Source organism: Peromyscus leucopus, chromosome 7 (assembly GCF_004664715.2).
Source record: "Peromyscus leucopus breed LL Stock chromosome 7, UCI_PerLeu_2.1, whole genome shotgun sequence".
Taxonomy (NCBI): Eukaryota; Metazoa; Chordata; class Mammalia; order Rodentia; family Cricetidae; genus Peromyscus; species Peromyscus leucopus.
Window position 1 is genome coordinate 13,436,215 of NC_051069.1, and position 70,156 is coordinate 13,506,370.

A 70,156-nucleotide genomic window follows, 5' to 3' on the forward strand; every position below is an offset into this window, starting at 1 on the left:
AACAGTGGGTCAAGGAAAAGGGGAGGACAGCAGAGGTTTCTGGAGCCCTGGCCACTGCCTGAAACTCCTTTTAGCCCCCATAGCATCTTCATTCACATACAGAACCCTTGGAAGTGACACAAACTGAAGTGACCTTCTGAGGGTAGAATGTGGCAGGGACGTGGCTAAGCAGAGCCTGGGTCACCATGCAGGTGCAGCTCCTGCGCTAACTCACTGGGCCTGCTCAGCTCCATCACTTAAAAGCAGAAGGCTAGGCAGGCTATTCCTGAGGGCCATTATTTTTCAGGGTTTCTCTGTGTAGTTTTGGTACCTGTCCTGGATCTCACCCCATAGACCAGGCTGGCCTCGAACTCAGAGAGATCTTCCTGGCTCTGTCTCCCGAGTGCTGGGATCAAAGGCGTATGCTGCCGCTGCCCAGCATTCCTGCTCTTTTTTCGTTCTTTACACAAGCAACCCAAGCTGATTAGAGAAAATGCCGCATCACTCTTTATTGAACACCAGTGCCAGCACCAGCCTCTTCTCTCTAGTCACAGGGGCACGTGGGCAAGGGGCTCTATCCCCTGGCCGGGAGACAGTGGACGCCTGGCCCCATGACTGTTCTCCTCGGGCCAGCAGCCTCCTGGGTGCTCGGTGCTGCCAGCTCAAGTCTGCTCAAATTCCTGCTCACAGTAGCCTACGCTGATGGGCTCGGCCTGGACCCCTCGCCTGTAAGAGGACACAGAAAATGGCAGGTGAGTAATTCCACCTTGGACCGTGGCAACACCTTCTCCACAATAACCATGAACCCCCTTCCCATTCCAGTGAGTCTCAAAATATTACCGTACTCAAATAACTTGGGAACCTCGCTCCAAGGTTCTCAATGAGGAAACTCCCTTTTTCTATCCTGTAGTTCTCTGCTCCCCAGCCTCCCCCAAACCAGTTACATTAGAAAAGAGGTCAGGGCCTGAGGGGTGTCTGATGCTCTTGGCCCACTCAGATGTCCACTCCTGCTCCTAAGATTCCGTAAGCACAGCAGTGGAGAAGGATTGAGCTGGGATTAAACCCTGTCCTTTTATCTCAGACTCAAGTACTAAGAACGGACCCTTGGAGACCTCCAAGCACACCTCCATTATTATCCAAATAAACATGCTTAGAGACAACAAAACCCCAGCTCAGGGTCACTCAGTGTCTTAGAGCCCAGAGCCTCCTCTGCAGTACACTGTGTTTTGAGGTTATCAAGACCCAGTCAACAGCTGCATGAAGGAGAGAGATGACTGCGTACACAGGCTGTCACACACTGTGGTCAAGGGAGGGGTAGGCATCAGAGCTGGCAGGTTCAATTCCTGCTTCCTACCGACTTTGGACAAAGTACTCAGGAGATATATCGTGCCTAAAATGGGGACAAAATTTTCCCACCCTGTGGGCTGTGATACAAGTTCAATGGGACGGAGCCTGTCAAGAACAGTGCCTGGCACAGTAAGCTTCCCAAAGTTTCTGCTTTTACTCTTTTCTTCTCCGTTTGGGTTCCAAGCCTCAGATCTACTCACAGCCTGCTTACCTCAGCAGCTCACAGCGGAAATGTGACAAACGTTTAAAGGCAAAGTCCATATTGGTCGTCAGGTTGCTGCTCCACAATCTCTCGGCAATAGCACCGGCTCTGGGCCTACAGGAGGGAGCGTGCAGCAGATCAGCCCCTGCATCTTCCTTCCCAGACCAGCTCAGACATGAATGACATCTCATTCCATGCCCACAGCCAGTCAGGGGCTCTCAGGCAGTTCCATGGCTCAGCCCCACCCTCACTACGACCATCCTCCTTAGCATGCAGACAGTGACCCCAAGCTCCTCCTATTCCAAAGACAGAAATAAGGGTAAGCCTTAGAAGCATGGATGACTGAAAAGCTAACTTAATTTGGTACACACAACCATATTTGGGGAAGCTGCTGAGGAAAGGACCTTACTCTCCCTCTCTCAGTACTAGATCCCAAGCAAGTAACCTTGTGTTCTTTATGGTATTTGTGAAGTGGAGACAGTGGCCATTCTCCTTCATACCTAATGCTTATTGGAAGCACACACAGAAGACAGGAGCCTCGAATACAGAAAAGCATCATCTCAATGCCCCTCTGCTCTTGGGCTGAAGGGAGTGAGAATGTGGGGTAGAAGCCCTTCCTCAAGCTGGCCTCACCCCAAAATCCTTACCAGAGCCTGGGGACCAGGTTTGTGCTGTCCACATACTCTCCCCACATACAGGCCTCCCCTCCAATGACCAGATCCTTCTGTTCAGCAGTACCTGAGGGAAAACAACAGACCGTGTGCGCGTGCGTGCGTGCATGCGTGCGTGCATATGTGCGTGTGCGTGTGCATGTGTGTGTGTGTGTGTGTGTGTGTGTGTGTGTGTGTGTGTCACTTTCAACCATTCTTCCAGTGTGGCCTTCTCAGACAGGCCATTTCATTTCCTAAAGTGCCATGTGTTGCCCTGCCTCTCTTAACCTCCACCCTGCACCTCAGCCCAGATGCTGCTCAGTCAAGAGAGTTCCCAGCTCTCACCATGAAATGCCAAGGGCTCCACTTTGTACATGTCCTTCCAGTCAGGGCCATATGTTACACGGTTCAGGTACCAGGGAGCAGAGAGCAGGGCCCGGAAGCCAGCCTTAGTGATCTGTTCCATCTCCTTCATGTACTCTACGGGTACCTCTTCCCGCCATACCTGTATGATTGTGTCTGGCCGAATCTGTCATGGAAGGTCAAAGGGCAATCACGCTATGGAGCTCAGAAGGTTCTTGAGATTCATTCTTATGCAAGACACCCGGGGCCAAGGGGAGTGCACCCCTTGTTTCCTAAGCAGCAAAGGATGCTTCTGTGACTCCAATCACTCATCACACACACCCTTCACAGACTGAGGTGAGGTGTCTCTACTCTGACAGAGCCCCTGACGCTCCCTCCCAGCCCCACTGAAGCTTCCTGTCTCTATGGAAGTGTAATTACTTGTTGAGAGCTGAGGGGAACAGCAGTGGGGTCGAAGCAGGGAAAAAGTAGCCCTGCTCCAGAGGCTCAGAGGATCCAAGCCTATGACTCAGGAGGAAAACAGCACCTAAAGCCTCAGGAACCCCAAGCAGGCACAATCAGATACGAGGTTCTGACTCTAAAACCCCGGTGGTCACACCTCTGTAGCTCTTCTAGAGAGTCAGAGCCATGGCATCCAGTTCTCAGACTGTTCCGGTCCAGGATTGGTCCCTACAGAGTTGGGGAGGGCCAGGGAGATGGAGACAGGGGCGCCTCTTCTCTGCCCCTGGCTCACCTTTACTTTATTATCAAACACTTCCTGCCACACCACATAGCCCTTGTCATAATCAGAGACGATGTCCAGCAGCCTGGAGAGGAGAGGAACATCATCAGCAATGTCACTGTGTATGCCAGCCTCCAGGTGCCGCGCCAGGCCAGCCTAACCCTGACTGGGCATTCCCTGCTCTGGGTCTGTGAGCTGACCGCTCTAAGCCTGAAAGGCTAGGACAAGGGGCCTATGGGGGGCAGGGAGTGACTTTGGTGAGGAAAGCAGACACCATCCCCCACAGGAGATGACTCCCAATGTGCCCCACCCTCCTTCCTTCCTCACGTCTGGATGTAGAAGGACTCCAGCTGCTTGAAGTCAGTAAAGCCCTTTTTCTTCATGAACGTCTGGATATCAGGGTTGGACCTCCTGAGTAGCAGAAAAACAATTTGATCAGTTCTTTCATCATCCTGAAATCACAACTTACAGATTAGTCACCTGGCCTCCTGTAACTGCCCCTTCATCTAAAACATTGACCCCACCAGAGAGCACAAGTCCTCCAGGGAAGGTATGGCCACACAAAGCTGTCACGAGCCACACACACAGGCTGAGAAAGAAAGCAGCCTAGACTTGAAGAGGCTGAAGTCGAAATTCTCCATCCACACCAGGGTCCAGGGCTAAGCAGGCGCTGGCGCACGCTGGCCACCGGCTCCCCTCTCTGTTGCTCCAGCCAGACACCAAGCCTACGTAGGACCTGAGACCTGCTGCACATTCCTGGCCCTACAATGTCTGTGTTTTGCTTCCATGTTCTTCTCATGATGTTCCCAAAAGACAAACAATTTTCTCAGACCCAACTCTGGGGCCTACTTCTCAGAAGCCCTTTGGCTTCTTTTGAGCTCTGTGAGTTAACATTAATTGGGCCTTGTCACTTATTAATCTTGAATTCTGAAATAGACTCATTTATGAGTATGTGTATGTGCACGCATGTGTGCAGGGTCCCACAGGTCCCACAGAGGCCGTAAGAGGACAGATCCCTTGAATCTAGTTCCAGGCATTTGTGAGCTGCCCCATGTGGGTGCTGGGAATCTGAACCCTAGTCCTCTGACAGATCAGCAAGCGCCCTCTAACCTGTACTAGACTCTTCCCCCGCCATTCTCCCAGTCCCTCTCCCCAATCCTCCCACCCCCTTGCTTTGTTTCTACCCTGCAATCCACTCCTCCTCCGTTTCTGTTTAGGAAAGGGCAGGTGTCCCGTGAGTATCAACAAAACACGGCAGATCCAGTAGCAGTAAGACTACCTCCTCGTGTCTGTACTAGACTCTTGAGGAGACTATTTTAAGCCTTCGTAAGTGGGAATTACTTTTCTCTAGCCCCCATTTTTCCAAGACAGTTCTGGGCTCAGAATGAGTATATTCATAAATATCTCAAGGATGTGAGAGAAGAGGAAGAAGGGCCCATGCCAACAGCCTTGCTAGTCACACAGGGCCTCTCTGGGCAGAGACATGGCTCCCTCAGCAGACAGTCCCTAAACAAAAGCAGTAGGGCCGTAGTGCTGACCTCTCTTCTCTGAGTGACCCACCCTCAGGCTGGGGTGTCAAGTCCAAAAGGCTCATACCAGCAGGTGAAGTCAACTTCATCTCCTCCCAGGTGAAGATAAAAGTCCGGGAAGACGGAGCTGATCTCCAAGAAGAATGTGCTCATGAAGTCATAGGTACTGTTGAGACTGGGATTCACGGGTCCAAAGGTGCCAGAGGGATGGGGCCCAGAGTAGCACGGAGTTAATAACCCAGGGACACCTAAGTTAACAGAGAACTCATACAAGTGTTGCAAATACACAGACTCCCGTGTATACTCCTACACATGAGGCCCCTTATGTTATACAGAAGATGACTGTGTTCATCTACACTGAGCACTCAGTACTCACATAACAACTGTTTAGTCACAATCAAATAAATGTATCTCCATCAGATGGAGGCTGGGTACAGGCACATAACTGTTGATGCTGTATACTCTGGTCCTGATACATGTCTTCCAGCATAAATCACCCAGCTCCTCAAGGCTGCTCTTCTCAAGGGCTTTTCAGCAACAACGCAAGGGGAATGGTCACTGCACATAATGACGACCGCTTCAGCTCCCGCTACCCAGTTCCACAGCTCCTGAGGGGTGTCTCCGGCCCGGAAGCTTCTTGCTTGTTGCCGAGGCCAGGCAGCTGCCTTTCTCAACCTTCCTGAGGGTTTCATCTCAAGTCTCACTCTAGGTTCTTGGGTATAGAAGCAAGTGAGTGAGCAGCAGGAGTCGCAGAGTTACCGGTGACCTCTGTAGGCCAGCCCCAATGTCTTCTGCTTTTTTTTCTTTCTGTGTAGCCCTGGCTGTCCTGGAACTTTCTCTGTAGACCAGTTCTGCCTTGAACTCACAGAGCTCCACCTGCCACTGCCTCCCGAGTGCTTGGATTAAAGGTGTGCGCCACCACCGCCCAGCCCCAAATTCTTTCAGAAAAGATTCCACCCTGGAGTCAAACTCCTCAGTATCTACTCTAAGGTCCAAGAAACCTACAGTAGTGTCTGGGAAACATCGTCCCCTTTGGTGAGGGGACAGAATTCTGCCAGGAGAGCACTTATGAGCCTCAGGCTGGAACTGAATGAACTTCAGATCCTTTTGCCTTTGTGGTTTCCCAAGTGTTGGGTTAATAGCTGTATACTGACATGCCTGGCCTCTGCACACATACTTTCGGATGTCTCATGTATGGGTGTTTTGTCTGTACTTGTATCTGCATATCAGATCCTACAGAACGGCTATTACACATGTCTGTGAGCTGCCATGTGGGTGCTGGGAATCGAACCCAGGACTTCTGGAAGAGCAACCAGTTCTTTTAACTGCTGAGCCATTCTCTCTCCAGCCCCATCTGCCCATATTTTAAAGTAAAAATGCCCTCCTCTGCACAAATTAAATACTTCCCAGCAGCTGCCCCAGGCAGGAAGACCCTTGGGCCAGGAGACACTCTTGGAAAGGCATGGGTAGCAGAAGCTAGGGTCTAGCCTGTGCTACTAGGTTCAGTCGGGCCACCCCTTGCTTTGCTGCTGGAAAGAACTTCCTCTGGCAGGAGTTGATACAGAACAGTTTTCCAAGGGCCAAGACCAGGATACGTGACAATGTAAGAGCCAACACCCTGGATCCTCTCTGCGCAGACCCCTCCAACTGCAGCGCTATTCTTACCTGGCCCCCAGGACAACGTGTGGCCAGGAGTGTCAAATTCTGCCACCACACGGATACCTCGAAGCCGTGCATATTCAATGACCTCCTTCACATCCTGTGCTGTATAGATGTGGGTGACAGGGTTGTAGGACCCCTGAAAGACAGAAGGTACTCTTCAGATTCTCATTCCCTGTGGCTATTGGGAGTAGAAGGTATTCAAAACTCCCTCAGAACACCCAGAATTTTAGAACACTTGTCCACAGCCCGTGTGTACTAGGGACTTCTTCAAGGGTCTTTATCATAATTTCTTGATTTGCCTTTTTTTTTTTTTTAGTGTGTGTGCATGTGCACATATGAAAGTCTGAGGTAAACATTAGTTGTGCCCCATACAACTTCTTATTTTCTGAGACAGGGTCTGTGGTGGTTTGAATAAGAACGGCTGCCATAGAGTCATAGATGTTAACGCTTGGTCACTATTAGGTGTGGCCTTGTTGAAGGAATGTGTCACTTGGTGTGGGCTTTGAGGTTTCAGAAGCTTAAGCCAGGGCCAGTGGCTCTCTCTCTTCCAGCTGCCTGTGGATCTGGATGTAGTCCCTCAAGCTCCTTCTCCAGCACCATGTCTGCCTGCATGCTGCCTTGCTTCCTTCCCATCAAGATGACAATGGACTAAACTCTAAACTATAAGCCAGACCCAATTAAATGCTTTTCTTAGTATGAGTTGCCATGATTGCTGGGTAGTGGTGGTGCACGCCTTTAATCTCAGCATTCAGGAGGTAGAGGCAAGTGGATCTCTGAGTTGGAGGCCAAACTAGTCTACAGAGAGAGTTCCAGGACAACCAGGGCTGTTACAGAGAAACTCTGTCTCGAGAATGCCATGGTCATGGTGTCTCTTCACAGCAATAAAACACTGACTAAGACAGGGTCACTCACTTAACCTAAAACTCACCATTAAGCTCCAGGGATCCACCTATGTGGACTCCTCCTCCCCATTCTCCACCCTCACTCAGGTCCTCATGTTGCTCAGTGGACACCTGAGTGACATACCTATCTCCCCAGTGCCACATCTACGGTTTTATCTGAGCATTATAAGGTCAATGAGATAAATAAGAAGGAATTATGCCCGTTTAATAGGACGTATGTAAATAACAACATCAAAAACTGAAACCAAGAGATCTTCTCTCTGAAGGTTTCAAAACAAATTAACGTGCGGACTCGAGGCCTTGGGTTCTGACTCCAAAGCTGCTGTCCTTTGCCTTTGTTGGGTCAGGATGAGAACCTCTGCCCCTGAGGATTTGGAAGCTGGGTTTGGGGAAAGCAAATCATACCTTTCTGGTGAGCTCTGGGAAAGTGAAGCTCTCGTACGGAAAGGAAGAGTCGTCCACCAGGTGCCAGTGGAAGACGTTGAATTTATTGTATGCCATGACATCCTGGAGGTCAGAGCACAGACCATCAGCCCCAAACTGGACAGGCTGCTCTAAATGCAATCGCAAACTCAACCTTCTTTAAGTTCCAGGCATGCATGTACGGGGACTCTAAGTCAGAGCTTCCTGTGAGGGAGCACGTTACAGAGCTCGCCGACATCGCCTCTCTTCCAGATGAATTCTGGCCACGGAGAGGAGAGCTGCGGCCACTGCAGAGCGCTCTTGTCTTTCCAAATCCCCACGTATCTCAGAGCAGCCCTTCCTCCTGCCATCTTCGTTACCTGACGGGGAGGCCTAGCAGGCCGGCTGGGAACTCAGCTGCCCCATAACTTAACTCCCAGAAGCCAAGGGGGACAAAGAAAAAGGCAGCCACATGAGCTGCCTGCACATCAAATTCAGGAGTGTTAGGAACTCCTCCAGCCAAGGCTTTACGATCAACTTTCCTATAATACTGACTTAATTAAATTGCAGTCAGCTCTGCCTGGCAAGAGAAACCAATCCCCCAAAACAGTATAAGCGGCACTGTAACCAAATCACTCTTACCTGGAGTAAACAGTCTTCTACACTTTTCCCAGGGGCTCACAGAATTTATTTATTTATTTATTTTATGTATATGAGTGCTCTATCTGTATGTACACCTTTATGCCAGAAGAGGGCATTGGATCCCACTATAGATGGTTGTAAGCCACCATGCGGTTGCTTGGAATTGAACTCAGGATTTCTGAAAGAGCAGCCAGTGCTCTTAACTGCTGACCCGTCTTTCCAGCCCTAGACATACTCTATTTATTTAGGAATATGACATCTACTATCCCTTGACCCGTTACCCCAGAACCAATGCGTTGAAGGAGGCCGTAAGGTCTGGTTACCAGTGTGTCCAGAATGGTAGACAATGGCAGGTAATGGCGAGATGTATCCAGCAGTATGCCCCGGTGATGGAAGCGGGGAAAGTCTTCAATCTTTGTCTTGTTGATAAAGAACTATGTGGACCAAACATTGAATGCTTCAGTATTCAAAGGGAGCTTATCATGAGAACAGAAGAATGACAGAGACTCTCCCCAAATCCCCAAAAGTCAATGTGGGAATGTTCTCCAAAGTAACTATCCTTTCGCCCTTCCCACCAACCTCTCTGCATCAGAAACCATGAGTAACTTTCCCATGCCAACCAAACACATGCATTCCATATACCACTCAGTCTACACACTCCATTTTGCTGAAGCTAGCAGGTTTATTTTCTTCAAAGCAATGTGGCATCAAGACAATTACTAAATGACCCAAGGGAACCACATTACAGTATCTCCAAACAGATAATTCTATCAACCCTGATCTTTTTCTACACTCCCACTGGGGCAATCTGGAGCCATCAGGACTCCATCTAAAGCAGACAACATGGATTTTGGAGGAAACCTCAGAGCCCTCTTGGAGAGTCCATACTCACTGTTCCCTCAGCTGATTTCCAAACAAGCTGACTGAAAGTCTCCAGACCTGTGGAGAAGGGGGGAGGCAGAGTAAAGACCCAGAGAGTAAAAGCGATGCATCCACTTGGAAAGGGGGACCCCAGTGTGCTGCCCTTCACATCTTCCAGTGAACTGCGAAGAAAGAATCACAACACTGAATTCCAGGAGGCTGGATCCATAACTGGGCCTCTTCTGTGTCTGAGGGGGAGACCCAGCTGCTGGAGGCTGAGGTATGGTAGATGCAACTGCCCTCGAGGGTCTGCCTAGTCACCAACACAGGCTTGGCATCTAGCAAGGCCCAAACACAGATAGATTGAGTTCTGAGTATTACATATTCTCAACAGCTTGGGCCCTACTTCTGGAAACTCAATAGAAGCTCAAAAAAAAAAAAGAAAGAAAAAAAAAGAAAAGAAAGAAAGAGAGAGAGAAAGACAGACAGACAGAAAGAAAGAAAGGAAGGAAGGAAGAAAGAAAGAGAAAAAGAAAAAAAACCCCAGATTTCAAAATAAAAGGCTCCACAAGACCTCAGTGTTAGGCAGAACCTGGTTTAAAGCACATTACTGTGTATTGTTTGGGTTTCTCCCAACTTGGGAGTGGGATCTCAAATGTTCTATGCCCAAAGTCTTGTATCTTTTGTGCAGGAGAGCAGAGGACTGAGAGGTTTGCGTGTTTTTTCTCCAAAGAATACAGACCAGGCATTGGAATAACAAAAACTCAAGAGTGTGCTTGCCTTGGCCCCCAAGAGAGCTAGTATTACAGGCATGAGCCACCACACCTAGCTTCTCTCTTTTTTTTTCTTCTCTCTCTCTCTTTTTCTCTCTCTCTCTCTCTCTTAAAGAGATGGCTGGTCTAGCTATATTGCCCAGAATAACCTTGACCTCCTGGGCTCATGTAATCTTCCTGCTTTAACCCCTTGAATAGCTGGGAGTATCAGCATGCACTCCCAGCATGCCTGGGTTAGCTTTACTTCCTAAAGACTTTGCAATTGTGGAGCGAGTGAGCAGGCCAGTGTCTGTGGCAGGGTCCTCTCCCCAGCTACCCATCTCCACTCTGCTCCAAATGCTAATGCTATGCACAGCTGCATGATGGGGAAACACTCCAACTTCCCTCTTTACTCCCTAAGTGAGTATTCACCATCAGCCCCTTCTCCACCTTCTTACCTCGGAGGGCACCCCAGACGGTCTCGGAGGTGAGTAAACACTGGTCATCATTTATGGTTAAGGTGTCTGAAATGACAAAACTGAAACTGTAGACCAGATATTTTATATTCATCTCTGAATAAACAAGCAAGCAAACAGGACTGAGGATGGCACAGGGGTAAAATGCCTGCAATCACAGGAACCTGGGTTTGGATTTTCAGCATCCCTGTAAAAGCCAGACTCTGAGGCACATGTAACGGATGTGCTAGGGAGTGGGGGAGGCAGGGTGGAGACAAGCAGATCCCAGGAGTTCATTAGCCAGCTAGTTTAGTGAAATGAGGAGCTCTAGGCTCATGAGAGACACTATTTATAAAAAAAAACAACACTAGATGGAGAGTAACTGAGGAGGATACCTGATACCAAGGTCTGGCTTTCATTTGCACACATGCAACATATACCCACATGAACATGTTGCACACAACCACATGAGCAAACATACATCCTTCACACATACAAATGAATAAACAAATCAACAACAGAAAAATAGCGAGGTGGGCACCACACTGGTTCTGCAGGCCTGGCAGATGATACATTTGGTTTACGCTGGGCAGGGTCCTCTGCAAAGCTCCACCCAGCTTGCTGGTTAGTTTCCCCACCAGAATCTTGGGATCCTTCCTATCAGCTTTTAGCTGAGAAGTATGACGCTGACTTAGCAAAGGGAGTGGGGAGGCCTGCAGAGTCCAGCCCAGGAAGCAAGGCCGACAGCCCTTTGCAACCACCTCGCATTGCCTTTTCCTGCAGGTCTCAGTCAGTCAGAATCTGAGAGCGAGCTGAAGACTTGGGTGTTCACACTGGAGACTTCGAAGTCCCTATCTATTGCTTAGGGAAGTGAGTCTCAGGACCAATGACTTAGCTTCACTGTGGTATAAATGACCCTGAATTTCCTCCCCCAGTGTAAGATGTCCTCGAGAAAAACCAGCCAAGTGTCCACATTTCTCTGCCTCCTGAGTGCTGGGATTAAAGGTGTGCGCCACCACACCTAGCTATGTGTCCACATTTCTTAATCAGTCCCCTGCTCAGTCCAGAAGGCAAGTGTCCCATGGGACACTTTCTGTGGCTCTGGACACTTGGTGAGCCCCAGTCCCCAAGGTCAGCAGCAGCAGCAGCAGCAGCAGCAGCAGCTTAGCCCAGGATAGCTGGAGGACAGTCCCAGACAGAGTTTGCTTTGAGGACAGGGAGCAGGGTGGTATACTTACAATTTTCTATTGACTCCAAATTAGGAAACTCGTTACATTCAGCTGTGATGACCGCGACAACCAGAACGTTCTTCCCCAACATTGGCTGTTTCCCTGTGAAGACAGGAAGCTCAGTAGGCTGACCTGCCCCCAGAGCAGCAGGGTAAAGCACAGCTCTCCAGTCAGGTCCTTAGCTCTCAAAGGGAAAGGAGGACAGGGCATTCACCCTTGGCACTGGCCCTGCGTGGTCCCGTTTAGCCGTCAGTCTGCCTGTGTTCCCCCCCACACCCGCAGTGTGCTCGATCCCAAGATCCCAATAATGGTTTCTCATGAGAGACAGCTTCAGAGCACCTCAGTGGGCAGCACCGGCTGAGTGGCAGGCTCTGTGACTGCTTAGAAGCTACAAAGCAAATCAGCTATGTTGTAGGACTCATTAACATTTTTGCCAACACCCCCCCACAAATCATTTTTCCATGAGCAATTTATTTGTTTATTTTGAAACAGAATCTTGCTATGTAGCCCTAGCTGGCTCTGAACTTGCTACATAGACCAGGCTGGTCCCAAACTTGTGGCAATCCTCTTGCCTCTCTGCCTCCCAAGGTCAGGGATTATATTATAGCTATCAAGCTCCCACACCTAAGGTCCATATCCAGATTTGTTTTTCAGGAAGGGGAGGTCTACACTTGGCTGCATGGCCTTATCTCATTGGAGACTCGTACACTGCATGTAGTACCTACTCTTCAAAGCTCCAGGCAAAGGAGTTCCCATTTTGTTAAAGTCCACGAGGTGAGGAGCAGATGGGACAGGAGTCAGGAGGTCGTTCCCTCCCCCCCAAGAGTGGGCCTCAGGGAAGGCTAGTGGTCATCAGCCCATCCTGCTTCCTTCTCTTCTTTCCCCAGGTTCTCTAGGGTAAATCTCTGCTCTCCAAGGCAAAAGCCACCCTGCGTGAGTCAACATACTCTGTAATGATGTTCTATAGACCCCAGACCATGCAGACAAAAATGCCAAAGACAAAATTCTAAGCATTTCTCTCCTTATTTTCCAACCTTCTCTGTGAATTTTAGGGTGATCTGATTTTGTTGTTGTTGCTGTTTTATTTTGTGAGATAAGCTGTTGCTCAGGCTGACCTCAAACTTGCAGCAATCCTCCTGCCTCAGTCTCTTGAGTGCTACGATTTCAGGGATGCACCACCATATCTAGCTTGCAAGGTGGTCGGATTTTACTGCCTTAAGTGGGATCGAATGAACTCTCTCGGTTCTTTTCTGGAGCTGTATAATACGCCACTGACCCCACAACACCCACAAATGACAAAGTCAGGGACAGGGTGGCTTGGCAGAAGGCAGGGCGGGTCTTCAGAACCGGACTGCATCCCAAATGTCACCCATCTCCGAGCAGAAGGGACCCAAGTGCCTCAAGCCATGTGAAGAAAGCCAGACAAGAGATGCTAGGCCCCACCCTAGGCCTACATCTCAGTCTGCAGGATGCCAAGCAGCCAGTCAGGAAAGGAGTTCCCCCCACCCCACCCGCAGCCAGAGCCAAACAGATCTCTCACCTCACACTAAGTACCCTGTATCCCCACCCCACTAATTCCTACCTAAACCCCTTAGGGAAAGAAATTGACTCAGACCTATCATTGCAACTCCATTCTTCAGAGTCTGTAGTGTCTTCCTAAGCTTTCTAACCGAAGGAGATACCTCTCTAAACACATGCCTGCAAATCCCCCAATGGAGTCAGGTGAAGAAAACTGACCGAGCAGTTAGTTCTCTGTGAACCACACCTCACCTGTCTCCTTGAGACATTCACCCTCTCATGTCACATGCCGAATGTGACGTCAGGGCTCCTCAGACTGTGTCCTGACAGTCAACCCAACACAGGAAAGGTCCTGGCTTCCCTACCATCCTCTTGGCCCTCAGTCTGCCAAATGAGAAGTCACAAGTCACCCACATTTAATTGCTATGGTCATTGTCCTGATGGTAAAATGGAGGCGAGCTGCAAACGACAGGCTTGTCTGAGCCACCACTTGGAAGCAGGAAAATTTCCATTTTTTATTAAATGTCATTTTCATTTCTCTAAACACACACACACACACACACACACACACACACACACACACACACATCACACACATTTGCTGTCTATAGTCTGGGCAAGGGGAATGTGTCACAGACTCCTTTGGAGACCCCATAAGCAGGAAAGCACTTTTTACCCTCAGAACAATGTCCCTCAGATGAGGGTTCCTTCTCCAGTTCCAAACTGCTGCCTGCCTCCAATCTTGTGGAGACGAACCCTAGCACCCCCACTGCCTGGCTTTGGGATGATACAGAAGTCAGTTCAGAGGCCCATATTAGACAAGCTCCTGGAGGGAAGGTCTGGGGGAGGTGGCAGACCAGGAGGGGCACTGGATCATCTGAAAGGATGTAAACACTGTATCATCGCTGTGGTTTTCCGCCTCCATGTTGCCACTGTGCCAGGCTCTGAAGAGAGCCGGAAACAGGCAGGAACCAGTACGGCCGCCTCTACACTCACCAACACTCCTGGAACTGAGAACTGAGGTGTGGGAGGCCTGGTATGGCAAAGAGCCTGCTCAGTCAGTAAACATCTGGGCACGTGTGCCACGTGGTCAGCTGGGAGAGCAGGAAGAGTAGGGTGCTCAGGCCTAGGGCTGGGCAAGCTGAGCAGGTCTAGGGTTTCCACTTCCCTGTAAACAATGGCAAGGTGGGACCACATCCCTACCAGGACCTCATGACTGCAGATGGACAAAGTTCTCCAGGGCCTCCTTCGTGTCCTCCTCCTATCTCGCTCAGCATCCTGCTTTCATCAGTTTACATGAAATGTCCTCTTCTCTGGGTTCACAGAAGTTGGTATCCTTTTCTAACTAAAGAACTAATTGAAAAAGTAAGGCGGTCCAAAGGCATCTAGGTATTAAATTCTAAGCATCGTTTTCATCCTTCCTCAGTCCTCTCGCTGCCAGGCTGTCACTTCTGCAAAACCTTTACAGTGCACCGCTGCCTGGTCACCAGGCACGGCATTCTGAGAACAAGGCCCTTCTCACTGCACACGTCCCACAGACGAAGTTCTCGGGACTCCACTCCACAGCTCCTCCATTTCCTGTCTGGATGTCCTCTCCCATCCCGCTTCCTTCCTTGCTGGCTAGTTATGCAGGTATAACCTCAACAATATTCTCAATAGCTTGTCTGTCACACCCAATGAGCAAAATCCTCAATCCTGACCAACTTAACATCCGCCAGCTGTGCCTCAACCCTGTGTCCTGGGCGGGGATGGGAGGGTGGGAGGGTGGGGGGGTGGTGTCGGGGTGGGGAGACAGAACAGCAGGACCGTGTAGATGGCTCAATGCTGAAGTCCTTGATGTACAAGCATGAGGAACGTGTTCAGATCCCCACCATGCACCTAAAACCCAGGAGCAGCAGTGCACACCTATGGTCACGGGCCTGGGAGGCAGCCATAGGAGAATGCTGGAGGTTGACCAGCCAGTCTGGCCCAACCAGTGAGTTCTAGAATCAATGGGACCCTGTCTAAAAATAGGAGAGCAACTGCAGAAGACACCTGACATCAACCTTGGGCCTCTAAAGCACATGAATATGCACACATATACGAATGCACACACATACATATACCACACACACCAGAGAAAAGAATCCGAGAAAGGTGTCCTCTGTGGTCCCCTCCGATTCTCTCTAACATCTATTTCAAGCTTGTGCTCAAGTCTATAACTTGGTCCCATCTCCCTACTTTCAGCAGATTGAGAACTCCCATCCACCTTATCGCAGGACACCTGCAACACCGCACCTGCCCTCCCTTCCTCTCCTCACAGGACACCTGCAACACCGCACCTGCCCTCCCTTCCTCTCCTCACAGGACACCTGCAACACCACACCTGCCCTTCCCTCCTCTCCTCACAGGACACCTGCAACACCGCACCTGCCCTCCCTCTCCTCACAGGACACTTGCAACACCACACCTGCCCTTCCTCTCCTCACAGGACACCTGCAACACCACACCTGCCCTCCCTTCCTCTCCTCACAGGACACTTGCAACACCACACCTGCCCTCCCTCCCTCTCCTCACAGGACACCTGCAACACCACACCTGCCCTCCCCCTCTCCTCACAGGACACCTGCAACACCACACCTGCCCTCCTCCTCTCCTCACAGGACACCTGCAACACCGCACCTGCCCTCCCTCTCCTCACAGGACACCTGCAACACCGCACCTGCCCTCCCTTCCTCTCCTCACAGGACACCTGCAACACCGCACCTGCCCTCCCTCTCCTCACAGGACACCTGCAACACCACACCTGCCCTCCCTCTCCTCACAGGACACTTGCAACACCACACCTGCCCTCCCTCCCTCTCCTCACAGGACACCTGCAACACCACACCTGCCTTCCTTCCTCTCCTCACAGGACACCTGCAACACCGCACCTGCCCTCCCTCTCCTCACAGGACACCTGCAACACCGCACCTGCCTTCCCTTCCTCTCCTCACAGGACACCTGCAACACCACACCTGCCCTCCCTCCCTCTCCTCACAGGACACCTGCAACACCACACCTGCCCTCCCTTCCTCTCCCCCTCGATGGAAGGTTTCCCTTCACCTGCACTCTGGATCTCCCCTCAGGCTCCTCTTGTATAAACTATCCTCCCGACCAAGTCTTCAGGTGATTTCTTTCCACTCTTTCCCACCAGCTTTGAAGTTCTGGCCATCTTCCAGGTCTCAAGTGCACATCATCTCAAAGACCCACTCTTTCTCTGGCTTTCCTGCCTTAGAGAAACTGCAGAGGAAAGGCAGACTGGGTGCTTGGGACTGGACCCCAAAGACAGGCAGATTGGAGCTTAAAAACCTGTAAGGCCTTGGGTAGGTTATTCACTGAGTTGTGGTTTCTCGTCTGTAAAATGGGGTTGTGACACCATCTACCTTATCTGTTAGATAAGAGGAAGTAAATAAGTTAACACTGTCAAGTGCTTAGCTTGGTATCTGGCACATGGTAAACACTCAGACAGCTGGACCTGGCTAGTCTTCTCTTTGTAGACACTTCCTCACACTCCATCTCCTCTACACGCAACTGTGACCTAGCTTCCCTCAACACACTCCTCTGAAAACGGCTTCACCAAAATTCTGTGGTTCTGTAACTAAGTTCACGGGACCCTTTCCAGTTCACTCATTTACTCATTCATTCATTCAATAAGTTATTTATGGAGGGCCTATTAAGTGCTAGGAATACAGCGGCGATCAAAATGAGTAAAAATCCCTGGTGTCAGAGAGTCAGTGTTCTGGAGATGGCTCTTCTTTCAGGCTGGTCAAACATCCCGACACTGAAACAAAGCTCGCTCAGCTTGGCTCTGGTAGCACGAGCTTTTTAATCCCAGCACTCGGGAGGCAGAGAGAGGTGAACCTCTGTGAACTCAAGGCCAGCTTGATCTATGTAGTAGGTTCCATGCTATTCAGGGCCACACAGAGACCCTGTCTCAAAACAGAAACAAACCTTCCCTTGACTTAGGGGGCTCTGCTCTCCTGGTCTCCTACATTCTTGAACACGACCCTCCTTTTCTACGCCAGCCTTCTCTCTTCCTCCTCTCACAGTCTCCTTGGACAACAACATCTGCTTCCACAGTAAGCGCATGACTTCCAAATCTATTTTCCAAGCCAGCTCCTTTTGTGGAGCTGTACAACTGGGCACCTCTGGCGTCTTCAATGCAAAAGTGAACTCTTTACTTCTCTTGGCTAATCCTGTCTCTCGCTTTGATCATATTCAAGCGTTAACCATTGTCCTAAGCACTGAGGTTTCAACAGTTTTAAAAAAAGATTCAATTAAGTCTTATAATTACAAAACTCATCATTAACTTAGCATTGTGCCACTTTCCCACCCTCACTGGCCAGAGCCTCACTCAGTTCAGCCAGTTGTAGTTTCTCTCCGAGATGACTGTAAAAACCATCCAGGTGGTCCCTCCCACCTCCACATAGTCCTCATTGCAACTGGCTGTCTCCTGGGATCTCTTAGTATGAATATCCCTGTGTTAAACCTCCCAATGGGACCAGGGATGTAACTGGAGGACAGAACACTTGCCCAGCATCGTAACGATCATAAAGCCCAAGGTTCGAACCTCAGCACCAAAAACAAAACAAAAAAAACATCTTCTAGTATAACGGTGTCCCAAGGTTTTCAGGTGATGCCCAGAAGCCACCGGAGACCTTCAGGCTCATTTTCTCTCTCACTATTTGGGAATTCTCATTACAATGAAGTGAACTCTTTCCAGAGCCTTGGAACTGTCCTGTCTTCTCCATTCTTTTCTCATCACAGATTGCTTCTTCCAACTGAAACAAACTTGGCATTTCTTCCACACTTGTTTGGCTAAGAAAAAGCTCTGGTTTTCCTTTTATAAAGCTGTTTTGACCATTCCCCCCACCCTTTCCTAAGAGAGCTCCCTATGTGATCATGGAGTACGCAAACATTTTTCATAACACTTATCTTAATATAAGCTGTCTATCTCCTCACCTAGGCTGTGAGCTCCTCAACAGCAGGGACCAATCTGTGTCTTTGTATTCCCAGTGCCTGATACACGGCAGCCATTCAATAAGTGTTTGCTGAAAAAATGAATGATGCTAGAATTAAAATATGCACATTTAATGCTATGGATGCATAATGGCTGTGCTACACGACAGTCAGGCAAACAGTTAACCTAGCAATTCTTTTACACACCCGAGTCTGTTTTTTTCTGAAATCTTAAGGCTGGGGTGAAGGTTGCTAAGAAGATACCCAGGCTTATACAAAGTGCCTTTTCAGACATGCTCTGAAGGACGCTGGGGGTGTAAATCCAAAGCTTTAGGTCCTTCTACTTCTCTGGAAGGGAAAATTTGCTACTTTTAGGGCACCTGGAAACTATAAATCTTTACCTTAGTGCAAAACCACCTCCCCCTCCACCCAGCTCACTCCTCCCCAAATCAAAGCATCCCCGTCTGCCATGCACTAGATACAAAACCCTAGCAAGGCAAAGAAAACGTATGGGGTTGTGTTATAAAGTGGCATCTGGTTTGGCCTCTGGGTTGGAAACTAGGAAAAGTCAAGCCCTTGAGGACACCTTCCCACTCTTTAAAGCCTACCCTGCCCCCATAGGCTCTGGTATTCTCTTAAACTGTGACAAGGTTTGTTCCATGACCTCTTTCTCCTCCCCCTCCCCGCTTTCACTCATCACACTCTGGCCTTCCCTGACTAAGATGCGTCAGGGGCTGTTATAGGTGCTGGGGCATTTAAAAAGAAAAACCTGCCCTAGGGTCCCTGCCACGAGGAGCTCACAGTTTAGCGGGAGAGATAAACAATTACTAATCCCTGAGATGATTTATGGCAGACAGCATAAATGGTCCCTCCAGACAGGGAAGAACACTTCGCACCGGAAGAACCTCCTGCATGTGATCTGGAACCATGCTGTGTTTGCACAGAGGTCATCAACAGCATGGGACACACAGGTATGACTAGGGTAGACAGGGATGTGAGATTTATTTTGTATATATGAGCATTTTGCCTGCAGGTATGTCTATAGCATGTGCATGCCTGGTGCACATGGAGGTTAGAAGAGGGTGTTTCATCCCCTGGATCACAGATGGTTATGAGGCACTACAGGGTGCTGGGGACCAAACCTGGGTCCTCTGCAGGAGCAATAAGCAGTCTCTCCAACAATCCCCCACCCCTCCACCCTCTTATGCCCCAACCAATGGCAGTCTCAGAAGACAATTGCCCTGAGGCTGGGGTCTCTCCTTGATGCTGATCTCGAACAGGATGTTTCAAGATTTTTCACCCTCCAGACACTACTAACCCTTATTCTCCCACCCACTGATAATATGAATATTTATAAGTACTTATTCCCATCCTATCTTTTGTTGTAAAAACCAGTTAGCTTTTTTCTTTTTCTCCATACTTTAAAAATCTGATCTGTCCCTTCCAATGCCATCACTATCAGAAAAAGAACATCGCCCCACAATCCTCAATCCCAGGGAGAAATCTGGTTAACAATTTCACAGTTCCATTAAAACAAAAATAAAATAAAAGAACACCAAAATCAGTCCTAGTTTATATCAGATTATGACATTTTTCCATTTATCGAAAATTTGCAAATCTTTAAATATCAATGAGAAATCCACCATTGTTATTTGTAAATATTGAATGAATCCCATTGACGGAATAATCCTTAACTTATCTAACTCTTATTTATGACATTTGATGTTTCTAAATTTCAACCCACCCCACCCCACCCCTAGACAGGATTCCTATCTGTTAACATCCCTGGCTGTCCTGGAACTCACTTGTAGCCCAGGCTGGCCTCAACTCACAGAGATCCGCCTGGCTCTGCCTCCCGAGTGCTGGGATTAAAGGTGTGCGCCGCCACTGCTCAGCGCAAAACAATTTCTTAAGGGACAGGAACACTAAGCCAATGATACTAAAATTTTTGGTTATGATACTTTCAAAATATTGTATTTATTTATAACCCAAACGCACAGATGTGGGCCTATTATCAAAATTCTTTCAACATTAGCCTATCTCAATTCTATTTCTGCTCGCTGGTTTAAAAAACAAGGGCTGGAGAAATAAATGTCTCAGTGGTTAAGAACGAGCTTGCTGCTCTTCCAGAGGATCTGAGTTCAGTTCCCAGCACCCGTATGGAGTGACTCACAGCTAACTCCAGATCCACGGGATGCGATGCCCTCTTCTGGACTCTGTAAGGATCCTCACACACATCACAGACACACACACAGACACACACTTTAAGAAAGGAACATTCAAACAAAACAAAAGCACAGCTACAATTAGCATTTTCTCAATAACAACTAAATTTAAGCATTGTTTGCAATCACTAGCCATAGTCTTTGTATGTCATTTAATAATTTTACTTTTTTTTTTTTTTAAATTTGAGTTCTCATATGTAGCCAAGGATGGCCTTGAATTTGCTATGTGCTGAGGCTAGCTTTGAACTCCTAATCTTCTTGCCTCTACCTCCCAAGTCCTGGAATTAACAGTCGTGTACCACCACGCCTGGCTAGTTAATTTTCTTTTATGGACGATATATGGAGCTCTCTCTAGCTCTTAACCTAGCCTTCTTCATTTACTTAAGCCCGGAGCTCTGCCCGTTTCAGGCAAGTGCTCCGCCAGGGCACTGCCCAAGGACCTGATGTTATCTTTTTAAGATGCAAGAATTTGGTCTACTTTGTCCACTTTTTCCTCTTAGGATGTTTTTGGGTTTTGATGTTTTGAAACATGGGTCTCATTGCAGCCCAGGCTGATTTCAGACTTGGGTAATCAATCCTCTTGCCTCTGCGGCCTGAGTGTGGGTTACAGCTACATGTCCCTCTTGTTCTTTATCTTACAGTTCCTTTTCATTTCCATATAATCAAATACGGTAGTTTTTTCCTTTATGTTTTTTTCCCATTGCTTAGAAGTGCCTAGGATTGCAAATCCCCTCTAATACTTTTATTTTAGAGATTTTGATCTTTAGATCTTTATCTACCTGGTATTTATGTTGGGCAAGAGATACAGATTTTACTTTTTCCAAATGGATATCTAATCATCCTTATAGATTTACTGATGGATTAGCTCTTCACTGTCAACCAGGATCATGTCTTTAACATATATTAAGTCCCCAAATGAACTCTTTTTTTTTTTTGTTGTTGTTGTTGTTTTTTCAGACAGGGTTTCTCTGTGTAGCCCTGGCTGTCCTGGAATTTTTTCTAGACCAGGCTGGCCTCAAACTCAAGAGATTATTCACCTGTCTCTGCCTCCCCAGTGTGGGGAATAAATTCGTGCACCACCATACCTGGTTTTCCACAAGAACTCTTGATGGTCATCTTCTTGGCAATTTTATGGTCAAAGAATATAAGCCCCTCTGGCTCATCATCCTACATCCCCATTCCTATAAAGGTTATTTCCTTTTCTCCACAACTCACCGGCATGCACATCGTCCACCTTTGCAAACCCTATCACGGCTACTTAACTCCCAATACCATTATTTCTTCTCATTCCCTCCCTAACTGAAGCCCTCTTCTTTCCAGAACACCACCACCTCCCCTGCAACCAGTTCTGACACGAAGTGTCTTCTCTCCTCCTGGAGTTGAGACCTGGCGCTTCTTCTAGGCTCAGCTTCCATGCTGATCTGCTGTGGCTCATGCCATCTTGCTGTAGAATCTGGAGTCTCTCACAGCCCTCTGCAATTTCCTAGTCACTTTGGTATTTACACCTCACGCCCTTGAGTCTTGTGATTGTCAGATGATCTGGACACTCAGGAGGAAGAACTAGCCCACGTTCTGGCTTAGTAGTTTTCCAGTAATATCAATAACACCCTCCTCCTCATCCAGCCTCCAGTCACCTGCTGAATCTTCCTGTCTCTGGAAATAGCCAAACTCATCTCCCAAGCTTTATTACCACACAACTGGCGGTCTGCTCAGAAACCTCTTACTGGACACATCCAAAATCAGACTTAGTCGTCCGTGTGCCCCTCCCCCCGCCACGCCCCCTTTCAATTCCTTCTCTTTTCACTCCTTAGCACTTCAGCACTTCCTTTTTTCTTCCTCTATCTTTGTGAATCGGCAACAACATGTAAGTGAAAATGAATATTCATGTCCCCGAATCACAAATGGGAGTCATCTCGAGCACTGTAGCCCAACTCCATCCAGGCCCATCTCTGAAGTCTCTGGGCAGTCCAGAGAGGCCATGGCCCTGCAGCCATCAATCCAGTCCAGCTACTGTTATCACCAACAACCACAACGACCGCCTTCCCTGCCTGAGTCTCACTGCCACCAACGCCCCATGCAGCCAGCTTGGCCAGTGCCACTTGTGCAACAGCCCTGTCTGGCCTTCCTCCAGTGCTCCTGCCTTTCAGTGCTCACTAGGAGGCTTCGAGGCTCTCGTCAGAACTTGCTGACCTACCTGAGATTTGTGCACATCAACCACACTGACCTTGAGTTTCCTGAATAAGGCTCACTGGCTTCTTACCTGGAGGGAGGCCCTTTCCACAGGCTGTTCTCCAAGGTGGAATACCTCCCATCACCAACTCCTACTTTCTTTTTTTTTTTTTTTTTTTTTTTTCGAGACAGGGTTTCTCTGTGTAGCTTTGCGCCTTTCCTGGAACTCACTTTAGCCCAGGCTGCCTCGAACTCACAAGATCACCTGCCTCTGCCTCCCAAGTGCTGGGAATAAAGGCGTGCGCCACCACCGCCCGGCTCAACTCCTACTTTCTTACTGATCAAACAACACCCGAGAAAAGCCTTTCAAACTGCACGTTGCCCACCATCCTTAACTTAGGTCATGTGTTCTTCTGTATTCTCAAATCATTTGCACTTCAAATCTCAGAGAAAAAAAATACTGTATGTTTATAGTCTCACTTTCAAGGACTGTAATTTTTTTTCCCTCCCAGCTGGCCTCAAATTTACTCTGGCTGAGGATGACCTTGAACTTGTGATCCTCCTGCCTCCACCTACTGAGTATTGGGATTATGTGTGCCACCACACCCACTTTACGTGGGGGAGGGATCAAACCCAGGGCTTTGTGCATGCTTAGCAAGCACTCTACTATCAGCTACATCCCCAGGCCATGAGTGTAAATTATTTGGGGATGAGAGCTGTTTGACTAACATAGTCTTTAGACTTAGCACTATTAACTAATTATGGTTGATTAATAAGCACTAATTGCATTAAAGATGGAAGGAAGGAGTGTGGCTAGAAACACTTCTGGAAAACGACAAATGGAGGCGAGAAAAAAAAAAAAACATTCCTGACCTGAATGGTAATGAAAAGGAATTAGGTGTCAGAAGTTACTACTTGAAGTCACTAAGCTGTGATCAGAGCTTACTTTTCCCAGAGGCCAACAGTTTTTAAGTGACTAATTGTCCTGACAAAGATCTTTATGAGCACTGCAGAATGCAGCGAAGGAGGAAATCTTGGGAGGCAGACAGATCTAGATGGAATCTTCTACCACAGCCATGCACTGTTTAACACTGACCCTCATGCTGCCCTCCAGGCTCAGTTCTGAAAACAGAACGAAGCACCCCACAGAACTGGCTGACGTGACATCTTAAGTGCCCCAGCCATTCACACAGGCTGGCTTCCTTCCCCTTTCCACTGCCCTTCACTAAGTCAGTTTTGCCACAGCAAACCTCCCTGTGTAGCGATTACCCAGAGGAGTCCTGGGGTGGGTGCCTTAGAGTGTAACAACCACTTTTCAAGGGCTTCCTCCACCGTGTGACGGCACACATGGCGAAGTCTGACAACTTCAACAGACAAAAGGCCGTGGACTTGAACTCTGTTTGCTCAGCCTAGGCTTGCTAAAGGAGCACTGTGCTCTGAGCACATCACTGTGAAGTCAAGGTGGAACGGTAGGGAGGTAGGGAGGTAGGGAGGTAGCTCTGCAGGCCGCAGGAAAACGTAATGGAATTCAGCTACTATCACAAAGGCTACTACTTGGAAGAGTCAAGGACTTCTCCAAAGGTCAAGCCATGGCTTAAGGAGTCTTGGTGATACTTTAGCTTTTGTATATTAGCTGGTTCCTAAAATGATTTTCTTGTGTGCTTCCAAGAACTCCTAACAGTGTATTTATCTAAAATGCCTGTCAAACATCCAAGGCCAAACAAAACAACACCTGTCTCCTAGGTCAGGCGGACAGCTTTATTTCTTGTGCAATTTAGGGTGAGACCCTTCTTCCTTACAACCTTATTAATAGACTCCTAATTTCTTACCTAACCACTTCTAGGAATGTAGATTGAGCACATAAATTCCCTTCTTGATATACTAACCGATCATTAGCTCTCTATTGACCTCCTCCTTTACCATTCCCATTTTGGGTTGCAAAAGAAAGCCTGAGGTCACTGCTTGAAAAAAATTCTTACCTGCCTTTATGACCCCGTAAGAATTCAAGCCTGGTGACCTTGCTCGGCCAGAGGATTGCTATTGCTTGGGTTTATAACTGGATTCCTGACAGATGTGGGGAGAAGTGAGAGAATAAGGAGATAAAAAGAAATAAAAAAAACTAGAAACTGAGACGAACAAAAAAAAAAAAAAAAAAAAAAAAAAAAAAAAAAAAAAAAAAAAAAAAAAAAAAAAAGAAAAAAAAAAAAAAAAAAAAAAAAAAAAAAAAGAAGAAAAAAATAGTGGATAACTAGATCAGAAAAGAAAAAAAGATAAAAGATGAAGAAAAAAAGAGAAAAAAAAAAAAAAAAAAAAAAAAAAAAAAAAAAAAAAAAAAAAAATCACAAAAAAAAACAGCTGGTGTACTTCTTAGACCTGGGGGGGAGGGGGGAATGTCTCATTGAGCATTGGGGTAAGAGCATCATATAATTTTACAGTACTGCGAGCGCGAGCTTACCTCCTGACAAACAAAAAAAAAAAAAAAAAAAAAAAAAAAAAAAAAAAAAAAAAAAAAAAAAAAAAAAAAAAAAAAAAAAAAAAAAAAAAAAAAAAAAAAAAAAAAAAGAACATGAACAAAAAAACTCTTTACATATGGACACACTTCCCGTCCACACACCCAACTGATTCTTGTGAGCTGCTCTGGTTGTCAACAGCTCCACAGTGGTGGGAGAAAGCTCTCCTAATCAGACTGGTTAAACACTTCTTTATTTATTTAGAGACAACATCTCACTAAGTAGACTGGCTGGCTTGGACCACACTATACAAACCAGGCTGGCCTAAAACACACAGACATCTGCCTGCCTCTGTCTCCTGGGTGCTGAGATTAAAGCATGTGCTACAATTCCTGGCATTTAGTTTAAACATTTTCTTGAGGGTGAGGGAAATCAAAATCTCTGACTTTTAACAATCGAAAAACATGCCCAAGCATGAGACCATGTACCCAAGACAATGAACAGGTTCGGCTGGTCAACCCGCCCATGCCCTCCCTACTTTGGTCTGGAATAAAGTATAGAGTAAGGAATGGGAAAGAAGGCATCTCAGGGTCATCTCTGTTTTTTTCCTCTTTAATTAATTTTTTCTCCTTCAGTATTCTGTTGAGGGTCAGACCCAGAAATTTGTACATGTGAGTAATCTACTGCTGAGCAGCAGCTTCAACTCCATCTTACTTCAAAATCAAGTCCTCCCCACTATTATACCCTCCTTCAGAGAGTGCAATGCCATTCACAGCTATTTTTATTGTTTTATTAACTCCTGAATGGCTCCAAGTGCTGAAGATAGAAAACCAACCTACTCGCGCGCGCGCGCGCGCACACACACACACACACACACACACACACACACACACACGGGGTGGGGGCGGGGGGGGGGTGGGGGCGGGGGTGGGGGTGGAAGGGTGGGGTGGCATTAGGAAGTAGCAAGTCTGGAAATTAGGTTCCTAAGCATTCCTTGGATGAGTAATGAATATATCTTGTTTCATATTCCAGATCCTCCGAAGCATACAGCCTTCACGCACAATATCCAAAAGGTAGGAAGAGCAAGTCTAGCTCAGAGAAACAAGACTCAAAGATGTCATACACTAGGCCCAAAGTAGCCATACACACACTAGGAAGCTGAGCTTCTCAGGTGCGGAATTCGCCAGGATTATTGTGAAAGCACTATGGTTTAGGTAGTAAGGAAAGCCACCCAGCTTGTTGAAGACTATGGGCAAAACTAACCCACCGCCCCCAGAGTTCAAAATGAAATATATAGTAGAGAAATGTATACTTTTGGCCCTCATCCAAATACAGTTGGTCCTAGTACCTACCTCCTCTCCAAAGACATTTTCATTATTATTTTCATTATGTACCACTCCATTCTCCACATACCCCACTATAAATGGCATCATAAAACTTTCTTCCTCTTTGAAAACAGTAAACTTAGAGGTCTCCTCCAAGAGTATGCCGTCAGGAGAGTTCGTTTGCTTGCTTTGAAATAGGGTCTCTGTCAGCCCCAAATGGTCTAAAATTCATCATGCAGCTAGAGATGACCTTGAACTCTTGATCTTCCTGGCTCTACTTCCCAAGGTTTTATGAGATGCAGGGTACTCTCCAAACTGAGTAGCACCCCCAGTCCTAGAGTGGAGAGTCCCAATCTTTACTCCTTCCCAGCCTGACTGCCTGCACCCAGCTCTTTCCTTCTGTGTTTCCAAGATGCATTTTGCATTTCTAATTCTGTGACAAGAGCAGCCTGAGCTGAGACTACAAATCGGGATGATAAATCCTGCAGGGCTGTGTGTCTGGGAGGGTGCTTCTAGAGACAGTTTTAACTCAGGAGGAAAGACCCAACCTAACTGAGGATGGCATGGTCTTAGGTTACGGGCTGAAGGAAGCGGGAAAATGGAGAAGTCTTCTTTTCTTTGCTCCTTGGCTGTTGCGCAACGTGACAAGTTGCCTCAAGCTCAGGCTCTCGTGATGGACCACTTCCTCCGATGGTGAGCCATAATAAAGCCTTTTTTTTTTTTTTGGTCACAGCCATGAGAGGAGTAAAGAACAGTCTTTTAATACAACAGAACCAACAAGCTCGCTAAACCCACTGCGATACAGGGGCAGTTAGGGAAGGAATGGCCCATGTGGCTTACTAACCGTCTTTTGTTTGCTACCCAGGGGTGAACAAATCACATACTGACACTGGCTGCAGAGGAACCAGTTATCTACCTTACTTTCATTCTAGAACACGGGGCTGGGGAAGGGGCCAGCTTGCTCTGCTTAGCCGCTAAGTACCCAGGGCCGACATGGACAGGCACTCCAACACGGCTCCGTTCCACCCCTTGCCACTCCCCACGTCCACCAGTTTATCAGCGTCAGGCCCTACACTTTCGGTTTGGTCCCAAGCCTCTGGGTCAAGTGGCCTCTGCCTGGTCCCTGGGAGCTCACTGCCTTGTGTCCTACGATTTCTCTCACAACTGAAACATGTACTAACCAACTCATGTGCCAGATACACGCTGAGCTCCACTATGCAGCCCTGGCCACTGCCTCACAGGGACCCAGTACCACCTGAGCATGACCTAAAGAATCATCTTAAATGTCGATTGGCCACGTATTTTCAATACTTTGACAGTCTGATTGAACCATGGTCTTTCCTACAGCAGGCATTTTAAAAAATGAAAACCTACAGCTCAAGAGAAAGATTCTGGATAAACTGAAACCCTCAGAAGTCAGATTAATAAAGGGGTGAATGGAGAGGGGGCTCGGCCAGGGAGGCTGTGTAGTCGGCTGGAGAAAAAGGAAGGGGAGAGGGGGCGTGGGAGGGGACTGGCTGGGCTGGGCAGAAGCCCAGGGGGAGAAGGTCTGACAGCCGGGCCGGGGCTGATCCACGGAAGGCCGCTCCTTCGGACGGAAGAAGGGGCTGTGACTCACTTGCGAAGTTGGGTCGGGGCCAAGAGCCGGAACCGAAGAGCAGGTTTCGGTAGCGTCGAAAGGCCTCGTCGAGGACGACGCAACCCGCCTGCGCGGCCGAACCGGCATGGTACCGGAACTGGAAGTTGTTGGGGTACAGCGTGTAGCGCCGGTGGTAGGTTTGGATGTACTGGGGCCAGGGCCACACCGCCGTGGCCGAGCAAGCCAGCGCCGCCGCCAGCAGCAGCGAAACCCAGAGCCTGCAGCCTGCCATGGCCCACCGGCGAGCTCCCTCCCAGCAGGCTGAGCCCACGTTAGGCCCCGGTCAGGTGAGCGGCGCCCGCGTGACAATCGAAGGGTCACGTGGGCGCGCGGGAAGCTGGGCTCGATCCCGGCGATCGTTAGGCCACCGATCCTGCAGCTCTGGGCCTGCTGGGCAGTGATGGAGCAGTCCCCGCCCCTGGCAAGCTCCTGTAATCCAAGCCTAGGGGCTGGGCCGGGAGGGACAGGCGCCGCCCCTGGGATTGGAGAACCCGCAGGGCCTAGGAAAATGCAGAAGGAAAACAAGAGTCCAAAAGTCATGTGACACAAAGGGCACCCGGGCAGCTCCCAGGAACTAACAGTGTGATGTTAGATAGGAAAAAAATGTTTGGAGACACCCCGTTGCCGGCCTCCAAGAGGGGACCACTTACAAATATCCCTTTTACTACCTACCCGGAACGGCCCCCTCCTTTCACACACAACTCCACACCCGCTGAGGTGTATTTAGTGCAGACAGCAATATTTTGCTGGGATTTGGCTGCAAGATGGAAAATGCCCCCAAATAATAACCAGGGGCCTGGGCCTGTAGGAGACTACATAGAAAGCCTAAGAATCAGGACTGTGTTCTGGGGGCAACTGAAAGACACCCCAAATTCGTGTGTTTTAGAAATGATAGGTGGTGGTTCCTGGTTGTGATACCAGGATTTGTGAAGGAAAGGCAAGAGAATTGCTGTAAGTCTATGGCCAGCCCGGGCTTTCTAGCGAGTGCTAGAGCCAGGTATGTTGGCACAAGCCTGTAATCCCAGTACCCAACGGGTCAAGACAGAAAGATGGCTGTAAATTCAAGGCCGTTTTTCATTTATATAATTTAGAAGAACTTAAGAAATTTCTCTTGGCTGGGAGTGTAGCTCAGTGGAAGACAACTTTCCTAGCATGCCTGAGAACTTGGGTTCAACCCTCAGCCCTGAAGTGAGTGGGAGGAACAGTGGAAAAAAGAGGGAGAAATTCCTCCTAGGTAGTTAATTGTGCTACAATCAATTTCAGCAATTATAGTTCAGGTTCTAAGTTGTTTTTTGTTTGTTTGGTTTTGAGACAGGGTTTCTCTGTGAAGCTTTGGAGCCTGTCCCGGAACTCACTCTGTAGACCAGGCTGGCCTGGAACTCACAGAGATCTGCTTGCCTCTGCTGCTGGCTTCAGGTCCTAAGTTTGTAGTAAAAAAAAAAAAAAATGACGCTCCTGTAACCCAGGCTGGTTGCTATGCAGCTGAGGATGACCTTGAACTTCAGATTTTCTTAACCTCCATCTGCTGAGTGCTAGGATTACACGCATGTGCCCACCACACCTGATTTATATAGTTGTGCGTGTATGAATGGGCTTCATGCATGGGTATGAAGATAAACGTTCTAATGACTGAGCTATATCCTAAGCCATCCCCACTTCTGGATTCTGTGTGTGTTTGGGGGAGCATGTCCAGTGTGTGGGGATGCATATGTGTGTGTGGACCAGTTGACAACGTCGGGTCTTTCCTCCTTAGATACTGTCTACCTTGTTTTTTGGAGACTTGGTCTCTCACTGGCCTGGGGCTCCATGGTTAGGCCAGTTTGGTCTAGTCAGTGAGTTCCAGGGTACCCGTCTCTGCCTCCCATCACTGGGATAACAAGCATATACCACCTTAATTTTTTTTTTTTCGTAGGTTCTGGGAATTGAACTTGGGTTCTCATGCTTGTGAGGTAAGCACAAGCCTTCTCCCCACCCCCTGCATTCTTAATTCTTCCATTGATTAAACCCAAAATTTCATCAGCATTCTTAGTAGTGTCTGGATACTTTTCCAGTCAGGAGAGTACATATGGATACACAGAGAATCACGGATTTAGGCAGCAGCTTGCTAACTCTGACAGTGGACTTGGTAAACCTGTTCTCTGTTTTTATTGGGCTGGAAAGAGGAAGGAGGAAGTGGGGGAATTCCAGAGCTATTGTCAGAAGAGTCAAGGTCATAATCAGGCCCACAGGATTGATAGTTGAGACAAGTTCAAAACAAGGTCAAAGGTAAGAACAATAGATCAAACTAGGGTTTGAGGGCTGAGAATGGGCCAAGGCACCTTGTTATGTGACACCTCACCTAAACCCAAAGAGAGAAATCACTTGAAAGAGTCCCAGGGTGAATGAGCTGCACCCAAGGAAGAAAGGAAAATTACTAAGCAAAGCACTTAGAGTTTTTTTTTTTTTAGACAATACTCCATTCATAACTTTTCAATTACCCTCTAAATAGTACCTCATGTAATCAGAAAGTTCATGGACTGTAATAGGTTTTAAAAAAATATAATGCAAACAAATGTTCAGACACTAACATAGAGTAGCAAAAATTTGAATGAATGAACATTCACAGCGTACACTGTCTACTGAGAACTGGACCCAAGATGTCTGCAAGAGCAGTACATACTCTTAACCACTCAGTCATCACTCCAGCCCCAACAGCTTTGACTCAAGTGAAGACAAATGCACAGAAAACTGGCTGGGTGTGGGGGCGCACATCTTTAATCCTAGCACTTGGGAGGCAGAAGCAGAAGGGTCTCTCAGAGTTTGAGGCCAGAAAGCACAGCGTAGAGAGAGCCTGTCTCAAAAGAACCCAGACAAATCCCAGCCCTTGGGAAGCAGAGGCAGGAGGGTCTCTGTGAGTTCGAGGCCAGCCTGGGCTACCTAGTGAGTTCCAGGACAGGCTCCAAAGCTACACAGAGGAACCCTGTTCTTAGGAAAAAAAAAAAAAACAGACAAACAAAACAGACAGGTGCTGTTCAGGCTAGTTTCATGTCAACTTGACACAAGCCGGAGTCATAGGAGAAGAAGGAGACTCAATGGGATCAGGCTGTAGGTAAGCCTTGTGACATCTTCCTAAATAGTGATTGATGGGGGAGGGCCCAGCCCATTGTGGGTGGGACCACTCCTGGGCTGGTGGTCCTAGAAGATATAAGAAAGCAGGCCCGAGAAAGTCATGAGAAACAAGCCTGTAAACAGCACCCCTCTGTGGTCTCTGTATCAACTCCTGCCTCCAGTCCAAAGGTCACCTCCCTTGTCAAAGACGGTTCAGTCAAAATCAGGCATTCCCTGTTCTCTGCTTCTGAAAAGTGATGACTCAAAATCTGGACATATTGTCGGACAGTAAATTCTCTTTCCACTCTCATTTCAGAGCTACATATATAAAGGTTAATTCATTTAACCAGCTGTCTTTAATAAAGGAAAAATAGGGAAAAACAACCAAATATTATTACACACTATAAACTATGTATGTCAATATCAATGATTTATCAACAAATTTTTTTAAAGATTTATTTATTATGTATACAGTGTTCTGCCTACATGTATGCTTGCAGGCCAGAATAGGGCACCAGATCTCATTACAGATGGGTGTGAGCCACCATGTGGTTGCTGGGAATTGAACTCAGGACCTCTGGAAGAGCAGTCAGTGCTCTTAACCTCTGAGCCATCTCTCCAGCCCATCTATCATCAAAATTGATGGCAGTGTTGGCCTCTGAGATAGCTTGGCAGGCAAAGGCATCTGCTTCATAATCTGATAATCTGAGACCTTTCAGGGCCCCAGGGCCCACATGGTTGAAAGAACAGACTCCCAGAAGTTGTTTTCTGATCTTCATATGCATGTGGTGTTGTATGCACACATGTGCACCCACATATATACATAATCTCTATTTTACAAAGTTGCTTAAGGGCATGTTCTGCACTCAGTGTATTCCCACCTCCCTGAATATCTGTTCTCCTTTTATCATCTATTTCTCCTATAGTCTTTGTGCTCACAGAGAAGCACTAGGGGAACCTGGAATGTTAAACGCACACAGGATTGTTCCTTCAAAGGAAGAGATACATAACCTGTTACCTGTCCAGAAGGCTGGGAGCAGATGTGGTTAATACCCTGGGTGTCCTTCGTGCTATGTTGAGACCACACTCTGGATCCTCCTGCCAGACCCTTATGTGAGCTTGTTTCTCCTCAGTCAATCTATAGAACCCATCTTTATGAAGGTGTCCCATGTACTTTACAAATGTACTTGAAAGACCCTAGCCCTTCAGGCTTACACCCCCAAGCCTCAGGAAAAGAGAAACTTCAAGCACCAGGAAATGAGAAACTAAAAATCTAGTTTCAAGGGCAACATGACTTAGCCATTGTTCAATCTCCCCTGTAACCATATAACAATGTAAAAAGATTTCTGTTAAGAGATGCGCTCAACTGTGACTGGGATAGTTGCAGGTGTTCCAGGAAGGACCACCGTGACCTGTGTGTAAACTCCACTCCCGCCTTGATACCCCCCTTGAGGTTTCAGGAAGAACGTACCTGTTGACATAACTGTACCCCCTCTGTGATCACTCTGTAACCAGACCATGATCTTGTGAAACGAAATTGTATGGGAATTGTAATCTTGTGGGTTTTGTGGGTTTTTCCTTTATAAGCCCCCATGTGGCTGCAGTAAGATGCTACTCTTGCTCTTGGGAGCAGAGGAGCCTTCTGTACAGAAGCTTAATAAATCCTCCTGCTATTGCATCAACTGGACTGGAGTCTGGGTTCTTGGGGCGTCCACTTGAGACCCTAAACTTTGGGGTCCAACAGTACTCATGTCTGATCTTTATTTAATGTATTGTGTTCCTCAAGGAAATTTATGTCTGCTTTATTGTGCACATGAGATTGAGCTATTTATCACCAAGAAAGTTTCACCAAATTGTGCTGTGCTTAAATGTGCCTAAAATAAACCACGCCGGGTCAGACTCCTGAAGTTTGAACCAGCACTAGCTGCATAATTGTATTGAACTGAACTACATTCTTGCCTCCCGAGGAGGATCAGTACTCTGCTGGCCATGGTGGCTGCAGAGACAACAATAAGATCAACAAATACCCTGTGATTGTAGGACAGGCGATGAAATGGTGACTTGATACATTCCTGGGGTGACAGGACTTGGGGAGGCTAGCATTCTGCCTGGTCCCCTCCGGTGAAGCACAGCCGTCCTGCTTGTGTACTGTGAGGGGACGACATATGTGAAACATCGCCTCCTCTCCGTTTCACATGGTTCATTTCGGTCCCTTCGCTTGTCCATGTCCCCACCAGACCACACGACGAACGAGACCATTGTGCCCTTACTGCCTAAGCCAGGACCCTGCAGGCAGGAGGTGTTCAGCTCGCGTTCGTCCGGTGAGTGCACGAAGGAAGCATTTGGGTTAGATGTCAAAGCCCAGCCTGACGCAGATTGCGGAGGGAAACAGGACAGTCAAGAAGAAACAATGATGGCTTCACTCCAGGATCCCAGACCCTGGAAGAGCCTGGCACACGGCAGACATTGTGTGAGTGTGTGTTGGATGAATACTGTAGACAAGCCAAAGCAGAGACCTGTGGAGAGTCTGTGGTGGCTCCAGGGAATGGCTGTATTTGGCTAGAAGCAAACAGTGTGTGAAGTAGGATGAACCTGGATCATGAAATAAAGGAGAAAGTTACTGAGTGATACACTCTGAACACAGACCTATGAGTGTTTTGATAAAACACCTGACAAAAGTAAATTAGGGGCCGGGTGGCCATGGTGGCGCACGCCTTTAATCCCAGCACTGGGGAGGCAGAGCGGGTGGATCTCTGTGAGTTTGAAGCCAGCCTGGTCTACAGAGTGAGTTCCAGGACAGTCAGGGCTACACAGAGAAACCCTGTCTCGGAAAAACAAACAAAAACCAACTTAGGAGTAAGGGTTTATTTTGGCTCACAGTTTGAGGGTATTGTCTGTCAGGGCACGGCATGCATCAGGAGCATGCAGCAGGAGCATTCAGCAGGACATGTGGTGGCCAGTCACATTGTATCTGCAGTCAGGAAGATGAGAAGGATGAATGTGATGCTCAGTTTGCTTTCTCCTTTTCATTCAGTCTAGGACTCCCAGCCAGGGAGAAGTTGGTACCTACATTGAGCATAGGTGTGGTGGTTTGAATGAGAATGGCCCCCATAGGCTCATTCATAGATTTGGATGCTTGGTCACCAGGGAGTGGAATTGTTTGAAAGGATAACAAGGATTAGGAGGTGTGGACTTGCTGGAGGAAGTGCGTCACTGGGGGTGGGCTCTGAGGTTTCAAAGGCCCATGCCAGACCTAGTGTGTGTGTGTCTGTCTCTCTCCATCCATCCATCCCCCTCCCTCCTTCCCTCTGCTCTCTCTCTCTCTCTCTCTCTCTCTCTCTCTCTCTCTCTCTCTCTCTCTCTCTCTTCTCTCTCTCTCTCTCTTCCAGCTCCAGCTCCAGCATGATGATGATGAACTAAACCTCTGAAACTAAACAAGTCCCCAATTAAATGCTTTCTTTCATAAGAATTGCTGTGGTCATAGTGTCCCTTCACAACAATAGAACAAAGACAAAGACAGTGGGTTTTGCCACCTCAGTGAAACCTCTCTGGAATTTCCTTCATGGGCCGACCTGGAAGTGTGTCTCCTAAGTGATTCTAAATCCCACAAAGTTTACAATCTAAATTAATCATGAAGCTAGAAGTGGTTGTGGTTCAGGACTTTAATCCCACCATTGGGGTAGGCAGAGGTAGGTGAATCCTTGAACTATAAACCAGCCGGGTCTACATAGTGAGTTCCAGGATAGCCAGAGCTATATAGTGAGATCCTAACTCAAAAAAAAAAAAAATTAACATGACATATTATCCTATTTTTTCTCATAAATGTTGAAATTCCTTGTTATCTGTATCTTGCATGTGAAAAACTGACTCTGAGAATTAAAATAACTTGACTAAGGCTTGATTGAGACAGTGAGGTCAGAAATGGAAACTAGGAGAAAGGCAGAAGAGAACTTTGCAGAGTCTCATAATATTATTATTCATGTGGCCCAGGCTGGCCTCAAAGTCACTGTAGCTGAGGATGACCTTGAACTTCTGACCCTCCTGTCTCTACCTCCTGTTCACTACAGATGTGTGCCACCACACCGAGTTTATGTGCTTCTAGGGGTCAAATCTAGGGCTCATGCATGCTGAGCTGGGACCCCACCAAGTGTGCTGCATCCCCAGCCCATTTTAACTTCTGCACCAGGGGAGTTAATTCCAAAGCATCAGGGATAAATTCTGCAGTCTCAATATGTAACACCACTCTTTCAGCATACTGAGAGTCAGTTACTATGTTGAGAAGTTCTGAAAAATCCATTAATACCAACAGAATAGCATACAATTCCGATTTTTGCACTGAATTATGAGGACTTTGAACCACTTTGCTTAAATTTTCTGATTTGTATCTGTTGGCATCTGTAGAAAATATACAAACTCCAGATATGGATTTTTCCCGTACAATTCGAGGCAAGATCCAATCAGCTCTCTTTATAAGATCAATTCTATTGCTTTTTGGGATATTTGCTGTTAATTTCTCCCCAAAAATTACTGCAAGCTCTTTGCCAAGGTTCACTTTCTGTCCATAATTTTTCAATGTCCTCTTTAGTTAATTAAAGGTATGACAATTTCTGCTGGGTCTATTCCTGCTAATTGACGAAGTCTCAATTTTCCTTTCCAAATCAAGTTAGAGATTTTCCTGCCTAGGCGGGAAACCGGACCCGCTGCCAAGCGAAGCGAAGCGGTTTTTAATGAATTCTTGCCACACTGGGTGCCAAATGTAGATGGATAGTCTTGTTAAATAAGAAACACAGAGCCAATGCAGAGATGAAAGCCCAAGAGGTCAGAGCTAAGAGCCTTACCCTTCACTGCTGCTGTTGTCCTCTTCAGCAAGAGACCCACTTCCTGTCTGTTTGTCTTTTTTATAGACTTTCTATTCTGCCTTCTCATTGGTTGTAAACCCAACCACATGACCTCCTCGTCACTGCCTGTCTGTACAGACCTCCAGGTCTTCTATGGTTGTGTCTCCATGCTGGCTGTATCCTTGAACACACAGAGATCTGCCTAGCTCTGCCTCCCAAGAGCTGGGATTAAAGGCGTGCACCACTGCCCAGTTTCTGTTATGGCTTGCTATTAGCTCTGACCCCCAGGCAACTTTATTTATTAACATACAAATAAAATCACATTTCAGTACAATTAAAATATCACCATATTCAACTCCATCAAAGACCTCAGAAGGATGTAATATTAGCTAATGACAAAGACATCAGGCTTCCTGGACATTCACCCAAAGTTTCTCTGTTATGTTGGGGCATCCATCTTTGGCCTATAGGCCTAGAATATCTGACAGACTTGTCTGTGAAGTAGGATTTTTTGTTGTTGTTTTTGTTTTTTTGGTTTTTCGAGACAGGGTTTCTCTGTGTAGTTTTGCGCCTTTCCTGGAACTCACTTTGTAGACCAGGTTGGTCTCGAACTCACAGAGATCCACCTGGTTCTGCCTCCTGAGTGCTGGGATTAAAGGTGTGCACCACCACTGCTCAGCAAAGTAGAATTTTTGAAGGACTGTACTACCTTGTCTTGGCAAAGCTCTGCAGTCACTTTCTTTTCTGTCCTGCTTGTCCAGTTTGGACAGTGTACTGTCAGCAGTTGAGGCAAGGGCAGTTTCTTGCCTATTGGCTAAATTTTGCCACAAAGAAAGTAAACTTCACATGGAGTTTCTTCAATGACCATCATCTTCTTTGAAGTATATTGGTGCTACCAGGAGCAGACATGTCTCATTGTTGTAAAAAAAAAAAAAAAAGAACCTTATGTTATTAAATCATCTTAAATGCCATATTCTGTAGGTGTTTGAAGATTGCCTATTTATCTGAACTATATTTATGTATACCTTGAAAACGTACCTAGGGCTGGAGAAATGGCTCAGAGGTTAAGCTCACTGGCTGCTCTTCCAGAGATCCTGAGTTCAATTTCCAGCAACCATATGCTGGCTCACAACCATCTGTAATGAGATCTGGTGCCCTCTTCTGGCCTGCAGGCACACGTGCAGGCAGAGCACTGTCTACATATAAATAAATAAATCTTAAAAAAAAGAAAACATACCTAACATGCCCATAAGTTTGCTATTTATAGATGACTATTAATCCATATTTCTTAATTATATATTACATTTTTAAATGAGCTACATAAACATAATACCCTAAACAAGAGTAGAAATTTACATATAGGGCTGGGCAGTGGTGGAACATGCATTTAATCCCAGAACTTGGGAGGCAGAGCCAAACGAATCTCTGTGAATTCGAGGCTAGCCTGAGTGAGATCCAGGACAGGCACCAAAATTACACAGAGAAACCCTGTCTCGAAAAACCAAAATAAATAAGTAATAAATAAATAAATAAATAAATAAACATATAATATAACAAAATTAACTTTAAATTTGCATCAATAAACTAAAATCCACAACAACATAAAATATTTTGAGATTAACAGTTGTTTTTTGGATTAAAGTAGATTCAATAATCTATCCTTTTTATCATCATAATAATCTACCATCATTCTATATCACCATCATTTATATATCATATCCCACTTTTTTCTTTAGAAAGAGATTGACTATGACCAATAACAATTTGTAACCAAACCCCCTAAACAAAGACAAACATCCATAATCCATTTTTTGGGAATGTGGACATAGTTTTCTAGGCTACTGCCTGCTGATGGGGACACTGTTAATCTTATGGAGACATTTGAGAAAATTTAGGATTATGGTTAAGTCCTGACTGGAGTAGTCTGTGAGGCTGGATCATCTCAGCCAGCAGCCTTGAAGCCTTTCTGGATGTAGAACTCAGAGGAAACTGCAACAGAGGCACTCTGAAACCTTGGATCATCTGGGCCTTCTGTTCCCATTGGAGATTTTTTAGGGGGTCTTCCTAGATCAAATCGGATTTGTCTTAATACAAAATGAATTCACAGCCTCTCATTTCCTGTGGAAATAAAAGCATAACCTCTTCTCAAAAGTAAAATATCTTTTGACTTAAATTTTGAAGTCAAGGCATTTTCAAATATATAGGTTGGATTAATCCAGCAACATTTACAACCAAATGTCTCTTAGCAGCTGTTGCTCCTTCCTCAGCTGCCAAACAATTCAAAGACAACACAATAACATACAGTGCCTGGACTCTCTGTGTACTTTCTGTCTTACATGGCTCTTTTTATGTTACTTTACTCCCTTTTTAAGGACTTTATTTTAAAACTATATATTTCTTTTTTTATGACTATCTATACCTTCTCTTTACTTTCCCAAGCCTACATATATTTATAAACACACTGTAACCACTAGAGGATTTTTGTTTTTGTTTTTTTTGAATCTGTCTTTACTGCGTGGTCTTTTTCTGACCTCATGAGCATTTAAACTGCTAAACAGGTGTAGCTAGGACCAAAGCTGTGGCTTTGGCAGCTGGCTCCGCCCCCATCGTTGGTTCCTTGAGAAGCTACTCTCATGGCAGAGGCACATTTACTGCTCCAACTCTGAGATATTTTTGGGTCCACGCTGCCACCCAGTAGTGTGCCACCCACTGCTCATAAACTCCATTTAAGTGTTTGGCAGCAGGGCCTCTTAAAAGAGCCCTGTGGTTTTTGCCACTAATGCTGAGTCAGGAAGCCATCTCTTAAAGTAGTTGCTCCTCTGCTCACCACCAGCAAACAGAGCCTACTGGAAAAAAGACAGTTACCAAGAAGCTGTGCTTGATTCCATTCTTGTGTGTCTAGAATCTTTTTTTTTTTTTTTTTTTTTGGCTTTCTCAAGTTTGATGTGGAAATTCTTGCTAAACTTTTGGGCACCACATGTAGGCGGAAGTTTCTCTTCCGCCTACCTGTTCCCAAACACTTGGCAGCTACTTCTTAAACAATTGACTCCAAGGCTTAATATGACTTATAAATGCTCAGCCTGTAGCTCAGGCTTATTACTAACTTGCTCTTACACTTAAATTAATCCATAATTCTTATCTATGTTTAGCCACGTGGCTTGGTACCTTTTCTCAGTGAGGCATTCTCATCTTGCTTCCTCTGCATCTGGCTGATGACTCCTGACTCTGCTCCTCCTCTTCCCAGAATTCCCCTACTCTGGTCACCCTGCCTATACTTCCTGCCTGGCTACTGGCTAATCAGCATTTTATTAAACCAATTGCAGTGACAAATCTTTGTAGTGTACAAAGATTATTCCACAGCAGGTCTCACTATATAGCCTTGTCTGGCCTGGAACTGGCTTTATAGACCAGACTGACCATAAACTCAGAGAGCTAATTTCCTCTGCCTCCCCACTGCTGGGATCAAAGGTGAGCGCCACCACACCTGGCTTGTTGTTTTCTGAGAATGCTGATATGCAGCTCAGCCTCCTGAATGCTAGGGTGACAGGCCTGTTTCACCATGCCTGACTATTAATAACACCCCATCGTGTGTGTGTGTGTGTGTGTGTGTGTGTGTGTGTGTGTGTGTGTGTGTGTATTGTTAGATTTCTGAGGCAGAATAAAGAGACAGAAGGCAGAAAGGGACCTGAGTCTGACCTTCAACAGATAGGACTGTGTTTATTAATGCTCACAGTGAGGGTAATTGAGGGGTCTGCTAGGGGAAAAAGCTGTCTGTGATCCTTTATAGGAGTAGGGTGAGGGACTTGGGAATGAGGAAATTGTTGCAACTGTAGAGAGCAACATGTCTCTCTTTCGTGAAATTGTTTGCCCAGGTAAGACCAACAGCCTTGGAAGGCAGGCTATCTCAATAGACATTCCTTTCTGTGTTGACCAATAATGGCTGAGCAAGGCACTCTATCAGTATGCATGTGTGTGACCACATGTATGTGGGTGTGCATGGATGTGGGAGTCAGAAGATAATGTCCAGAAACATCCTTGATCTCCCTTCCACCTTCTTCACTGAGGCAGGGTCTCTCAGTCAAACCCAGAGTTCATCAATATGGCTAGTCTAGCTAACCAGTTTGCTCTGGGGATCCCTTATTTCAACCTTCTGAAGTTGGAATTACATATGAACTACCATAAGCACACAACATTTACATGGGTTCTGGGGATCTGAACTCTGTTCCTCAGGCCTGCTCAGCTGGCATTTAACAACTGAGCTATCCTCCCAGTCTAGATGGTAACACTTTTGACCATCAAGAAATATAATGGATAGTGACCCATTTTGAAGGAATCCAGAGATGCTTGGAGTCTTGTAAGATTCGTCTTGGAGGTTTGGCCTGGCAGCTGCATTCTATAAAGTTGGAAGGCACTTCCCCTCAGGCAGCCCAGAGACCATGTTGAGGCAGATGAAGAGAATTCTATTCCCCATGTTTGGAAACATTATTTTTCAGACAGAGAGATGGGACTAGTTGTCTTGAGTTACTGGTTATTCATCATTGGCTATTCAGATAGAGCCTCAAAGAAGAATCCAATTGACCAGTGTGTGGCAGTACATTTAAAGAAGGATCATCTCAACTTCTGAAGTGACTGTCCGTGGGAGAAATGTTTCTAAGACCCATCTCGGCCAGTTGGTCTTGAAATAACTCTGTGCTTTTTAATGGCAACACAGCTGCAGCTGCGTGACCAGCACCCTGCCCAGTTAGACCTTTGCCATCCTGATGGCAGCAGGGAGGGGACTAGTGTCGTGACTCAGCAGGACTAGCTTGGACAACCTCATTTGATTGTATGTTTCTGCTCGTGGCGGCCATTGGGACTGTGTGGCACTGTTGTGGCCTGGCTCAAGTGTTTCCTTTAAAGATGAAGCAGACAAGCAGCTCTACTAGTGTACTTTCTACCTGATCGCTGTACTTTCACCTTTCCGCTGATTAAAGTTCTGGCTTAGTTAGAAGTTGGTTAGAGGCATTGACAAAGAAAAGTTCCACTAGCAAAATGACTGGTTGTGAGATTAATAAATTACAGTGTTAGTGACAAGGCCAGCTAGTAGAGCAGACCTGTACTATTCTTCATTCTTCCCATGATTCATACATCAGGTTTCTTTCTGATCCTGGAACCTGAGTTCAATCCCGGGACTCACACTGTGGATGGAGAGACTCATGCACACACCCACACAAAATAAAAAAATGAAATTTCCAAAGAGTACACTTCACCGATGCTTTCTTTAGGTGGTTTTTTTGTGCGTGCATTCATGCGTGCATCCGTGCATGTGTGCATGTGTACGTGTGTGTGTGTGTGTGTGTGTGTGTGTGTGTGTGTGTGTAAAGCACAGTTTAAAAAATCACTTCTTGGGGGCTGGAGAGATGGCTTAGCAGTTAAGATCACTGGCTGCTCTTCCGCAGGGCCTGAGTTCAATTCCCAGCACCCACGTGGCTGCTCACAACTGTCTATAACCCCAGTTACAGGTAACCTGACACCCTTACACAGAAATACATGCAGGCAAAACACCAATGTGCATAAAGTAAAAATAAGGAATATAATTCGTTTTTTAAAGTTCCTTCTGTTTTAAGCGCCATTTTGCTGTGGTTTTCAGTGCTGGAAATCAAGGGGGAGCCTGAGCACACTAGACAAGTAGTGCACTGAGGAGCTTCACCACCCCCCATCTGCCTTCAGAACCTTTCTCTTGGATTCCCTTTTTGTCCACACTACTTTCTCTGTGTGTGGTGTATGTACATGTCTGTGTGAATTTGTGCACATGTGCACACCTACACATGTGTGAGTGCAGAGGTCCATGTCAGGTTCTTCCTCAGTTGCTCTTCACTTTAATTTTTGAGACAAGCTTTCTTACTGAACCTGGCTGGACTAACTGAGCTCAGACTAACACTGAGCTCCGGGGTCCACCTGTCAGTCCTAAGTGGCCACACCAAGCTTTTGAATGTTCGTGCCGGGGATCCAGACTCAGGTCCCCGTGCTTACCCAGCAGGCTCACTGCCCACCAAGCCATGTCCCTAGCTCCCCTCTCCTTTCTTTTTAAACATTTCTTTTAGTTAGTTCCCCTCTCAGACTTTTCTCTCCTGTGGGTGGCACAGAAAATGCTCTTATGTGCCCTTCCCCTGGGAAGAGAGCTGGACAGGGAACGCAGGGTGTTCAGGACAAGAGGCCCTAAAATGGTTTTAAAGCGAGCCTGAGACTCCTGGGCAGTGATGTACAGCTCCACAGTACCGAGAGTTCTTCAGAGATTTGGATGGAGGCCCTGGCTGTCCCTGTCCTTAGCATGTTTCTCTTTCTCAGGAAACTGGCAGCGCTGGAGCCTCATTAGGGTACTGGTCAGAACGTTATATTGCTCTTGGCCACAGCCTATCCTGAGTAAGTACCAAACCTCTATAAAATCCACAGCCTAATGAGTGAGTATCAAACTTCTATAAAACCCCACAGATAAAGAACGATGCTTTTTACAAAGACAAGGAGAAGCACCACTCTTCTGAACTCCAACAACAGATACAGTGTGTTATGTATGTTTGAAAACTTTATTTATTCCCCTAATATATGTGTGCCTGGGTTAAGGGAGCAGATCTCTTCTCACCTAAAAAGAAATGAGATCAGAAAGACAGCTCAGCAGGCAAGGGCATGTGGTAGAGGCCCTGGGTTCAGTTCCCAGCACCCACATCAGGCAGCTCACCACTGCTGGGGTTCTGCCATGTTCCTGCTGCATGACTGCACATGTGCAGTTCAGGAGCTAGGCAAGGGGTCTTGCATCTTACGTCATCAGTGTGTGCTGGTGACTACGTGATTGCAGTGTGGTCACGCAATCAGTGCATGCCTGGTGTAGCTCCGAAAGACCACCTGCACCTTAAAGAGCTGGACACAGACCCCACCCTCTCTCTCTCTGTTCTGTTCTCTCTTTTCCCCCACCCTCTCTCTCTCTCTCTGCATGTGCTCCCTCCCCAGGCCTGGTTCTCTTGTATTGATACTGGGTTTTGTGAGTGGCTGTGACCTTTCTGTGCAGTAACCAGCACTGGTAACCAGCTCTGCTTATCATTCTTACAACTACTACCTACAGATCCAGTTCCAGGAGATCTGACACCTTCTTCTGGCCTCTTAGACACCTGCACAAATGTGGTGCACATACAAATGAAGACACACACACACACATACACACATAGTTTTTTTAAGTATTAGAGATTTAAAGGAAAAAATTGAGATTTTTAAATATTAAGAGCTAGATGTGATCTTAGAAAAATATTTAGTTTGATCGTGTTGTGGTGGTCCAGGCCTTTAATCCTAGCATTCGGGAGAAGGCAGGAAGATCTCTTTGAGTTTGAGGCTAGCCTGGTCTACCAAGTGAGTTCCAAGACAGCCAAGGCCACACAAAGAAAGCCTGTCTCAAAAGAAACTTCGTAGAAAGGTATTAAAATCCGCTCTACTTCCTTGAGTCTGTATTAGCCAGACAGTGGTAAGAGAGCAGTGGAAAGATAAGGATGGTCTGCCAACAAAGGAACACATTGGCGGTTAGGAAGTACTTACAACTGTGGAGACTGGCGGCTTGATAGGTATGGCGCCCCCTAGAATCATGGGTTTGAATGCTTGACCCGTAGGGAGTAGGCCTATCAGGAGATGTGGCCTTGTTGGAGTAGGTATGGCTTTGTTGGAGGAAGGGTGTCACTGTGGGGGGTGCACCTTGAGGTCTCATATACTCAAGCTGTGCCCAGTGTGATATACAATTCACTTCCTGTTGCCTGTGGATCAAGACATAGAACTCTCAGCTCCTTCTCTAGCACCATATCTGCCTGTACACTGACATGTCCCACCATGATAATGGACTAAACCTCTAAAACTGTAAGCAGCCCCAATTAAAGCTGTTTTCCTGTTTTGTTTTGTTTTTCAGGACAGGGTTTCTCTATGTAACAGCCCTGGCTGTCCTAGAACTTGCTTTATAGACCAGACTGAACTCTCAAGAGATCTGCCTGCCTCTGTCTCCTGAGTGCTGAGATTAAAGGCACATGCCCCCACAGCTGGTTCCAGTGAAATAGTTTAATAAGAGTTGCTGTGATCATGGTGTCTCTTCACAGCAATAGAAACCCTAATTAAGACTGAGACAAAGGTTGAAGAATCTGAATCTTTTTGTTATTCTGAGTGGTGATATGCAATATAGGCATGACTCAGAGATGAAAAAATTCTTTGTGTGGCCAAGAGCACCTGTTGCACAAGCCAGAGGACCTGGGTTCAGAGCCCCAACATCCATGTAAGAGGGTAGGTACAGTCACACACGTGCCTGTGACCCCAGGGGGAGCAGGGGCAGGGGAATGGCTGGTGTTTGCTTTCCAGCCAGGGTGCTCCAGGTTCAGTGAGTGCCCATGTCATAAGGGATCAGGGTAGAGCAGGACCACTGGTGTCCTTCTAACAGTCTCTGTGACCTTCGTAGCCAGCAGAGTGACAAGCTACAGGAGGCAAGTTCAGCTCGACATGATGCAGTAAACTGTGTTGGTTCAAACTTCATGAGTCTGACCCCGTGTGGTTCACCTTAGGCATATTTAAGCACAGCACAACTGGGTGAAAAATTTCCTGGTGGTAATTAACTTACTCCCGTGTGCACAATACAAAGTAAGCTAAATACAGATCAGATGTGATGACGTCAAAACTCTTTGTAAAGCCCATAAAGATAGGTTCTATAGACTGACTGAGAAAAACAAATTTACAGTAAGGGTCTGGGGAAGGACCTGGTGTCAGAAAATCTCCAGCCACACTGATAGTGCAAAGGTCACCAGTCTTCTGGGCTGATAACGAGTTTTGTGTTCCTTCCTTTGAAAGAACAACCCTGAGGGCTTCTCATTCCACATTTCCCTCGTGTGTGTCTTAAGCACAAAGACCTCCATGCCCTCTGATGTCCTACTCTGGCCTTTGCCTACACACATGTGTGCATATGCACTTCACATATACATGTACACACATAAAACATACAGACACACACCATACATATATACACATACACAAAAGTTAATACTTGATCCAGTTTTCAGTTCTAAGGGTTGAACCTAGGGTCGCATACCTGATACACAAGTTCTATATCCTGCTAGCTCCAAGTACTTGATATCCCTGTCAGATCTTACTAGGTGTGGTGGTACATGCCTGAAATCCTGGAAGTTGAGAGGCAGAACTGATAGGACCGGGAATTAGAAGCCAGCCTGGCCCTGTCTTAAACAAAAGCAGAGATGGGGGTGTGACTCAGTTGGCAGAGTGTTAGTCTAGAATGTACAGCCCTGAGTTTGGTCCTCAGCACTCCATAAATGACCTGGTAGCACATGCCTGTAATCCCGGTGTTTTAGAAGTAGAGGAACAAGGACCAGAAATTCACAGTCAGTGGCTGGAGAGACAGCTTAGTGATTGAGAGCACTTGCTGCTTTCCCAGAGGACAGAAGTTCGGTTCCCTGCACCCACATCAGGCAGTTGTAAGCTGCCTGAAACCCCAGTTCCAGGTGAGCCAACACCCTTTTCTGGCCTCTGCAGATACCCGCACACATGTGATATTCACCTACACAGACCTACACATAAATTTGAAAAAAAATTTAAATCTTTTAAAAAGAAGTTTAAATTCATCCTTGGCTATGTAGCATGTTTAAGGCCAGTCTGGACCATATGATACCCAGTCTCAAACAAAGAGACACACAACTCCACCCTTGAGTAGGTGCTAATGAGAACAGATCCCTTAAAAGGAGATATGGGGGGGGGTGTCAATTGTCAGTTCTTTTGGTTGGTTGGTTTGTTTGCTTGTTTGTTTTCAAGACTGGGTTTCTTTCTGTGGCCTTGGCTCCTCTGTAGACCAAGCTAGCTTCAAACTCAAAAGATCCACCTGCCTCTGCCTCTCGAGTGCTAGGATTAAAGGTGTGCACCACCACTGCCAGGCATCACATCTGTATTACAGAATCCATACACATTTTTTAAATTCGATCATCATAACATTGTGTGTAGAAAGTAAGAGCCTCATCTTACCAATGCAACCATACAGGAACCAACAGTTTTTTCCCCAGAATAACTTTATTTCTAACTTTAGGAGCCAAGCCCCAGCACAGGAAATCTCATTGAAATTATCTGAAACCTGTGTTCCCTGTGGCAGGCGTACATGCGTATGTTTGCACATGTGCCTGGAGGTCAGGAGTCACCCACAGGGTTTCTGTTGGCACTGGACAGTTTTTGTGGAGTCAGGTTCTCGCTTTGTCTTACAGCTTGCATAGTAGGCTGTGTTGGTAGCCCAGTTTGCCCCGGGGATCTTCTTGCTTTTGCTTCCCCAGTGCTGGGATTGCAAGCAGATGCCACCACCCCTGGCTTTTTGTATGTGAGTGCTGAGATTCAAACTCAGGTTCTTAAACCATCTTACCAGCTCAGTCTCACTATGTTTCCTTGGCTGGTCTCGAACTTATCATATAGATCAGGCTGACTTTAAACTCATAGATCTGCCTGCCTCTGCTCCTTAGTGCTGATATTAAAGACATGTGCCACCATGCCTAGTAAAAGAAATCTTTTTTTCTTAAAGACTGATTTATTTATTTGTGTCTGTGTGTGTATGTGCATGTGTATGCAGGTATCTGTGGAGTCCAGAAGAGAGTGTCAGATTCCCTGGAGCTGTGGTTACAGGCAGTTGTGAGCAAGCTGATGTGGGTGCTGGGAAGTGAACTTTAGTCCTCTGCAAGAACAGTACATATGCTGGGCAGTGGTGGCGCACACCTTTAATCCCAGAACTCTGGAGGCAAAGGCAGTGCTTGAGATCTAACGCATGCGCCACCACCGCCTGGCCCATATTTTCTTCTAAGAAGACTGCTTTTCAAAACAGTGGCAATGGTTTGAATGTATACTAAATGACACCATACACAGCCACCAGATTACATGCTTCTTTTTTTATACCCATCACAGACCCTAGCAAGTTCTTAGCTGGTCAAAGTATCAAAGTGTCCTGCTCTTTGGGGTAGTACTGAGAGGAGGCCTGAGGATTGGATGGTGCCAACCTGTTCCTCTAATGGCTAGAGTGTTACATTCTTCAAGAAATTAGTCACTGTTCACAAATGGCTTGATACCCCACATGACATCAACATCATCTATTTGGTGGTGTGCTTGCATAATGCCAGTAGTGAAGGGATCCCAGGGGTAAACAGTTCATCTGTCTCAATGTGGCCTGTTCCAAGATAGTATTCAAGCAAGCTTGAAAAGACAGCAAAGGGGCATTGATCTTGTAATCATTACCTAGGATCTTTCCCAGGATCCAATGCCGGGTAAGATTGTTGATGACTTCTCTCCCCCTGCAGCCTGCATAGTACTTGCTGGCTCTAGGAAAACTAGCCCCTAGAATGGAAGCTTCAAGGTCAGGTCCTGATTGATTTTTCCTACAACCAAAGTATGTGGTGTCTTCAGCAATAGGATCTAGCCATCTCGTGGTAAGCAATGTATGTTTTTTTTTTGTTTTGTAGTTTTAGACAGCATCTAACGCTTTATCCAGGTTGGCCTGGAACTTACTCTGTAAGCCTAGGCTGGCTTCAGACTCGTGGGTGATTATTCTTCCTACGACTGCTCGGAGCTGAAATCACAGGTGTGAGCCACCCTACCTACTTCTACCATTTATCTTGTACCTAGTCGAGTCATAGTGCTAGGACTTCCTGCCTTGGCATATATCATCGCCCTAAATGTTCCCTATGTTGACTACCTGAGGGATCCCTTTAAAATACAGCTTCTCTACCTCTTCTCTACCTTTCTTCTGAAAATCTCTTATTTCTCTAATTTCATCTACCTTCTTTCATCGTGATTGTCCTTATATACGCTCTTGTGCTTTTGCCTGCTGATGTTGACAACAAGCCTGTAGTTGAGATCAGCAGGAGCTGGGGAGAGAGCTCAGTTAGAAAAGAGGCACCTCAGGCTGCTCTTCCAGAGAGCCGAGTTCAGTTCCCAGCACCCACACCGGGCAGCTCACAGGAGACCTGGCACTCTCCTCTGGTCTCTGTGGACACCTGCGCTGACACGCACATTCCAACACATGTATACATATCATTAGCAATAAAAATAAACACAACCTTAGAGAAAAGACGTGTTTGTCATACAAGCAAGAAGACCTGAGTTCACGGGGCGGTGGTGGCACATGCCTTAGATCCCAGCACTCAGGAGGCAAGGGCAGGCGGATCTCTGTGAGTTCAAACAAACCAAAAAAAAAAAAAAAAAAGGACTGAGTTCAATACCCAATACTCACACACAAAGCCTGGAGCAGCGGCATGCATCTGTAACCCAAGTGCTGGGGAGGTAGGGATAGGAATCTCCCTGGGCCTGACTAGCCAGTCTAGCCATATTGGCAAGCTCCAGGTTTAGTGAGAAAAAAAAAAAGGTGCTTGTGATTGAGGGAGACAGCTAATGTCAACCTGTGGCTTCCATACGTACACACAGTTACACACATGTCAGTACATGTCACATACAAATACACCACACACAAGGAATTCTGCATGCTGCAGCATGGACATGAACCAGTGCATAGAACTTGTGGTTCTCACCAGCCAACATACAGAACAGGCTTCAACAGGTCATGGGCTTGGGGAAGAGGGTGTGCTAGAAGAAACTTATAGTCAGCATCTAGATTCAGACCAGATTTAGGAACCAGCGTTAATATGTGTACAAAATGAGAGCTGGCGATGTGGCAGAGTATAGACTTGAAACAACCAGAAGTCTGAAGGACAGAATGATGTCTGCCCTGCATCTTTGATTCTTTGAGTTCTTTGGAGGTGAGGGGTTAGGATCAGAGGCAGAGAGTTGTTTAAAAAGGAGACGAGTGTCACTAGGGCATCGGCGGGCCGAGGTAGGCCAGGGAAAGCTCTCACTTTCATGTAGAGCCTTGCACCACCACACTCTCTTGAAGAGGGGTCACTTTTAGTGTCCAGGGCAGTGGCTTCTGGCATTATAATGGGCTCTGTCGGCAGTGTGTAAGTAGCAGAGTGTCCTTATATGAACAGAAGACATCGAAAAGAGGGATCGAGAGGACGGCTGGACGGCTCAGTGAGTAAAGGCACTTTGGACAAGCCTGGTGACCCAAGTTAGATTCCCAGAACACGTGTGAAGGTTAAGGAAAGAATGAACTCTCCTCTGATCTCTACAAAACACCCATCATACACACGTACAGACACAGCCTCACACTAGTAAAAATTTTAAATCAATTAAAAAAAAAAAAAAAAGGAAGCAGAGTAAGAAAGAGAGGAAATGGATGCTGTAGGAAGGCCCTGACTGACAGGTTTACAAGTGTATAGGGACCCTTAGTTCTGGCAAATGCATGAACTGTGTAGGCTACTGGCGACTGATACATTCACAGTCTTGAGTGATAATCACAAACAATTGAAATTGGAGTTACACTTGTGAAATTTATTCTGAGAGAACCGTCTTTATCTTCACATTTCAGGAGCTGGCATGAAGCCTGACACACAACTTCCAAGAATGTGTGTGTAAATTGTTTAATAAAGTTGGAGAAGTAGGGAACACCCCCCCCCCCCATCACACACACATAGTGGTGATTTCTTCCTGGTGTGATAAGAATGAAAAAAAAAAAGAGAGAGAGAGAGAATGAGAAAGAGAATCAGGATCTGTACCAAGGATTCTTCTGGCCGTGTGTGAGGAGGCGTTGAGACAAATTCCATGGCAGTTAGAAAGTAAACTGGCTGCCAAGATGGGGAGGAAGGAACAAGCCATGACCCTCTACAGTCCTGAGGTCTCCAAAGTAAAAGGGAACCGGAAATACCAAAGGGTGAGGAGACAGAAGGTCAGAGGGGAAGACGGGGACTTGACTTAAGGACAGAGCTAGACAGAAAAGACCACCTTAGAAATGTTGACTTTTAAACAAGAGGTAAGGAAACAGGTGTACAAATTAAACCCACCTGGGGATATTGAGGTAGAGAGACAGGAGACTTTGGGTAGCTGAGGCTAGCTTCTCGGGCACTGTTTCCCTCATCCTCGTAGCCCACCCTTCCTACCGACAAACAATTGATGTCAGCCCGGAAGCGGCAGCAGTACGTGGATCAGGCATACACCTACACCCGGATGTTCTGTGGCAGCCTCTCTGGCTTTAGCATCCTGCTGCTCATCATCACGGCCCCACTGAGCTGGGTGCAGTTCCTGGTGACCAACAGTGGCCTTGAGCTCTACGCAGGACTCTGGACCTTATGCCACCATGAGCTGTGCTGGAGCCACACACCCAAGCCACCCTGTGAGTGCCACACAAGTCAGTGCCACAGGCCCCGCTGTCCCAGAGCTTTCTGCCACATTGCGCATTTGCCTTTCTTCCTTCAAGATCTTTGGATCTGAGACAAGCTGTGAATATGACTGCCCTTTCTACTGGTATCCGGCATTACGTCCTCTTTCCTCACCCAGGTTGATTCCTGTCCCAAATGATTATAAGCTGGTGGTATTCTTTTGACATTTATAAGATGCTACTATGTAAGCTTGGGACAGGTTTGGATACAGGTGACACACACGATTGATACTTGGGTATCCGTTTTATGTGGACCACTCCTCTTTCTAGATCAAGGCTTTTTTTTTTTCCCCCAGACAGGGTTTCTCTGTGTAGCTTTGCGCCTTTCCTGGAACCCAGCTAGATCAAGGCTTCTTATTGACCTATACAGGTGGGCCCTTTTTTACCAAAGGTCCTAAGAGTTTCAACACTTTGACAGCTAACCTTGCTGCCCTTCAAAAGCTGAAATCAGGGGCAGTGGTGGCACACGCCTTTAATCCCAGCACTCGGGAGGCAGAGCCAGGTGGATCTCTGTGAGTTTGAGGCCAGCCTGGGCTACCAAGTGAGTTCCAGGAAAGGCGCAAAGCTACACAGAGAAACCCTGTCTCAAAAAACAAAACAAAACAAAAAAGTGAATCTCTTGATAAGTAGAAAGAGTTTTGGTTCTATAGGACATGAAGGTTTGAATTCAGTGTTAGGACCTTTGGTTCTGGTTTACTTTGTTTGTTTGTTTGTTTTGTTAGGTAGATTAAAAGACAAAAGCAATGTTAAGCAAATACAGATGTTGTAAACACTGAAGTGTTTCATTGGGCTGTGTAATTTGTGGCATAAGACTCTTGTGAGTAGAACTGGTTCATTGAGAGGGTTAGACTCTGAGGTTAAGCCTTGCTTGCTCACAAGAAGCTGCAAGGATCCATGTGGCTTTTTAGGAATGGAGGGGTAAAGTTAGAGATGATCGCAGGATGAATAGATGTACATGTTCCCCTTATGGGGACAGAGGATGTGCACTCTGTATCTTAGAACTCTCAGACAGAGTGCCTTCGTCCTTTGAAGATTAAATTCAGATTGGGAATATGTCTGGCAGTTGATGCAGCAGGAAGACATCACAGGTCCCCAATTCCACAAAAAGAAAAATTAAAAATGGAGGGTGCCGTGAGTAGTAATGCACATTTTAATCCCAGCACTTGAAAAGCAGAGGCAGGAGGGTCTCTTTGAGTTCAAGGCCAGCCTGGTCTACATAGTGAGTTCCAGGACAGCTAGGGCTACATAGAGTGACCATGTCTCAAATAGAGGGCTGTGTTGTGATTAAGTAGACTGTGTGCTTGCCTACCATGTGCAAGGTTTATGCAAAGCATTAGCCAAGTGTGGTGGCATCTGGTTATAATCCTAGCACTCAGAAAGTAGAGACAGGAGGATCAGAAGTCAGTTTGAGAAAGCCTGAGCTACACAAAACTCTATCTCAAAAAGAAAATGATTGCCGGGTAGTGGTGGCACACGCCTTTAATCCCAGCACTTGGGAGGCAGAGCCAGGCGAATCTTTGTGAGTTTGAGTCCAGGCTGGTTTACAAAGTGAAATCCAGGACAGGCTCCAAAGCTACACAGAGAAACCCTGTCTTGGAAAAACAAACAAACAAACAAACAAACAAAAAAGAAAGAAAGAAAGAAAAAGAAAAAAAAAAGAAAAAGAAAATGATCATGTGGTCTTGTCTCAGAAAAAAAAAGAGTATGTTAAGCATGAGAGCACATGCCTGTAATCTCATCCCTTGGAGGTAGAGAGAGGAAAAGTGTGAGTTTGAGACTAGGCTGGGTTACATAGCCAGACATATTTCAAATACCACTCGTGTGTGTGTGTGTGTGTGTGTGTGTGTGTGTGTGTGTGTGTGTGTGTGTATGCATGTTAACATGTATGTGTTATACATTTTTTAAAATTTTTGTGTATACATGGGTATGTATATGCTGTGGCACATTTGTGTAAGTCAGAGCACAGCTTTCCAGAGTTGGTTTTCTTCTCCCACCCTGTGGGTCCCAGGGATCCCACTCAGTTTTTTTTTTTTTTTTGAGGGGGGGTAGGTGGTGTTTGAGACAGGGTTTCTCTGTGTAGCCCTGGTTGTCCTGGAACTAGCTCTGCAGATCAGGCTGGCCTTGAACCCACAGAGATAAACCTGCCTCTGCCTCCAGAGTGCTGAGATTGAAAGCGTGTGCCACCGCTGCCTGGTGCAACTCAGGTTTTTAGGCTTGGCATCAAGTGCCTTTACCCACTGAGCCATCTTGCTCCCCCCTCCGCCACCAAACACACACAGATACCAGAATCATGTGAACTAGTGTAAGCTTAAGGGTGAACTTTTTTAAAGATAAGAATGTCAGCCGGGCAGTGGTGGCGCACGCCTTTGATCCCAGCACTCCGGAGGCAGAGCCAGGTGGGTCTTTGTGAGTTCGAGGCCAGCCTGGTCTACAGAGCAAGATCCAGGAAAGGTGCAAAGCTACGCAGAGAAACCCTGTCTGGAGAAAAAAAAAAAAAAAAAAAAAAAAAAAAAAAAAAAAAAAAAGATAAGAATGTCATAAACTGCCAAGGGCAGGAAGTGCAGAGGGTGTGAAGGGATTCAAGACTGGGCTCCCAGACAAAGAAAACCAAACCATGGAGTCACTCAGGCTCTCTAATGTCCAGTTGACACTCATCATTGTTTATGTTTTGTTTTATCTCCACAGTCCAGGTTTTCCTGTTTATTAGAGTGTCAGTGCCAAAAGGTGATATCCAAGCTTAGCCTTACAGCTCAATAGTTCACACACGTAAAAGAGGAAATCGACATTTCCAAGCATAATAATCAAATTGATCCAACTCGGGCCAAGTTCTCTGCTGCAGACAAGGACTGATTGGGGGTATTGAGAGCTGAGTACTGCAAAAGATACCTAGGTCACAGGGCTTCATACAGAACCATCTGGACTGATGGGTCTCCAGGTTACATGGGCTGCTCATTCTCAGTGACCCAGTCTTTAGAATATATGCTGCCTTTAAATTATTTTCTTTTTTAATGTGGCTAACTTGTTGTGGTCAGGCTTATGATTTCTATCAATGGAAATGATTTTTTTTTTAGCATAAGGAACAGGCTTTAGAAAACAAAATAAAATTTATGAGGCAATTTTTTTTAAACAGCTTTGTTTTATTTAGCTTGCTTTTATTTTATTTTATTTTATTTTTTAGATAGGGTCTCATGTAGCCTTCTCAGGCCTCCAGCTGACTATGAAGGTGAGGACAACCTAGAATTTGCAATCCTCTTGCCTGTGCATCCTAAATTCTGGGATTACCTGTAAATGCCACCTCACCTGGGTAAAACTCAAATAACCTTTGTTGGTTTGTTTGTTTTGAGACAGGATCTCAACTCTGTAGCTCTGACTGTCCTAGAACTCACAATGTAGACCAGGCTGGCCTCGGGAACTCTCAGAAAAATTCCTATATTCCTGTAAGTTTGGGCTTGAAATCATTGCAGTATAGAAGCTAAAGTAAGTGCAACTCCATTTTGTAGTCTCCAGCTGACAAGGCCTACAAATGCTAGGCACATCATAAGAGAAAAAAACAGAGAAACCAACTCCAAGTTCACTGGGCAAAGTAGTGTCTGTGATAGACTACTTTTATAGCCATTGAAAATTGTGTCTGTGGGGCTCAGTCAGCAAAGTGCTTGAAGTACAAGTGTGAGGATCTGAGTTTAGATCCCTAACACCTAGGTAAGAAAGTATGTGGGCGGTGGTGGCACACGCCTTTAATCCCAGCACTCGGGAGGCAGAGGCAGGCTGAGGTCAGCCTGGTCTACAGAGAGAGATCCAGGAAAGGAAAGGCACAAAGCTACACAGAGAAACCCTGTCTTGACAAAAAAAACCAAAAAAAAAAAAAAAAAAAAAAAGAAAGAAAGAAAAAGCAGCAGAACTGGTGCAGGTGTGTGCCTGTAACCCCAGCTCTAGGGAGGCACAGACAGACAAATCCAACCCTGGAGCTCACTGTCCAGCCAGTTGAATCAGTAGTTAGGTTCAGTGAGAGACTCGGCCTCAAAATATAAGATGATGAGTAGTTGAGAAAGACACCCAACATTGGCCTCTGGCCTCTACATACTTGCACACACTTGTGCACACATGCACACACCCATGAACACAACACAACACACACACACACATACACACACACACACACACACACACAAATGATATTTACAACAGGTACCTGAGAAAAATTCTTATTGTAAAATCCTCAGAAAAACAACTCATATCATACCCACTCCATACAAAGAGTAGAAAAATAATACAAAGAAATAAGCTGAGTTGGGTGGTGCACTCCCACAATCAATCCCAGCTACTTGGGAGGCTAAGTCAGTGAGATGGTGAGTTTGGGCCAAACCTAGACAATAGAATAAGATCTCAACAACCTATGAAAAGTGATTGCGGTGGTGGCCCATGTCTTTAATCCCAGCACTCGGGAGGCAGAGGCAGGCAGATCTCTGTGAGTTTGAGGCTAGCCTGGTCTACAGAATGGGTTTCAGGACAGCCAGGCTATACAATGAGACTCTGTCTCAAGAAGAGCAACAACAAAAATATGAAAATGCCAGGCATGCTGATGCACACTTGTAATCTCAGCACTTGGGAGGTGGAGGCAGAAGGATCAGAGTTCAAGGTCTGCAGTTATATAGCCAGTTTGAGGCTAGCCTGGGCCACATGAGAGCTGTCCTAAACAACACAAAACAAAGTAAGATAAAACAATGAAATAAAATGCTAAGGATGGCTACTCTACTTAGCGAGACTGGCTGATTTTCCTCTTGTGTCATTATACTTAGTGACCGTTGCAATATTTAGATTGAACATTCATTGCTTTCAGAACTAGAATTAAAAAATGAAAAAAAGGTTTAAGCTAATTTGTGATGGCAATCACTCCTCTTATAAGCTAACAACAGCTATATTGATGTATTACCCTAATTTACCAATAAAGGCTCTGTCTTCACAGTAAAGAAAATCCATGTAACCAGGTAATGGTTGCGTGTACCTGTAATTCTGGCACAGACTCAGGAGGATCAAGAATTCAAAGCCAGATTGGGATGCATAGTGAAACCCCGTATCAGAAGGGGATGGGGGCGGTATTTGAACTGACAATGAAAACTTAGTAAAGAAGATCTTATTAGTGTCCATGGTACCACATGGCAAACTCCATTTCATTTTATTTTGTCCACTTAGTAAAGAAGATCTTATTAGTGTCCATGGTACCACATGGCAAACTCTATTTCATCTTATTTTGTCTGGCTCCCATCTCTGAGACTTTATATAACTTTAATTATATACTCATTTATTTGCTTAGTTGAGACAGGGTCTCAAGTAACCCAGGCTAGCCTGGAACTCACTATGTAGCCCAGGCTGACCTGGAACTCCCTAGTCTTCCTATTGCCATGTCCTGAGTGCTGGGATGGCAGGTTCTCCAGCTTTCTTCGAGGATATTACTTACTGGACTAACCAAGCCTTTCCTCTCCTTGTAGATTACCTCGAATATTCCAGGGCCTTGTTCATTATCTCTGTCCTCTGCATGCTTACTGGCCTTGGCTTGCTCTTCAGCTCTTGCCGCCCTGCAAAAGGAATTGTGTCAGCTGAGTTGGATCTGAAGGTGTCCATCCTCAGCTTCTGCTCAGGTACTGACTGGCAAGGTAACGCACCAAGGTAAAACTGTTAAGGAAACTAAGCTTTTCTGGGGGCTTTCATGGTCTTCCAACATCACACCAAGTGGCCAGCTCCCTGCCCTATCTCATTGCATAGAACATGCCTTAGGGGTGGGGATTTAGCTCATTGGTAGAGCGTTTGCCTAGCAAGCACAAGGCCCTGAGTTCGGTACTCAGCTCTGAAAAAAAAAAAAAAAAAAAAACAAGAACAAAAACAAAAACAAAACACATGCCTTAAACTGTCTCATACCAAGAGGGAAGGACCCCTTCTTTCTCCCATCTTGGCTAATCCCCAAGTCTTTCATCTTTTGATCTTTGCCATGGATATGATCCCTGAAAATGAGAGAGGAGCTGGGGGTGGCAGCCAAGGCAAATGGGAGATGCTGATAGGCTGTGACATCTTTCCTTATGGTCCTAGCTTTCTGCTTGTTCCTCTGCCTCAACCTGTTTCTGGCCCAGGTTGAATGGTACACAAAGAGCGCCATGGAGTCAGTGTTCCTGTGGGCCTATTATCTTAATTGGTGCAGTGACGTCTTGCATGTCTGTGCTGGTGAGTCAGCCCCCTGCTCTGTGCTTAGGAGGAGGGAACAGGAAATCATTTAAGTAACAGGAGGTAGAATCGAGAAGAAATAGAAGCATGGCCGGTTTATATGTGGAGAGGCAGTGTGGTGTGGTAGGGAAAGCATAGATTTGACAACCAAAAGCCTAGAATTAGTAACTTGTTCTCTCACAAAATGAGGTGTGGATGGGTTAAGTAACTTGCTTAAGGGCACACAGAAAACAATAGCACCATTGTTGAAATCCAGGGGAGTTGAGCTTTATTCTAACCCAGACTGGAATAGTCGAAAGCAGTGCAGTCACTGGAGGGTAAATTAACCCAGCCGGGGGAGGGAAGGATTTACTGAGAAGAAGCCTTTTAAGACTGAGTATGAAATGATGAATATGATTTTTAAAAGCTAGAAGACCATCTGTCTGTTAAACCGCTCCTCAATTTTTCCCCTCTTCTAGGGATCGTCTCTTTTCTCAACTATGTAACTTTCCGATCTCATCCTCCTGACCCAAGTGTCAGTGAGACCCCACGGCAGAAGTCCAGGCCAGGCTTCGGGCCAGTGCCAACAACAGCCCCCGCTGCCGCTGGAAAGTCAAGTCCTGAGATGCAATTTCTAAGTGGGAGAGGGGAGAGGCGACCAAGCATGAGAGGGGAGAGGCGACCAAGCAGGAGAGGGGAGGGGCGACCAAGTACGAGAGGGGAGAGGCGACCAAGTACGAGAGGGGAGAGACAGCCAAGTACAAGACTGTGATAGAAAGAGGGAAGGCCAAATCCTGCTGTCTTACACATAGAGGTGGGCTAAGTGAGAAATGATTGTGCAAATTCCATGAAACCTTCTGATATCATGTCCATAGGAACATTAAAGCTAGCGAAATGTCTTTGTGTGTGTTACGTCCAAATATGCAAGACCATCATAAAATAATGAAGGGCTGAAGAAATGGCTCAGCAGTTAACGGTGCTGGATGCACAATCATGGCCTTCAGAATTTGAATCCCAGCACCCACAAGGCTCCTCAAAGAATAAGTGGAGATGAGGAGATGGAGGACATCCAATACCCTGTTCTGGTGGCTGAGCTCGCGCGCGCGCGTGCGCGCGCATGCACACGCGCACACACACACACACACACACTGTTCCTGGGACAGTGTCAAGTGCCAGGAGGGCTCACACAGTCAAGGTGAGCCGCTCCCATCACTGGCACAAAAACAGCCTCTGCAAGTCGGTCAGCTAAGTACTCATTCCGGTTCAGAATCCTTATCTGCAGTGTAGTTTGAATGCTTTTCTTGGCTCTGTTGAGAGGATGTTGAGCGCTGTCAGCTCCTCTGGGGACAGACGTTTTAAATGGGGAGAGAAGGGTGTAAGCATGATGGAGAGTAGAATCCGGGCACTAAGAAAGAAACAGCACAGGACCTAGCTGTTAGGGGGCAGTGGGCAGTAGTTACAGAACTTTCCCACATCGATGGCCCCTCTAGAAACTGATAAATTAGTCTTTCTCTTTCTTCGCTTGTAAAGAATTCCTTAAAGCAGGACTGCAGAGAGGGCTCAGCGGTTACGAGAGCTGCTCCGACAGAGCACCTCAGTTCGCTTCCCAGCACCCACATCTGGCAGCAACCAGCTGTTTGTATTTCAGTTTCAAGGAACACAACACCCTCTTCTGGCCTCCATGGACACCTGTATACACACACACACACACACACTCTCTCTCTCTTTTTAAAAAGAGTTTCTAAAAAAGAAAAAAAAAAAAAGCTAACCAGGTGGTGGTGGCACAGGCCTTTGATCCCAGCACTCGGGAGGCAGAGGCAGGCAGATCTCTGTGAGTTCGAGGCCAGCCTGGTCTACAGAGCGAGTTCCAGGACAGGCGCCAAAGCCACACAGAAAAACCCTGTCCCAACAACAACAACAAAGCTAACTGTATTTTCAGTCAAATTGGGTAATAAATTTTTCTTAGAGACATACTCCACCCCAAATACATTTTGTAATAGATGAAAGGGAAGAGGAAAGAGAGAGAGTCCCCATCAAAACAAGACTAACAATTGGCACACCAGAAACACCATCATCAACAACAAACAAAACATAAACCAGGGTTTAACTAATGCCTAGACTTCCTGTGCTCTAAATCTACAGTGAGCAGAAGTGAGGAGGAAGGGGGCTCTTGTGGGGTGAACGGGCTCAGCATACTCTCAAGACAGATTAGAGTCAGGTCCACACCTTTAGCTCAGAAAAAGAAAAAGAAAAGAAAAAGAAAGAAGCGTTTTGGAAAAGAGGCTGAGCAAGCAGCCGCCAGGAGCTGACGGGAGCAATAATTGGTTAGGAACTTGGGCCCAAAGGGACCGAAGGCTGCCAATGTAAGAGCAAAGCAGCCTCTCAGGGCATTCACTGCTTCTGTAATGTTCTTCAATAGCATAGCAGAACAAGAAACCTAAAGCACTTCATCGGAAGACCCGACCTCGGGAGAGCGGCGGCGCACGCCTTTAATCCCAGCACTCAGGAGGCAGGAGCAGATGATCTCCATGAGTTCGAGGCCAGCCCATTCCACAGAGTGAGTTCCAGGCTGTTACACAGAGAAACCCTGTCTCAAAAAAAAAAAAAAAAAAAAAAAAAAAAAAAAAAAGACACCCAATAATAATACTAGTAATAATGATGATGAAGTACAGATCAGTGATTTTTAGTATATCCCCCCCAATGTTTCCCCACCATCAATTTATAACATTTTCATCTTTGCCAAGAAAACTCCATGTCTATCAGTTAACAATCACTCCCCTATTTCTCTCAACATACTCCAAACCCCCATATCTATTTTCTTTTTTTGTTGTTTATTTATTTATTTATTTATTTATTTATTTATTTATTTATTTATTTATTTATGTATGTTTGAGTAAAACCAAAACTTAATATAAGCCACAGTCATCCTAGGGTCCCCCCTACCATATAGCCTCCCTGGTTCTGTGGGTTGCAGTCTGATTGTTCTTTGTTTTATATCTAGAATCCACTTATGAGTACATACCATGTTTGTCCTTCTGGGTTTGGGTCACCTCACTCAGGATGATATTTTATAGTTCCATCCATTTGCCTGCAAATTTCATGCTGTCATTGTTTTTCTCTGCTGAGTAGTACTCCATTGTGTATATGTACCACATATTCTTAATCCATTCTTCAGTTGACGGGCATCTAGGTTGTTTCCAGGTTCTGGCTATTACAAATAGTGCTGCCATGAACATAGTTGAGCATGTTTCTTTGTGGTATGATTGAGCATTCCTTGGGTATATGCCCAAGAGTGGTATGGCTGGGTCTTGAGGTAGATTGATTCCAATTTTCTGAGAAACCTCCATACTGATTTCCACAGTGGTTGTACAAGTTTGCATTCTCACCAACAGTGGAGGAGTGTTCCCTTTGCTCCATATCCTCTCCAACATTAACTGTCATTAGTGTTTTTGATCATAGCCATTCTGACAGGTGTAAGGTGGTATCTCACAGTCGTTTTGATTTGCATTTCTCTGATGATTAAGGATGTTGAGCATTTCTTTAAATGTCTTTCAGCCATTTGTGATTCTTCTTTTCAGAATTTCCTGTTTAGCTCTTTAGCCCATTTTTTAATTGGATTGTTCAGTATTTTGATGTCTAGTTTCTCGAGTTCTTTATATCCTTTGGAGATCAGTCCTCTGTCAGATGTGGGGTTGGTGAAGGTCTTTCCCATTCTGTAGGCTGTCTTTTTGTCTTATTGACTGTGTCTTTTGCCCTACAAAAGCTTCTCAGTTTCAAGAGGTCCCATTTATTAATTGTTGTACTCAGTGTCTATGCTGCTGGTGTTATATTTAGGAACTGATCTCAGGTGCCAATGCGTTCAAGAGTACTTCCTACTTTCTTTTCTATTAAGTTTAGTGTAACTGGATTTATGTTGAGGTCTTTGATCCACTTGGATTTGAGTTTTGTGCATGGTGACAGATATAGATCTATTTGTAATCTTTTACATATTGACATCCAGTTATGCCAGCACCATTTGTTGAAGATACTTTCTTTTTTCCATTGTATAGTTTTGGCTTTTTTGTCAAAAATCAGCTGTTCATATATGAGTGGATTAATGTCAGGGTCTTCAATTGGATTCCATTGGTCTGTATGTCAGTTTTTATACCAGTACCAAGCTATTTTTATTACTATAGCTTTATAGTAGAGCTTTAGGTCAGGGATGGTGATGCCTCCAGAGGTTGCTTTATTATACAGGATTCTTTTAGCTATCCTGGGTCTTTTGTTTTTCCATATGAAGTTGAGTATTTTTCTTTCCAAGTCTGTGAAGAATTGTGTTGGGATTTTGATGGGAACTGCATTGAATCTGTAGATTGCTTTTGGTAAGATTGCCATTTTTTACTATGTTAATCCTACCTATCCATGAGCATGGAAGATCCTTCCATTTTCTGATATCTTCTTCAACTTCTTTCTTTAGAGATTTAAAGTTCTTATCAAAAAGGTCCTTCACTTGTTTAGTTAGTGTTATCCCCAAGGTATTTTATATCATTTGTGGCTATTGTAAAGGGTGATGTTTCTCTGACTTCTTTCTCAGCCCTTTTATCATTTGTGTATAGGAGGGCTACTGATTTTTTTTTTTTTTTTGAGTTGATCTTGTATCCTGCCACTTTACTGAAGGAGTTTATCAGCTGTAGGAGTTCCCTGGTAGAATTTTGGGGTCAGTTATGTATACTATCATATCATCTGTAAATAGTGAAAGTTTGACTTCTTCTTTTCCAATTTGTATCCCTTTGATCTCCTTTTGTTGTCTTATTGCTCTAGCTAGAACTTCAAGTGCTATATTGAATAAATATGGGGAGAGTAGACAGCCTTGTCTTGTTCCTGATTTTAGTGGAATTGCTTTGAGTTTCTCTCCATTTAATTTGATGGTGGCTGTTGGCTTGCTGTAAATTGCCTTTATTATGTTTAGGAATGTTCCTTGTATTCCTGACCTCTCTAAGACCTTTATCATGAAGGGGTGTTGTATTTTGTCAAAGACTTTTTCAGCATCTAATGAGATGATCATGTGGTTTTGTTCTTTCGGTTTGTTTGTATGGTGTATTACATTGACAGATTTTCATATGTTGAACCATCCTTGCATCTCTGGGATGAAACCTACTTGGTCATGGTCGATAATTTTTTTTTTTTTTGATGTATTCTTGGATTCGGGTTGCCAATATTTTGTTGAGTATTTTTGTATCAATGTTTGAGGGAGATTGGTCTGTAATTCTCTTTCTTTGTTTCTTTGTGTGGTTTGGGTATCAGGGTAATTGTAGCCTCATAAAAAGAGTTTGGTAATGTTCCTTCTGTTTCTATTGTGTGGAACAATTTGAAGAGTATTGGAATTAGTTCTGCTTTGAAAGTCTGGTAGAATTCTGCACTGAAACCATCTACCTGGGCTTTTTTTGGTTGGGAGACTTTTGATGACTGTTTCTATTTCTTTAGGGGTTATTGGTCTATTTAAATGGTTTATCTAGGTCTTGATTTACCTTTGGTATGTGGTATCTATCCAGAAAAATGTTCATTTCTTCCAGATTTTCCAATTTTATGGAGTACAGGTTTTTGAAGTATGACCTGATGATTCTCTGGATTTCCTCGTCTGTTGTTATGTCTCCCTTTTCATTTCTGATTTTGTGAATTTGGGTGCTCTCTCTCTGTCTTTTGGTTAATTTGGCTAGGGGTTTGTTTATCTTGTTGATTTTTTCAAAGAACCAACTCTTTGTTTCATTGATTTTTTGTATTGTACTCTTGGTTTCTATTTCGTTGATTTCAGCCCTCAATTTGATTACTTCCTGGCGTCTATTTCTCCTGGGTGAGTTTGTTTCCTTTTGTTCTAGAGCTTTCAGTTGTGCTTTTAATTCATTGGTATGAGATTTCTCCATCTTCTTTATGTGTGCATTTAGAGCTATGAATTTTCCTCTTAGCACTGCTTTCATAGTGTCCCATAAGTTTGGGTATGTTGTACTTTCGTTTTCATTGAATTCTAGGAAATCTTTAATTTCTTCCTTGACCCATTGATGTTTCAGGTGGGCATTATTCAGTTTCCATTAAATTGTAGGCTTTCTATAATTTTTGTTGTTGTTGAAGTCTAACTTTAATGCACGGTCGTCTGATAAGATACAGGACGTTATTGCAATGTTTTTGTATCTGTTGAGATTTGTTTTGTGACCAAGCATGTGGTCAATTTTTGAGAAGGTTCCATGGGGTGCTGAGAAGAAGGTATATTCTTTTGTGTTAGGATGGAATGTTCTGTAGATACCTATTAAGTCCATTTGAGTCATAACATCTGTTAAATCCTTTATTTATTTCTTTGTTAAGTTTCAGTCTGGTAGATCTGTCTTTTGGTGAGAGTGGTGTGTTAAAATCTCCCACTACTAATGTGTGGGGTTTGATGTGCATTTTAAGCTTTAGTAATGTTTCTTTTATGAATGTGAGTGCCTTTGTATTTGGGGCATAAATGTTCAGAATCGAGACTTCATCTTGGTGGATTTTTCCTGTGATAAAGTTAATTTCCAAGTATGGTTGGCATACACCCGTGACCCTAACACTCAGTAGGTATAGGCAAGAATATTAAGGTCTTTGCAGCTTCATAGTGGTGTGTGAATTGTCAGGGCACCCTGAGCTATGGGAAACATGATTTTATTTTATTTTTAAAGATTTCTTTATTTTTATTTTATGTGTGTGGGTGTTTTGTCTACATATATATCTGTGTATCATGTACATGCAGTTCCAGTGAAAGCCAGAAGACATTATATTCTCTGGAACTGGAGTTACAGATGGCTTTTAACAGCCACGTGAATGCTGGGAAACAAACCCAGGTCCTCTGTAAAAAGTAGCAAGTTCTCTTAACTGCTGAACCATCACCTCAGCTCAAAACCTTATCTACCTACCTACCTGCCTACCTACCTGCCTACCTGCCTATCTGCCTATCTATCTATCCATCCATCCATCCATCCATCTATCTATCTATCTACCTACCTACACACATACATACATACCTATCTAGGTTTTCTCTGTGTAGTCCTGGCTGTCTTGGAACATATGCTACTACAGTCTGGTAAATACCTTTTTCCCCCAAAAAAGTTACCTTTATGTAGGAATGCCAAGGAAATGTCACAAAAACCTAACAGTCAACAAGAGTATTGATTCTTTCCACTGAAGCAACTTGGGGGCACATATGACAAAACACTTTAGACTGAATTATAATGAGATAACAAAAGAGAGCAAACCTATGAAAGATAAATAGAAACGAAACAAGAGTAAATTTAAATGAAAAAGAACTAATTAAAAAGCATAGACATTGAAAAAGTAGGTTCTGGAATAAAAACTCAGTAGAATTCTAGGCATAGTGGCTCATGTCTGTAACCCCAGCACTCAGGAAGCTAACACAGGAAGAGCAAGAAGTTAGGTCATCTTTTCCTACACAGCAAGTTGGCGGATTCTCTGGACTCCGGAAGACTACATCTCAGATAAACAGCGAGGCCTGGGGCAACAGCTCAGCTGGCAGAGTGGCTGGTACGCAAGCCTGAGGACCTGAGTCAGCACCTACATACAAAAGCCAGACGCGCGGGCGGTGGCAGCGCATGCCTTTAATCCCAGCACTCGGGAGGCAGAGCCAGGTGGATCGCTGTGAGTTCGAGGCCAGCCTGCACTACAGAGCAAGTTCCAGGACAGGCTGCAAAACACCACAGAGAAACCCTGTCGCCAAATACCAAACAAACAAAAAAAAAAAAAAAAAAAAAAAAAAAAAAAAAAAAAAAAAACAGAACAATCTATTTATATTCATTATTTTTTTTGACAAATTCAATAAACTTTTTATTTTTTTTTTTATATTTTTTTTTTTTTTTTTCATTAAACAAAAAAAAAAAAAAAAAAAAAAACAAAAAAAAAAAAAAAAAAAAAAAAAAAAAAAAAAAAAAAAAAAAAAAAAAAAAAAAAAAAAAAAAAAAAAAAAAAAAAAAAAAAAAAAAAAACAAACAAAAAAAAAAAACAAAAAAAAAAAAAAAAAACTCTCCATTTTAAGAACGTTTAACAAGTAGATAAAATAGAAGTTACAATGGAAGGGACAAACTATCTAGAATTAATCAAGGATGAACGAAATAATTATGAAAACCAACCCCCTAAGGGCTATGGCTCAGTATGCTTACTACTTACTCATATGGCTAGGTATGCTTACCTAGAAGTATGGGCTGGGGCTCCAGGATTACATAAAAATAAAATGAAACCCTAGAAACATTTACCAAAAACAACAAAAAAAATTGTTTAAAACAAATGAATGATGCAATGAATTTTCAAGCCTGCAAAAGTAATTTTTCATATTTTAAAATTTCAAACATTATTTTGTGTATTAGTTACCTTTTCTGTTGCCATGGTAGAATACCCTGTCAAAAGCAACTCAAGGCCAGGTTTATTTTGGCTTACTGTCTGTGGGTATAGTCTATCATGTTAGAGAAGTCAAGGTAGGAGTTTGAAGCAGCTGGTCACATTGTATCCATACTCAGACAAAGCAAACAGTGAATGCTCTCACTCAGCTCTCTCTCTCTCGCTCTCTCTCTCTCTCTCTCTCTCTCTCTCTCTCTCTCTCTCTCTCTCTCTCTCTCTCTCTCTCTCTCTCTCTCTCTGGTTTTTCCAGACGGGGTTTCTCTGTGTAGCTTTGGTGCCTTTCCTGGAACTCACTCTGTAGCCCAGGCTGGCTTCAAACTCACAGAGATCCGCCTGCCTCTGCCTCCCAAGTGCTGGGATTAAAGATGTGTTCCACCACCACCTGGCGTCCCAAGCCCTCTTAATTTGCTCAGGGTGGCAGCCTTCTCTCTTTTCTTTTAATGCAGTCCAGGACCCAAGCCCAGGGAATGGTACACCCACCTCTAGGAGAGTCTTCAGCAAATTAACCTAATCTAGACAATCTCCTCCTGGCACACCAGTGGCTCTCTCCTAGGTGATGCTACATCCTGCTAAATTCAAAATTTAATTCTGTGGACAAAAACTAAATAAAAGAAGAACTACAGCACCCGGAGAGATGGCTCAGTTATTAAGAACACTGGCTACTAGAGGACCCAGGACAATTCCCAGCACCCATAGAGAGGCTCATAACTGTCTGTAACTCCAGTTCTAGGGAATCTGATCTGTCTTCTAGCCTCTTCAGGCACCAGGCATGCACATGGTACATAGACATACATGCAGGCAAAGCACCCATACACATAAAATTAATTAAGTAGTTCTAACAAAGACAAACTACAAGCAAATATAACTAAGGTAAAAAACAAGAAAGCTTAAATAAATAATAATAGCAAAAAGGAAACTGTAACTATGTGCATGTCTACATATATGCATATTCAAGTATATTTTATTTAAATCTCTTTATTATTCTTTGCTCATGTTTTCCTATGTTAAATGTCCCAGAATGGCTTTACACTTTTCCAGGTTTCTCTTGTAATACTAACGAGTTAATGTTTTGAACCAATAAAATGTCAAACTACATACATTAATCAATTGTGAATTCACTGTTACTCTTTTTCTTCTCCTAGTGATGGGTGGAGGCTGAGATAAATTTGGAAAATAAGAAGATGTAAATTGTCTATATGGAGGTGATTTATCAAATATGTAATAAGACATTAGACTATGACTCCAGGTTTAAACAAACCCAGAACAGAACAGAAAGCTTAGAAACAGGCATGCTTATGTGAAAGTGTGACATCTTAGGAAGTATTTTAAATGGGAATAAGAAACTATAGACTGTTTGAATAATGAGGCTGACATGACCAGACCCCTGCTTTCTGCTAAGTTTTCCTAAATTCCAGAAGATTAAAGCCCTAAATGTGAAAAATAAAACTTTAAGGACCTTTGCTGGGCATAGTGGTGCACAGCTTTAATCCCAGCACTCAAGAGGCAGAGGCAGCCAGGCAGTGGTGGCGCATGCTTTAATCCCAGCATTTGGGAGGCAGAGGCATGCAGATCTCTGTGAGTTCGAGGCCAGCCTGGGCTACAGAGTGAGTTCCAGGAAAGGCACAAAGCTACACAAAGAAACCCTGTCTCAAAAAACAAACAAAACAAAAAAAACAAAAAAAAAAAAAGGCAGAGGCCAGTGGATATCTCTGAGTTCAAGGCCAACCTGGTCTACAAAGCAAGTTCCAGGAGAGCCAGAGCTACACAGAGAAACCCTGTCTTGAAAATCTCCCCCGCAAAAAGGAAAGAAAACCTTAAGGACCTTCACTGGGTAATCTGAATATCAAAATGAGTAACATCAAAACGAATTGGGAGCTGGGCATGGTGGCACAGTCGTGCTAGTACTCAGTGGGCAGAGACTGGAAGGTCACCTGAGCCCAGGAATTTGAGATAAGCCTGAGGCTTATGTCTTTAAAAAGTCAGGTGGTGGGGCTGGAAAGATGCCCAAGAAGTTAAGAGCCCAGAGTTCAGATCCCAGCACCCACGTTGGGTAGCTTGCAAACACCTGTAACTCCAGCTCCAGCCCCTTTCTGACCTCCCTGGGCACTTACGCACACACACACACACACACACACACACACACACACACACACACACACACACGCACACTCATGAATAAAATCAATCCTTTGGGAAGAAAATATAAAAAGTCTGAGAAAATTTTCAAATCTTCATTTTATTATCACCAGTATAATTCAGGCTAGTGGCAAGTTCTTTGGAAACAATATCAAATGATCACTCCCCAAAGTGTTTGCTGGCTCCAAGGGGGAGATGTACTTTTGCAATGGAAATATTTGGCAAGTGTCACGGTATCAAGATGTCACCACACAATGTGCCTCTTGATTCGACACAGGGGGAGGTATACACAATCACCACTGTAGTGTTTTGCTTAGCAATGTTTGACCTGGTTTCATCAGAGACAGATTCACACAAATCCAAAATGTGGGGCATTCTAGAAGATAACTGGCCCAGGCTATTCAAGGACACATATTGTGAAGGACAGAGGGAGGTAACAGGATGTTTAAACTGCAGACGGGAAACATGTAACGGGCAGTGAAATGCTTTGATTCTGTGTCTAAACATTCTTTTGACAACTGGGGAAATGTGAGCACAGAAAGTATGCTGGTGATTGAATTGGATTATCGTGATGATTTTCCTCCAAATTAATAATAATGTGGGTATGTAGGAGAATATTCTTGCTTAGGAGGTAGACTGAGAGATCTGGAGGGGAAACGTCATGGTATGGATCGCCTACTTTCGAATGGTTTGGCCAAAAGAAGAAATAAATGTCTGCGGAGACACAGCAAGAATAGGCCAAGATTCTGATAGCTGAAAACTATGTAGCCTAAAGACGTGGCAGTTCTATGTTGAAAAATAAAGTGTGTTTTTGAAAGAAAATTATGAGTGAAAACAGTTTTGTGTTTTGGGATTTTCATTTGTTTGTTTGTTTTGTTTTGAGACTAGGTTTCTCTGTGTAGCCCCGGATGTTCTGGAACTCAGAGATCTACCTGCCTCTGCTTCCTGAATAGTGTGATTAAAGGTGTGCATCACCATCACCTAGTGGGAAATTATTATTATTATATTAATCATTAGATAATTTAGGAAATATGTGTATATATGTTGCATATGTGTGTGTTCATATATGTGTGCTATCCCATGCATACACACTGTGCAAGCCTCTGTGTGGAAGCCTAAGGTCAGGGCTGAATGCCTTTCGCTATGATTTTCCACCTAATTTTTTAAAAATTTATTTTTATTTTTTCACATAAGTTTTCCTGTGTGTATGTGTACCACATGTGTGCCTGGTGCCCCCAGAGGTCACAAGGCGCGGGGTGGGGGGGTGCCCTGGAACTGGAGTTGCAGGCAGTTGTAAACCATTTTTGTGGTTGCTAGGAACCAAACTCTGAAAGAGCAGCAAGTGCTCTTAACCACTGAACTATCCCACCAGCCCCTCCACCTCAATTTTTGAGACAGAATTTTTTTTTTTTTTTTTTTTTTTTTTTTTTTTTTTTTTTTTTTTTTTTTTTGAGACAGAATTTTTTTACTAAAACTGGAGTTTATGGACTTGACAAGACTAGAGAACTCCGGGGATCCTCTTGTGTCTGCCTCCCCAGCGTGGGCATCACCATATTTTCTTCCACGTATACTGTTCCTTGCTCCAAACACTCCTCCTTTCCTTATTATGTTCAATCCTAGGGTCTTGATACAAAAAAGAAGGATATGAAGTGGGGAATTACTGATGCCCTTTGGAGCATTAATTCAGCAACCTAGAATGGCAAATGTTAGTGAGCTTTGTTCGTGCAAAGAAGCACCTGAGACAGACTGACGGACAAGGAGAAAGCTTTCAGTAGATCAGTTGGGACGGTTCTGCATCCAAGACCAAGTGAGAGAGGCATCCATTTGGCTTCTGGGGAAGGTGGCACTGGTACATACCACGATGGGAACACAGGTTTGCTCCCAAGAATGCTCATGTCTCAAACCAGCAGAGAGTGAGTCAAAGACATTTTAATTTCTTTTGAAATTTTCTGTCTATCTATCTATCTATCTATCTATCTATCTATCTATCTATCTATCCATCCATCCATCCATCCATCCATCCATCCATCCATCCATCCACCCACCCACCCACCCACCCACCACCTACCTATTGGTTTTTTGAGACACAGTCTCACTATATAGCCTTGCGTGTCCTGGAACTCACTATGTAGACCAAGATGGCCTTGGACTCGCAGAGATCCACCTGCCTCTGCCTCCCAAGTGCTGGGATTAATGGCGTGCGCCATCACAACTGGCTCAATTTCTTTCTTAAAGGGTTAGTTTGATTTATAGTGTGTGTGGGTATGTGCAACACGTGCATACAGATGCCATGGAGTCCCGAAGAGGGCACTGGACCCCCTTGAAAGAGGAGTTTCGGACATTAGTGAATTGTCTAGTGTGGTGCTGGGAACAGAACTAGGTCCTCTACAACAACAGCAAGGGCTGTTAACAGCTGAACTATTTCTCCAGCCCTGTAATTTCTTTTGATGAGATACTTTCAATAATCCTCCCACAAAGTAGTTTTCCCAATAGTGTTGCCTCAAGGACCAATCCTTTGACATATAGGCCTTTGGAGTGGACATTCATCATCCAAATCATACCATGATATAATGGGGAAAAAAGATGAGCCAGAAAAAAGGGGGAAATTTCTTCGTTCTTCAGTAACCTTGAGAAAATTCCACCAGCCAAAGTCAAGGAGCCCTTAGTATTTCATATGAAGAGAAGAGAGACTACTTCATCTTTGCACCATTGCAATAATGTATCCATTTACACACACACACACACACACACACACACACACACACGCACGCGTGCACACGCACACGCACACAAATACACACACATCATGGTTATGACTCAGAAATTGGCCCCGGTGAGGTAAAACACATTTGTAATTCCAACACTCAAAACTGTAGAAGAATGAGAGTTGGAGGCCATTCCAGGTTACCTAAGAAGCTCCAGGCTAGCCTGAGCTACACACAGTCAGAGACAGAGACAGAGACACACACAGATACACACACACACACACACACACACACACACACACAGAATTAATTGCTCCAGGCTCATCATTTTTATCTCTTTCACTTTCTTTCATTCATTTTAACAAATACTGCCAGAGTACCTACAGTGGATCTGAAATAAGACAGATTTATGTCCCATTTTCTGGAGCTTATGATTTAGTAGCTGAGGCCAACTCTATCACAAACAATTGATTACATTTGTGTTAAGTCACAGGATT

General features: G+C 45.2%; 2 protein-coding genes across 3 annotated transcripts; one reads left to right on the forward strand and one right to left on the reverse strand.

Annotated features, from left to right (window-relative positions):
* Nucleotides 1-463: 463 nt before the first annotated feature.
* Nucleotides 464-28,413, reverse strand: Hexa (hexosaminidase subunit alpha). Of its 2 annotated transcripts, none has more exons than XM_028892497.2 (14): nt 27,982-28,413; nt 11,706-11,798; nt 10,471-10,536; nt 9,292-9,338; nt 8,723-8,833; nt 7,761-7,862; nt 6,457-6,589; nt 4,859-5,039; nt 3,590-3,673; nt 3,275-3,347; nt 2,524-2,707; nt 2,176-2,266; nt 1,538-1,642; nt 464-705 (listed from the first exon to the last, which is right to left on the reverse strand). In XM_028892497.2, exons 1-14 carry the CDS (start codon nt 28,232-28,234, stop codon nt 642-644), a joined length of 1,587 nt encoding a protein of 528 aa, XP_028748330.1. In that variant the 5' UTR covers nt 28,235-28,413; the 3' UTR covers nt 464-641. The 2 variants fall into 2 exon arrangements, with proteins under 2 accessions (XP_028748330.1, XP_028748331.1); XM_028892498.2 differs by lacking the exon at nt 27,982-28,413 and adding an exon at nt 18,198-18,218.
* A 19,773-nt stretch (nt 28,414-48,186) lies between these two features.
* Nucleotides 48,187-57,317, forward strand: Tmem202 (transmembrane protein 202). The gene is made up of 5 exons (XM_028892535.2): nt 48,187-49,722; nt 49,935-50,181; nt 55,713-55,862; nt 56,308-56,439; nt 56,898-57,317. Exons 1-5 carry the CDS (start codon nt 49,645-49,647, stop codon nt 57,188-57,190), a joined length of 900 nt encoding a protein of 299 aa, XP_028748368.1. The 5' UTR covers nt 48,187-49,644; the 3' UTR covers nt 57,191-57,317.
* Nucleotides 57,318-70,156: the final 12,839 nt, after the last annotated feature.

Coding starts and splice junctions, on each gene's coding strand:
- Hexa (XM_028892497.2), bottom strand. CDS start 28,234: ATGGCAGGCTGCAGGCTCTGGGTTTCGCTGCTGCTGGCGGCGGCGCTG. Junction 3,348..3,589: donor GAGTCCTTCTACATCCAGAC/GTGAGGAAGGAA, acceptor TCTCCTCTCCAG/GCTGCTGGACATCGTCTCTG. Junction 2,708..3,274: donor TGTTTGATAATAAAGTAAAG/GTGAGCCAGGGG, acceptor CTTCCATGACAG/ATTCGGCCAGACACAATCAT.
- Tmem202 (XM_028892535.2), top strand. CDS start 49,645: ATGGGGAGGAAGGAACAAGCCATGACCCTCTACAGTCCTGAGGTCTCC. Junction 49,723..49,934: donor GGAACCGGAAATACCAAAGG/GTGAGGAGACAG, acceptor TCATCCTCGTAG/CCCACCCTTCCTACCGACAA. Junction 55,863..56,307: donor CATCCTCAGCTTCTGCTCAG/GTACTGACTGGC, acceptor TTATGGTCCTAG/CTTTCTGCTTGTTCCTCTGC.